Below are 71,076 nucleotides of genomic sequence, written 5' to 3' on the forward strand. Positions count from 1 at the left end.
CTGATTAACCTGAATTTTACAGATGGGGAAACTGAGGCTCCAAAATGCAAGCGACTCTATCACGGTCATAGCGCATATAAACTCCTATGGGGCTAGGAGTCCCATTAGCATTTTATGATCAGATCTATTAACATAGGCCTCCAACGGGATCCCAAGGGCAGGGTTCCCACCCAGAGCAGGTCTGCCACTGGGGGCTCACTGGGCAATATCTGGGGACATCTGTGGTGTCACACAGGGGATGCTGCTGGCCTCAAGTGAGTGGGGTCACAGATGTTCCTCAACACCTCACAGTACGCAGGATGCCCCCACCCCCACGCCAGAATGATGGGCACCAGAGTGGAGTCAAGGTAAATAATAGGAATAGACAGGACTATTATTATTATTAAACATGATACTGTATTTAGGATAATTTTTTACAGAGGAGAAAACCAAGGTCCAGAAAGCCTATATCTTGACCTCCTCACCCTTTCCAAGGACCTGTTATCCTTGGTTGCTTCCACAGCACCCTTTGAAGCTTACAATAAGGGAAACTGAGACTCAGAGACAAGATATAAGCGAAGACTCAAACCCACAACCCCGGCACAAGCCCCACGGCTCTCGTGGGGCAGAAGCCCGGCCCGTGGTGCTACGCCGACTCAGACCATCCGCGTCCCACCCAGCTCGGCCATTCACTGGCCTGAGGGACCCTGACTGGCAGTGTGGCCAGCTCAGTGGCATGTCTTTGTAACGTGTCCCTCCTTAGAGGAGCCATAGGAATAACCACTGTGGCTCATGGTGAGGCAGTAAGCGCTCCTGGCTGTGAGAACTTGGGAGAATCACCGTACTTCTCTTAACCTCAGTGGTCTCATCTGTAAAACGGGTTGATAACCATTGCCCCTAACTCACAGCTGATGGGGAGGATTAAATGAGGTGATCTTGAGAAAGAGCGTAGCTCGGCGCCTGGGACATAGCAGGTGTTGTATAGGCCTAGAGATTTTTTTTCTTGTGCCCAAATCAGTTGCTTTATGTACAATGAAGGGCTGGGGAAGGGAGAGATGAAAGAGCAGAGAAAACTATATACTATAGGCTCAGCATGTGGCGGAACCAAATTATGGTTTTCTGGTTGAGAAGAGCTTCGCGATCTGGTGGAACAGAGGCCTGGAGTAAAGTAGCAGGGCCCCTCTCGGGTCATGTCTGCTGCTTGAACTCATCAACGGCATCTTCACCCTCCATCTGCAGCCGCACAGGAGCGCCTGTTTCATTGATTAGCTATCAGTCCAATTGGAATTTGATTGCCTCATTGACAAGCCCTGTGACTCACAATTGTCTTTCCTTAGCTTCCTAAGTGGTATGCGCCTCTTCATCTTACACTGAACCACAAGCCATCCTGCCCCGCCACGCTCAAATTAATTCAATCCTTATTTAATCTACTCCTTCCTTGGGCTTTTCGTCAGCCGTGGCAAGTGCTGGAGAGTCCTCAGCTACTTTACGAAAGAGGTACCGAGTCCCCCACGAACATGCACACAAGCAGCGCCAGAGCTGCCGAAGAAGATGGATCTTGTTATTATTTGAACATTTTTTAAATTGTGGTAAAATGCACATAACATTAAATGTACCTTAAGCACGCTGGGACTTTGTTGTGCAACCAACCATCCCTGGCATCTAGCTGGAGACCTTTTGGCTATCACAACTGGGGCCAGGGCCGGGATGGGGAGGGTGCTACGGCATCCAGACATGCTGCTCAACATCCTAACTCCACAGGACTTTCCTCCAGAAAAGAATTACCTGAGCCCAGATGTCAATGGTGTGGAGGTGGAGTGATCTTATAATACACCAATGGCTAGAATAAGCAATCCCCAATTTCAGTGAAGGCTGTTTATTCAATAAAACTCTATTTCTTATGTATGCAACAGTCAAGTGCAGATCAGCCTTCCTGGGTAAGTCTCCTCCAGACAGTTCTCCACAAAAGAACAAAACTCCTGTGGGAAGTTTTTAAAAGATCAGACTGAGACATACATCATCTTCTCTTACCTCCTATTGGCCACATCAATCACATGGTCTCACCTAACAACAGGAGGTGCTGGGAAATGTAGTCTAACCATGTGCCTACGAGGAAGGAGGCAATAGTTTGACTTAGGAAAAAAAAAAAAAGGCCAATCCCTGACACAATATTATTATTGTGTAATTTTCTATTATTGTTGTGTAAATTGCGCGGGAGGGTGAGAGAATTCACCAGAGCCAGAGCGGGGAGCAGAGCAGGCAGAAGGACCCAAGTACACTGCTGAGGGGAGCAGCGGGCGGCAGGAGAGGTCTGCGCGCCATGTGGGACCCTCCTCCGGTGGCCGGGGAGCAGCCGGGGATCGAACTGGCGCTGCAGAGGCTGCTGGCAGCTTCACAACCCAGCGCTCAACTGCTGCACCACCGGGGAGGCCCTATTGTGTAATTTTCTGAATGTATTTTTGCTCCCATGTTCTTTCTCCACTCTTGCATCAACAAAGTAGGTGGAATGATTTTCAATCCCATTTTCTCAAATCTCTACTCTATCCCATATGCATAAGAAAATTACACCAAATGTTTCCCCATAAGCTATAGGCTCAACTCCAAAACCCGTGGTCTAGTGTTTGCAGAGTTCAAAATATTGAGTACGCAGTGGAGATATGGGTATCTGTAAAATGAACTTTGAAGGTGATCTACAGTTCCGGACCTGGTAGGGAAGGAGTGAGAGGGTCTGCGTGGCAGAAATGGAAGACTTCCTAGAAGAGGAGGCATTGGTGCCTTGGTATTAAAGAAAGCAGAAGCCCCAAATCCAGCTCTGATAAGGAGGTGGGAGGAAAAACAGAAGGGTAGGGCACCAGGGAAGTAAAAGGAAGTGTGAGGGAAGAGGAAGTGTTCAGCTGTAAGGAATGCTAGAGAAAGATCAGAAAGATAGCCAGGTGGAGTAGGGAAAGCTCCTCTTGGCAGGACAATTTAGAGCAAATTTGCAGAACTAGGAGAGTCACCAATTTGCAACCATGAGTATAGTAATTGATTCAAGGAAGAAGCATCATTGGATGCAAAAACCATTTGGTGAAAGTCTGTTGAGAGAAAAATGGTCAGGCCGTCTCAGAATATCCTTCCACAGATTATCAATTATGAAGAGAAACGGCACATGGAGTGGGGAAATCTGATCCACATCACTGGAACCAAGTGATCTTGCTTCACAACATCACCAGTAAAGCAGCAAACCAACATCATGTACCTCTTGGAACCTGCAGCAAGGAGGACACAGTATCACTTCTGAAATCCCCCTGCCTAAAATGCAGAGTCCAAGTCTAATCATGAGGAAACATCAAATTATTGGAGATTCTTCAAGACAACCGACCTAATCCTTTGCAAAATGACTTGTGAAACACACAAAAGATAGGGGGGTGCTCTCGATTTAAAAGATGAAAGTGGTCCTCCCTGGTGGGGCAAAGGGTTGAGTCTCAGAGCTATCAAGCTATGGGCAGCCACTGCAGCATGAGTTTGATCCCTGGCCAGGGAGCTACTCACATGGCACAGCAGACCTCTCCAGGCTCGCCAGCTGCTCCCCTCAGCAGTGTATTTCAGTGGATCCACCTGTTCTGCTCCCCACTCTGTCTCTGGTGAATCCTCTCACTCCCCCACACCTCTGGCCTACACCCCAGCTCTTGCATGCATAAATAAATAAATCTTTTTTAAAAAAAGATGAGAGAAATGTGACAAGAATATGCAAGTGTGATCCTTGTGGCAGCCTGAATTTGTCTCCCACCTACTTAATTCCCCCTAAGAAATTCCAACTATAAAAGATATGTTGGGTACAAATGTAAAATGATGAAGCTGCTATAGAAAAGTGTAACACTTACACAACTAATTAAATATAAAATTACCATATGAGCTAGCAATCCCCCAAAGAAGTGAAAGCAGGGTCTCAGAGAGCTATTTATGCACCTGTGTTCACAGTAGTGTGATTCACAATAGCCAAAGGTGGAAACAACAGAGATGAATCAACAAATGATGGATAAATGCAATGTGGCCCAATCATACCGCAGAAGATTACCCAGTCTTAAAAAGGAAGGAAACACAGACTCATGTGTCACTTAACTACAGGGACACATTCTGAGGAGTATTAGGTGATTTCGTCATTGTGTGAAAGACACAGGGTGTAATTTCACAAACCTAGATGGTACAGCCTACTACATACCTAGGTAAGATGGAAGAGTCTGTTGGGACCACCCTTATGTAAGGGGTTTATTCTAATCAAAATGTTGTTTAATTGATGTTTGACATAAAACAACCTGGGCATGAGTCTAAGGCCTCTCTGGGGTCAATGTCCCCCATTCAACCTGAGAACAACTTACCTGTGAGGAGCAGTCACCAGTTGGATTAGGATCTACTTCTAGCATTCTTGGAACACAGCTTTCTACAACCCAAGATGAATGGAGTCCTATGCACTGTTGTAATATATTCAGTCAACAAACACTTGGGGACTGGGTTGATGCTAAGATCCCAAAGAGGACACCACTGTAGGTCTCCCCCCAACTTAATTTCCATCAGGTATAGAGCAGAGTTGAACAAAGGTCTTTGAATGTGGTCAGGACCAAATGGAGAAAGCAACCTGTGCTGGGAGCCCAGTATTAGTTGAGAGATATGGCTAGAAGTCTTCCTGGAGGAGGTGGCATTGACTCTGCAGCTCTTAAGAACACGGACTTTCTGGATCTAGTTCTGGGTACACGGGGATGGCTTCAAAGCCTCTAGGATACCCATGGAGTTACAAACCCAGGGAAGACCAGCCCTATGACCCTTCTTGCCCCCCCCAATATCTTTTTTGTTTTTGATCAGTCACCGCAGAATTGAATGCTTTCGTCCAATGAAAAGGGAAATCACCTACCCAAGTCTGCAGAGGCATATCCCCACCCTTGCCCAGCAAAGACACTCCAGACAACCAGGACCCCTATTCCAATAAGCTCTTATAGTGATGCCCTAAAAGTGTGGTTAAAAGTGAAGGGTCTTTCCCTATAAAAAAAATTGAATTCAAAAAATTGAATTCAAATAACAAAATCTGTGCTTTTCATTTGTCCTACCACCTCCCCCCAAAAGTTGGATTTAAGATAGTCTCAGTCAGCACTATCCCACCTTGTCTTCTGGAATCTTCTGAATTGCACAGGGCCTGCCACTCAAGTTTATAAACCTCCTGTCAGTGTGGCTGAAGGGGGGCCTGCTTGTGTGAGGCAGATGGGAGTAACCAGTAGCCTGTGGGTAACTGGAGAAATATTTCAGTCGTCAGCCCCAAAACAGGCACTCTGACGCATTCCTTTAATGCTGAGCTAGTAGGTTCTTATAACCCAGAGTGCCTTGGGGGCCCAAAGGATATTTCAAGCAGAGGAATGAGGTGGCCTGACTGATGCTAAGTATGTTGTACATGCTCGGCGAATGGGATTGCCAGCTAAAATCCGGGATACCTAGTTAAATCGGAACATAAAGATGAATGATTTTTTAAAAAAAATATAAGCATATGCCAAATATGGCATTGGGACATACGCCAAAAAAAAAAAAAAATATATATATATATATATCTCGTTCCTTAGAAATTCAAATTTAACTGGGCATCCTGGATTTTTTTTTCCAGGAGGACAGAAGGTGGAGGACAAGGTCAGGAGCCAAGCGGACCTAGGTGGAGGTAAGTCTCATCTCTGTACCCCACCACTTGATGCCAGGGGCGCTCCCTAATCCCCTCAGTTGAAACAACCTACCATACAAGCGACTTTAGCAGGGACCCTGAGGGCAGGCCTGTCCCTGGTGGAAGACCAGTGGTCTGGGCAGTGTGGGCGCCCAGCAAGGGATGGCTCTGGAGGTTGAGTCCAGGAAGACCTTGTTGATTACCTTTGTCCTCTGCATCCGCTCATGAACTTTCTAGGAATGGGAGAAGTGGATGCCACACCGGCTGGAGCTTGGGAGGCTGCAGGTAATATGCTACCCACAGCCAGAATCATCTGAAGACTATTTAGGTAAAAAGTAAAGGTAGAGACTGATAAAAGTCTTTACTATTTAGAAATTTGGGTACTTAACTCTGCAGATTCTGACTCACAGGTTAACACGCCCTCCCCCGACAGCAGGAAGCTGTCTGAGTCCACTGGGGCACTGGTGATGATGATGGGGACCTTGACCTTCACGCTGGTGAGGGACCAGGGTAGGTGGACAGTGCTGACCAGCTCATAGTGGGTGCTCATGATCTCGTAGTCTGCTGTGCTGCTGCTGACGGACATCACCTGCGGGAGGCTGAAGGCGCTGACGATCTTGGTGGTATTGAAGGGTGTTATCTGGGTATTGGCTTCCTGCCTCAGCAGCTCGTTGCTGTCCACTCGAGACCGCCGCTCAGCATTGGGCGTGAAGCCCTCGTACTGCACGTAGGCGTAGAGGGCAGAGATGACGCTCTTGATGGACTTGCTGGTCTGATTGTTGATTTCCGTGGTGAAAATGACTCTCTCCCCTGGCATGAAGTTGTTCTTTTCCATCTGGATTTGTAGGCAGATGGTACCTTGACTACAGCAGTTGTAGGACACTTTCTTCTCAGTTTGCACGGACAGGGGATTCTAGAAGATGTAGGAGAGGTGGGAGGTAGACAATGATGAGGGATCATGGCCATAAGACACACCTGCTGAACATTCCACCTTTATACCTCCTCCAATCTCTAGGCCTTTGGAGACTCTCCTAAGAGGGGCATTGAGTGGACTCCAGAGACTTTGGGATTTTATACCCCAGAACCTGGAATTATCTCCCAGCTTCTTTAATCAAGGCCTTTTGCCATTCTGAGTATCAATTTCCTTATCTGTCAAATAGGCCTAAGAAAACCACGAGATCCTGACTTAACCCCCAGCTCTGTTACTTACTTGCTGTGTGACCTTGAAAAGTGACTTGACATCTCTGAGCCTTAGTTTTCTGGAAAACAGGGAATGTCTTTCTGTCTAAGCCTTAGACCTACAGTTTATCCAAGTACTGCAGACTTAAGGAGAAAACATTACAGGCCCTGAATCATGAAAAGAAAACAGTAGAGTGGAAATGATATAATGTGCTTAAATATGCCTCTTAGTGTAGCTCATGTATCAAGTAGTACTGGATTGCAGATAAAGTCATACATACATTAGATTTAATGTGTGACTTGGGTAACATCCTACTTTTAATTTGTTGATAATATTTTTTTAAGGATTTATTTATTTATGCATATAAGAGCTGGGGTACAGGCCAGAGTTGTGGGAGGTGAGAGGATTCACCAGAGACGGAGCGGGGAACAGAACAGGCAGATCAACTGAAATACACTGCTGAGGGGAGCAGCAGGTGAGACAGGTCAGGTCTGCTGCGCCATGTGGGTCAGCTCCCTGGCCGGCCGGGGGATCAAACTCGTGCTGCCGTGGCTGCAGAGAGCTTCACAGGTTGCATCTTAACCCCTTGCGCCACCAGAGAGGCCCATGAATAATATTTTAAAAGATTTGATGTGATATGGGGTGAGCTTAGGATGGTTGGTAACTGGGCCATGATAGGGTAATTGACAAATATTACAAATCAAGTCACCCTGTACCAGAGATGGTTAGGCATTTTCTAGCACACCACTGCCATGTTTCTACTATCTGCTTTACCAGCACTTAGGACTTCTTCCGATTAATGTCAGTCTGTATTCATATAAGATATGACACATCAGAATTAGACAATTGTTAATATATTTGTCGCTACTGAACTGTAGGCTTAAAAATGGTTAAGTGGGTAAATGTTATATATATATTTTATAATTTTAAATAAAAATAAAGCATTGAAGATAGATTTGAAACACCTGTGGAACCCTCGCTAGTACCATTCCTACCTCTACCTCCTTGGTTGTAACTATTTTCTTGAATTTGGGGTTAATCATACCTGATCATGCTTAGTTAATCATAACTAAGCATTTTTCAAAAACACTTAACCATTATCAGAAAATATAGCTCAGCTACAGAAAACCCTACCAAACAAATGTATTATCTCGTGACTCATTATGACCATTCCCTTATAAACTCCACCTAAGTCAAGAAGTAGAAATTTGCTAATTTTGCCCCCAAAACTCTCACATGGGGCCTCCCCGGTGGCACAAGGGTTAAGATGCAACCTGTGAAGCTGTCTTCAGCCACTGCAGCACAAGTTCGATCCCCGGCCAGGGAGTTACCCACACGGTACGGCAGACCTCTCCGGTCTCACCCGCTGCTCCTCTCAGCAGTGTATTTCAGTCAACCTGCCTGTTCTGTTCCCTGCTCTGTCTCTGGTAAATGCTCTCACCCTCCATACCTCTGGCCTGTACCCCACTTCTTGTATACATAAATAAATAAATCTAAAAAAATAAATTTTAAAAACTCTCAGACAAGCCCAACTTCCTCCCTCTACCCCCAAAGTGCAGCAATCCTGAATTTTATAGTAATTGTGATCTTGTACATGTGTTCGCTTATTCCAAACACACAGGAGAGTTTTTATTTATTTATTTATTTTTTAAGATTTATTTATACAAGAACCGGGATACAGGCCAGATGCACGGGAGGGTGAGAGGATTCACCAGAGACAGAGCAGGGAACCAAACAGGCAGACTGATGACATACACTGCTGAGGGGAGCAGTGGGTGAGGCAGGAGAGGTCTGCTGCACCATGTGGGATTCTTGCTGGCTGGCAGGGATCAAACCTGTGCTGCAGAAGCTGCGGACAGTGCCACAGTGCAGCGCTCAACTGCCTGCGCCACCAGGGAGGCCTGATATATAGTTTTAGAAAAAAGTGTGTAAAGAATAATATAAGCCTAAAGATATCTTCCAATCAGTTCAAGAAAAAAAATACCAATTGGACTGAAATCTTGTGGGTTTGTGGGTTCTCTCTTTTTTTTTTTTTTTATAGAGGCATGTTTTATTTATTTATTTATTTATTTATTTATTTATTTTTGTTTGTTTGTTTGTTTTGTTTACACATGCACTGGGTACAGTCAGAAGCGCAGGAGGGTGAGAGAATTCACCAGAGCCAGAGCGGGGAGCAGAGCAGGCAGAAGGACCGAAGTACGCTGCTGAGGGGAGCAGCGGGCGGCAGGAGAGGTCTGCACGCCATGTGGGACCCTCCTCAGGTGACCAGGGAGCAGCCGGGGATCGAACCGGCAACGCAGAGGCCGCGGGCAGCTTCGCAACCCAGCGCTCAACCGCTGCGCCACCGGGGAGGACCGGTTTGTGGGTTCTCAATGTGACATCTGGGGACTCCCTGGTGGTGCAGTGGGTAGAGCGCTGCACTGTGAAGCTGACTGCAGCCTCTGCAGCGCGGATTTGATTCCAGGCTGGTGAGGCAGAGTCCCACATAGCATGGCAGACCTCCCCAGTCTTGCCCGCTCACCTCAGCAGCGTTTTCGGTCTGTCTGCCTGTTCTGCTCCCCGCTCTCTCTAGTGAATTCTCTCACCCTCCCAGGCCTCTGATCTGTACACCAGTTCTTGTATAAATAAATAAATCTTTTTTAAAAAATGTGACATCTGTCACTCTTGTGTCACTCTTCTGTCACTCACATTATCTGGGGGTGAAAATTGTGATTTGATGTTATTTTACATATTTTAATACTCTGAATAAATCTGGCTATATTTCCCAGCAACCTGCTTTCCTAGCTCAACATCCTGCATTTGCACTGCACTCACATTGGGCCTGTCCTTCACATTCATTTGTTTTCATGACGACCAGTGAGGGTGTTGCACAGCAACTTCCCCACCTGCCTCTTGATGGACATCGCAATATTGTTTCCATGGATTTGATATCATGAAAGCATTAGATGGAGCATCCTGAAAACACTTTTCTTGGGCTTATGCACAAGGAAGAACTGCTGTAGGGCACACACTTGGCAATTTTTTCCTGTAAAGGACGTGATAATAAATATTTTAGGCTTTGTAGGCCACATACAGTATTTGACCTACATTATTATTTTATTTTTAACCACAACTCATATTTCCAACATAGATTTTAATACCGCGGCAAAGCACACAATCTGTATTTACTTCTACATCCATGAAAGAGACATAAAATGCATAATATGTCATACTGAGCCTTATTACATGTCTACGATATTTTCAATTTTACTTTATTCTCTTCTATTTTATTCTAGTCATTTTTTAAAAAGATTTATTTATGCATCCAAGAGCTGGGGTACAGGCCAGAAGTGTGGGGGGTGAGAGGATTTGCCAGAGACAGAGTGGGGAACAGAATAGGCGTATCTACTGAAATACATTGCTGAGGGGAGCAGCTGGTGAGTCAGGAGAGGTCTGCTGCACCATGTAGGTTGCTCCCTGGTGGGGGATTGAACCCATGCTGCAGTGGCTTCCCATAGCTTCAGAGTGCTGCGACTTAACCCCTTGCACCACCAGGGAAGCCCCTCTAATCATTTTTTTTTAAGTCTGCAATCCCCTGAAATGGTTTTGCTACTTCTAATCTGCTTACTGTATTTTTTCTATGGTTTTGTTTTATACAAAATAAAAATTTAATAAAAGTTAGCTTGTTGTAACCTACCAAAAATATCTTTTTTTTGCATATTCTATCTACTCTACTTAATCAGTACTGTTCTAATTTGTCTTACTTGTTGATTTTATAAAATCAAAGTTGTTGCACCCACCAAATTTATATTTTGACATATTCTACTCCAGTCTTTCATTTAAAAAGTGTTCATTGGATTTTTTTATATTTTCTATTCTACTTATTGTAGTCTTTGCTCCTTTTGTATTTTATAAAAACAAGTTTGCAACCCACAAAATTGTTTTTTTTTTTCCTGATATTTTCTACTTTGGTCATGTCTATTCTTTCATTTTATAAAAATATGCTTGTGACTGGCTCAATTGATTTTATAACCCACTACTGAGTGGGTCATGGCCAAGGTCTGAAAATCACTACTCCAGGTCCTCTGTCTTTCCTCTTAGAGACCTCAGACTGACCCTTGACCTCTGACCTCACCTCCTGCCCTCTTCTGGCCCCTGCCTCTCTTCAGTCTTCCTATTCTAAATCCCTCCAGTCTTATTCGAAAATTCCTTTTATGCGTTAGAACCCTGCAGGCGTTAAGGAACTGGCTGCTCAAGACAAAGCTGGTAGTTCTGTCTTGATCCTGAAGGTGGTGCCAAGAAGTACCAGTGGGGGCCTGGCAGACATCCCCAAGCCAGTCCAGGCCAGGTGGCCAAAGGGCCCTGATTCCCAAGAATGATGGTGTATAAAACCAACATTGGATATCCTAGATGTGAGAGTTTATTGAAACCCCACATTCCTTTGGCATGTATGAAATTTGGGGAGGATTTATTGACACAGTCGTGTTTACTGGCATCAACTTGGGACCAAGTTAAAGGAAAGCTCATAGTAAGCAAAGACCAGCCCCATCCCTGCCCTGATAGGAAGATGTAAATGATGCACTTGAAAATGAACCAGGTCATTTCTGATAGGGACAGTGAAGAGGAGGAATAGGGAACTAATACAGAGGAATGAGATAAGGGAAGTTGGGGTGGGGTCTCAGAGCTGATGGTGAGGAAAGGAACCTGGGACGGGTTTCCTTCCAAATGGAACTTACTCTTGGAAGCAGCAATGGGTTACAGCTTTCAAAATTCGAAAGGTACAAAGAGCAGAAGGTATGTGCACCCTACATGTTGCTGGTGGGGTGAAATGGGGCAGCTGGTAGGACACAGTGCGGCATTTTCTCAAAAGGGGAAGTAAAGTTAACATAATCCAATGTGGCCACTGCACGCACCTACCCAAGAGAAACCAAAGGTACGTCCATGCAAAACTTGTACACACATGTTAACAGCAGCATGATTTATAACGGCCAGGAATAGAAACAGCTCAAGTGTCCATCACCCATCACAACCAAAATGGGATGCAACCCACAGGGGAGTGTCAGTCAGTCATAAAAAGCAAGGACACGCCGGCACACAATACAGCATGGGTGGGTGTGAAAACACTGCATTGTGGCATATGTTTCACATAAAAGATCATGGAGTGTATGATTCCATTTATATGAAATGTCCAATGCAGGCAAATTCAGAGAGACAGGAAATAGATTTCTGTTTGGATTGGGGAGGAGGATGGCATGGGAAGGTTGGGGTGTGATGGTTAAGAGGTGCAAGATTTCTTTTAGGGGTAAGAAGGTATGTGACATTGACTTTGGTGACAGTTGCATGACTGTGAATACACTGGAAGTCATGGAATCATATACTTTAAAAGGTGAATTATAAGGTATGTGGTTAGATCTCAATAAAACAGCTTTTTTTTAAAAAAGGAGGGGAGTAGTTTTGCTCCCCCTTGCTCCTCAGTGTCCTCCTGAGAGGCAGCTTCTGCATCGGTCTCTGCTCTCCTTGCAGAGACTTCGCCACACCTGCATATCTTGTTTCCACCACTGACGGTGCCGGGCCATACTTTGCTTTCTTCACTCAGCCCAGCAATCTGGAGATCTGACATGGAGCGTGGCCCTTTTTGCCTGTTTCTGTCTCACTTTTTTTCTTTTCCTCTTGACTATATCTATAGATTATTCCTTGGACTGGGTATTTCTCCTTTTAACAATTCCCTTAGTAGCAAACATTTTAAGCTGGCTCCAATTTTTTGCCACTTTACAAACAATGCTGCATCTGGGAAACTGTATCAATAAGAGAAATTTCTGGAAGAGAATGGCTGGGGCATTAATTTGGATAGATAGGGTTATATGGCTCCCATCAGCACTGCAGGTGAGTTAAGATATGACTTCTGAGTAAAGATCTGAAGAACGAGGAAGGATAGGAAGTTTGTCTCACAGTGTTCGAGGCAGAGGACACAACCAGTGCAAACGCCCTGGGACAGGATGTGGCATGTGGAAGGAACAAAGAGGAGACCTGTGTGACTGAAGCAGGGTGAGGGGGAGAAAGGGAAGAGACAAGGGCAGGGAGGGGACAGGGCAGGGCCTTGTGAGGGTAGTGGAGGGGTGGTACCACCTGACTCCCCTCTGGCCACTCAGAGAAAGACTCTGCTTCTACCTGGCCAAGCTCGTCATTTCTCACCTAATCAGAGAATCTCACCTAATCAGAGGTTACCTCTGTCCTGGTTCCCCAGCTCTAGCTCTCACCCTGCCCCCAACATTTATCCTTCGAAAAGCAGCAAGGAGTCAGGTTCCCCACCCCCACATCCTCTGCCCACAACCTTCCAGGTCTCCCTTCTCCCTCAGAAGAAAGGCCCAAACCTCCCCAACCCCTACCCAGCCCTGTGCAGTCTGCCGCTTTCCCTCTCTGCTCACCTCCTCCCTTCTTTCTCCTTTGCTCACTCTGCTCCAGCATTGCGGACCGCCTGTGATTCCACCAACATGCCAGGCATGGTACTGCCCCAGGGCCTTTGCACGTGCTATGGCTGCTGCCTGGAAGACTCTACCCTCAAATACCCCCATGGCTTTCTTCCTCTCCTCTTTTGATTTTCTGTTAAAATGTCACTTTCTCAAAAAGGCCACCTTTAACCACTGTGGTTAAAGCAATACTGAATACTTGAAAAACAAAGTGTTTTCATACTCTCAAAATTTAACGACAACTCCCTTTGTTGCTAGGAGAATGGCGTTCTTCCTACTTACTGGGCATTTCCTCTGCAGACAATGAGCTGAGTGCTTTACCATTCCTCCCAAGCACCTAAAGAGGCAAGTAGTTTCACTTTTATTCCCATTGTATGGATTAGGCTCTTTGAGGTTCTGTTAATTACCCTAGGCCATCTGTAACAGGGTGGTCCCCAGGAAAGGGGGAGGTTCCAGGTTCCCTGCCCCACCCAAATGGAGGGTGGAGCTGAGCAGGGAGAGAAGAGGCTGCAGAGGTGACTGAGGAAGGAAGGAAGCAAGATGGAGCCAGAAGGAGACCTGGAGGAGGCGCATGGAGCCTAGAGACACGTGAAGAAACTGCGCTTGTCTTTTGGTCGTGGACTGGGTGACACAGATGTGGGTGAGACCCGTGGGGAGGTGACAATGGCAGCTTTTATCTTGATTTTGATTTTGCTCTTTTCCTTCCGGGCTTGTCTGGTTGTTTCTGACCCTTTTCTGTGGGTCCCCACTGGAAGATGCTTTAGACTTGCGGCAGGCTTTGGGGTCTTGCTCTGGGCCGATCCCATATGGATGGACTTTTACCCATGAGGGGACGGGTCACTTTGGGTGCTTCATTTAGAAACTAGACTCTTTGCCTTTCCTGTATTGTTTCCTAGTTTTATTAAAGTTCCTTCCCATTAAAGTCTCCTATGTTTTGTGTTGATGCAGCGGATGGCAGAACCCATTTAGAATAGGCAGGTTTGCAGGGTTTGGGCTGCCCCTCTCCCTGTCCTGTAACACATCCAGCTAAGGAAGTGCCAGCAGGGAGATCTGAAACCTGGTCCCACCCCATGCTAATGTTTTTGCTCCAACTCCTGCCTTGTGCAATCTGCAGCCAGATCAGCTTTGAAGGGGCACGCCAGAAAGGGAATCAGCGGCTCAAGGTCACACAGGTAGCCAAGTGGTTCTGAATTTAGGCCTGCTCATCCTCTCAGGGCTAACCTACCTCCAAGCCTCTCTCAGGGATCTTTCTGATCATCCCATGAGGTTGGCAGGGTTGGCAATCAGCCTTGTTACGCAGATAACAACACCCCCAGCGACAAGATTTATGGGGCACACCACCATCCCCAACCCATGCCAGGCACTGTGCAAAGCCCCAGACTTGCATTCAGTCGACTCATTGGTCCTTCAGCCACCTTGAAGCAGGCTCTATCTATGAGCTCATTTTATAGACAAGGAAACGGAGACACAGAAAGGCAACATAATTTGCAAAGGGCCATAGAGCAGGTAGATGGGGCACAGGGGTTTTAACTGGCCATCTACAGTGAAAAGCCAGCCCTCCCAGCCACAAGGCTCTGATAACAAATGAGTTCCCAGCCAGATGAAGTGACTTTGGTCAATAATGCTCCACCCTCCCTGACTTCTGTCTCTGCAATTGGCCTTCATGAGCTCTCCATTGAGACGGACCCAAGCCACCTGCCCTTCCTTTCCCTGATACTGAGGCCACCCCCTTTCCTTGCTTCTTAGAGGATATCAGGGACCATTTTTATTGTCTAAGGGCTACAGTGCCCAGAGCTGCACCAAGTGCCCAGGGCTCTCTCTCACTGAGGGTCTCCATCAGTCTTGACTTGCCCAGGCTCGACATTCAGGTCTGTCCTGGGCACTGTGGGGGGTTGAGCAGTATGCCTGGGTTCTACCCAATAGCACTCTTCCCCATGGTGACAGCCACATCTGCCTCCAGGCACTGCCCAGTCTCCCCAGCGGGGCAAATTAACCCTAGATGAGAGCTGCTGCCTTAGTTCCTGCCTTGGTTTCTGATTCACCTTTTGTCAGCTTGCTGGCTCTGGGGAGTTGCCAGTATCTTTCTTACTTCCCCATTGGGGTCTTTTCTGTGTCCTGCCCACCTATTTTCCCCCTGCCTACAGGGGGGTTTCGAGGACAAGTCCCACCTCTGCTCCTTCCCCATCTCTACCTGCAATGGTTTTTCGTTGTGCAAGTTGGAAGTCCCTTGAACCAACAAGTATATTCGCTTCTTCGCTAGGATGCGCTCCCGACCCATGCAGGAAGCTTGCAAAAAGTAGGAGACATGGCCCATTTTGCTGATGAACGTAGAAGGAAGCCTGGGAGGTAAGTTGAAATGGAAGTCAAAGGTGTGGCTGCCTGCACTTAACCAATTATCTGAAAGCAAAACACACCAATGCCATCAGAAGGTTCTAGAATTTTTTTCCTTTCACTTATTGTTTTGGTGGGGAGATTGTTTTGGGCCTGGTTGATCTGTCCCTGAGCTTGGCTGAACTCTGTGCTTTTAGGGACCTGCATAGCCCATACATATTTATCCAAGAAGAAAAAAAATTGGCTTAGGGCTCAGCTGGTCAGGTGCGTGATGTGGCTTAGGATTTGCTCACCTCTGGGCCTTCACAATTCAGCTACGTATTCATTCAACAATCTTGAGCACCTACTGTGTGCCAGAGGTTGTTTTAGGCAGTATCCACAGCAGTGAGCAAGGCAAGCAAATAACTCTGTCCTCACAGATGTTGGGCTTCAATGCATTGCAAACAGTAAGTGCTTAATATTTGATTGAGAGGTGACTGAGGACCAGGGTGGGACTCAACTGCTCCCCCTTTCTGTGATCTCCCCATTTATTTATTTTTCTTGCATTTCTCCAAAACCCCTTTATTATCATGTCCTCCACACCTGATGCAACCCCAAGCACTCGGGGGACCTCTGTCTGTTTTGTTTGTGCTCCTGTGAGCTCCTGGCACAGTGCTGTGTGCGAAATGAGCGCGTGAACCCATGCCAGACTTCAGGTTGAAGCTTCTGGGGAAAATGCTTGGGGATGGGAAAGGATGTTACCTAGTTCTGGGGAGGTTTTGGTTGAAAGGACTAACTCTGAGTGAGCACCTACTGTATAGCTGGCACTATGCTAAGTCCTTTACATACGAAGCCCTTAGAACAATCCTATGAGGGAGGACTTAGTCCTACTCCCATTTTAACTGGGACAGAGACATAATTGCTGAATGTCAAGGTCCAGCAAGTTGCCTTTCCTTTCCTGCATAATCCCTTGGCCAGCCAGATATGAGGTTCGTAGCCCATCTTGAGGACACTCCGTGAGCGCCCTATCTACAGTCTAAAATTAAACTCTGAACATTGACCAAGTGTTCAACTTGGCCATGGAATACCCAGAAACACCTCCATGAACACATTTTGGAAAGGACATATGTCTCTCTAGACTTTAGATCTGAATCGTGGAATTAGAGATGACTCATTCCTTCCCACAATGGGTTTCCCTGTCTTCTGTCCCCAGACTCTTTCCCATGACCACAGAACTCCTTGGGTTTCACTGGGTTTCACTGGATGATGTTTATGGGTAAAATCACAGGAACAGTTTGTATGGACCTCCCAAAGGGGGTTATTGGGTTGAGAATGGCATTTTTCAAGGGGACTTCTTTGAAACTTCATTTTGAGTATCTGGGCTCTGGCTAGCTTTATATATTTTGTTATTTTTGTGTTAGGTGTATCTGATGGTCATTGTTCTACATGGCTTCCCTCCTAGGGGGTTTGTCCATTTCTCTTTGCCTGGGGATTCATCGATCCCTAAGACGGTTTCCCTTCCAGACCCAGGTTCCCGTTTCGGCTACAGCTGGTTGCTGGCCTTACCCGCCACTGGGAACGTCTTTTTCTTATGCACGTAGTCAGCCTTGTTGTTGCAAATAACATCTCTGCTATAGTCACGGGATGCTCCAATTTCTTCATTCCACTCCACGTAACCCCTTCCCACGAGCTCCACCTTCACTATGGGGTCCACAAGTGTACTGTTCAGGGTTAGCACCACCTCCCCTTTTATGCTGGAGCCGGCCAGGTAGATTGCATCCTTGGGCAGCACTAATTCGATAGACTTCACCACAGACATGGGGGGTTGGGGTAGTAGAAGAACATCCTTCCCCCTCCCCCATGCCTTGGTTGCAGTGAGGTCACTTGTCTGTGACATCATCCAGCCAGAGTTCCGGGAAGGAGTTTCCAATGCCAGGAGGGAGGCAAGGATGTTGTATGAGGGTGGGCGGCAGCTTGGAGACCACAGGGTCCTCACTGTTTTGTGCAATGGCAGACTGGTGGGTTATCGTTGTTGTTTTTCTAGGAAATAAACAACAACCACAAAACCCCGATATTCCTGCCGCACAGGGAATACCAGCCATCATGCCAGGGGTATAGGGACCTGGGTTTGAAGAATTCTTCCAACCATTCTGATGAGGTAGGCATTATGAGCTCCATTTACAGGTGCAGAGGCCTGGGGACGAGCCCAGAGGTATTTTCTGCCCTATCAGGTAGCCCCAAAATGTGGTATGCACACTTCTCAGGGCCCACACATGGGTTTCGGGTGATTCACAGACAACCATTGTCATTATAATGGCTGTATATTTATACCAGTCTGTGTTAGAAAAAAATTATAGATGTAGCCAGGCCACACAATCTGGTATATCCTGAAGATGCGCAAAGCATCGTGTGCTCCATCTAAACACAGACACTGTTGGGCCTCCCTGGAGGCTCATGGGGTTAAGACGCAACCTATGAAGCTATCTGCAGCTACTACAGCACAAGTTCGATCCCAGGCCAGGGAACTACCCATATGGCGCAGCAGACCTCTCCTGACTTGCCCGCTGCTCTCCTCAGCAGTGTATTTCAGTCTGCCTGTTCTGCTCCCCACTCCCCACTCTGGCCTGTACCCCAGTTCTTATATGCATAAATAAATCTTTAAAAAAAACCCCACAGACACTGTCATGAAGCACCAACTCCCTGTACAACCAACAGTCCTCTTCCTGTCTTCGTCTCCCCCATTAGATAGAATATCTGCCCCCCCCCATGGCTCTTTGTCTCTGTGTTTGTGTCCACCAATGGCAGCTGAACTCAAAGTCTGGATCAGACTACGGTGGGTTAAGAAAAGTTTGTTGAATGACTGAATGACCTTTTTTTTAAAAAAAAGATTTATTTATTTATTTATACAAGCACTGGGTACAGTCAGAAGCACGGGAGGGTGAGAGAATTCACCAGAGCCAGAGCGGAGAGAACAGGCAGACTGACGAAATACATTGCTGAGGGGAGCAGCGGGCGGCAGGAGAGGTCTGCATGCCATGTGGGACCCTCGCCTTGCAGCCAGGGATCGAACCGGCGCTGCAGAGGCTGCAGGCAGCTTCGCAACCCAGTGCTCAGCCACTGTGCCACTGGGGAGGCGCATGACTGAATGATCTTTAAGAGCATATTACAAAAGGGAAATTGAGACCCTTTGCACACTAGGGGTTATTCCTGGTCTCTGGGGGTGGGTTAGTGTCAAAGTGGAAAAGACACCAAATCAGAAGAAGCACTAGGAAGTGTCCATTTTCCAGATACTGGCCATCCTTACTTATGGTCCTTGTTGTGTCCTTCACTTTACATAGGACGTAGTTTGTGGACATCGACATCTTGTCTCTCTAACTGGTTTGTAAGCTGCTTTCAGTGATGTCTGGCATGGTTGCCTATCCATATTACCTCATTATTTACCCAAGCAACCTCTCCCACGTTCTTGAAATTACTTGAGTAATGGGGCTCTGCCTCACCTTCCCTCATGATCTTTTTTGCAGGGAAAGCCAGACAACTCTTTCTGTGGTAACTTCAGAAATCCAAGCAACCTGGGTTGCGGCCTGCACCAAACACAAGTGAAGAGTGTATTCCTTCTTTGGGGTGTGCTGTTTTGCAACCGCAGGTACAAACATAATAGGCTCTCGCCAGGAGGTCAACTTCCTGCAGCAGGTGTGATCAATTTGGAAGATCTCATTTGCTTCACAAACTTGGGTAGGCTGTCACTACCTGCTTACTACCTGTGATGTGGGCTACCCATGACTGACGGCGCAGTCCTTTCTCATCTCAGCTGAAATGGTATCTGCTCAGGGAGGCCCACAGCATTCACTTTAACCAAAATATACCCCTCACCCCCCCATGGCCAACCCATCACTCTCCAGCTGTTGTCTTAAGCATTCATTTCTTCATTGTAATTGGTAACATCTGAAATGATTAGCTTTATTCATTCATTTCTTGTCTCCCCAAGCAAGAATTCACCCTCCTGGAGAATCCCCGAAGGGTCGACCTTGACCAGTATTGAGCCCTCCAGCTCTGAGCACCCTGCCCAAGAGCTTTGTAGGTACCTAACATGGGTCGATGTGTGCCCTCCAAGACTGGCCAGAGAGGAGCAGACAGGGCAGAGGGGGCAGGGCGGCCCTGCCCTCCTGGACAGCTCGGAGAAGGCGGGAAAAGGAGGCGGGAAAAACCAGCAAACAAGCCCCGCGGGTGGGTAGGGTGGGAATCGCAGGCGCTAGAACTGGAGCTGGGGGAGAGTAGGCCGGCTATGGCAGTTCAGGGGGTCTCGTGGGGTGGCCCCTCACATTCCCGCCTGTCCCCCCACTCAGTGATTCGAACTTTCTTGCCCTACCGATCAGTGCGTGCCCTGACAGGGGGGTTGTGTGAATGGATTTAGAGAAGTCAGGGGGTTTCTAGCCTTGGGGGGGGGTTCCTAGGGGCCACGAAAGGTGGGGGGCCCGGTCCCGCCACCAGGCCCCGTTGCACGCTGGGCGCGCTCAGCAGAGCGCGCAGTGCTGGGCGGGGCCCTGGCCCGCTGGGCGGAGGGGGGGTGGACAGAGGCGGGGGCGCCCCCCACCCCCTTTCTCGCTTCCCGCCACTGTGACGGCCAATCACCAGGCAGACACCCGCCCCTGGCACGGCCTCCCGCGGCCCCGCAACTCCCAAACGCCGAGTTTTCGCGGGAAAAAAAATCAGAGCAGCCGGCGGCGCGGGGGGCAGTGCAGGCTGTCCAGGCGCTCCGGTACCAGCACGTCCTCGCGGGCCCGGGCCACGTTCGCGGCTCCATCACCATCCCAGCCGGGCAAGGCGCGCAGGCAGGCGAGTGGATCAGGGCGGCCGGAAAGGTGAGCGGCCCGGAGGATCGCGGTGCCGGCCCGGCCCGGAGAGACCCGGCGCGCCGGGGCGGAGAGTTCGCAAAACTTTCTGGAGCCGGCCCGGCGCGTGGCCAGTGGGGGCGCCCGCCTGCCCCGCGCGGGGCCGCCCGCTCGTGTCCTCGGGCTCGGCGCTCCTCCCCGCCGGCCGTTGGGCGCAGCCCCGGCACCCCCGGCCCGGCGAGGGCCAGCCGAGCACGCCCGGGGCACCGCGGGGGTCGCGCCGGCCCTGTGGGGGAGGGCCCGGCGAGCCGCGGGGGAGGATGTCAGGCTCCGCGCCTGCGCGCGGGGCGCCCCGCGATTCAATTGTCGCGCCCGGGCCCGATTTCGCGCGCCCTTCGTTCCCCGGGCACGTCTGCGCCAATGGGAAGCGCGCGGGGCGGGGCGGCCGGGCGCGGCGAAGCCAATGAGCTGTTGGGCTCAAGTGAAGGGGGGCGGGACTTGGCGCGCGGGGCCCCTGGGCCGGTCCCTGTGGTGGGGGTGGGCGTGGGCTGGCTGGCGTGGCCTGCACTGGCGGGAGGGCGTATAAGAGGGGCTCTGGGGCCGTGGGTTGGGGTCCGGGGAAAGGGAGCCGACGCGCGGGGCCTCCGTGGGACTGCGGTGAGTTGCGCGACGCGCGCGGGGGTGGCCGGGACGGGGCGGCCGGTTGCTATGGCCACCGCGGGGCCGCCCCCGTCGCGCACGCGCGCGCGGGGGTGGCAGGGGGCCTCCAGCGCCGAGGGGTCCGGGGGTGGCGAGTTTCAGATGCGGTCCCCCTCCTTGGTCATACTTAGTTGAGTTCCCCTGGGACTTGTGAAGTTCCAAGCCGTGCCGGACTTTTAGTTTTTTCTCGCGTCAGCATTCATCGGGGAATGAATGAATGAATGAATGAACGAACTCGGCCACTCACCGCTGGACGGTGTCCGCCTACTTCGCTGTACTTTGGTGTTTGTTCCTCTCTGAAAAGCCGGGGCGGGGGCCCGGGGGGGGGGCCGGCTAGGATTTGATTGAGCAGTTGGAGATGCCTTTGCCTCCCCCTAATTGCATCTCCCTCCTCAATCCTCCAGCGGCTAGTCATTAATGCATTAACGCCTTAACTGAGTCCGCCAGGCCCGCAGCCAGCGCTCGCAGTCAGTAGGGCCTAAGGGGTTGGGGGGCCCTTTCGGGAATTTCCTGGTATCCACAGACTGGACAAAAGCAGGGATGAGCAGAGTTTGGCATGACTGGTGTGGTGACTGGCAGAACTGACCCAGGGGTTCTGCTCTCTCCCTCAGCACCAGCAGACACCATGTGGATCCAGGTTCGTACCATGGATGGGAAGGTGACCCACACTGTGGACTCACTGTCCAGGCTGACCAAAGTGGAAGAGCTGAGGCGAAAGATCCAGGAGCTGTTCCACGTGGAGCCAGGCCTTCAGAGGCTTTTCTACAGGGGCAAGCAGGTAAACCAGCCCTGCCGGCTGCCCGCCCGCCCAGCACCTTTGTTCTTGGCTCGGCTTGGCTCGGCCAGGCGGCCACCAGCAAATACACTCTCCCCCCTTGTCCGGTATGCTTCACGTCTCCACAGAAACCTCAAATGCCTGAGTGAGGAACAAAGAACTGACTCTCGGATAGACACACCGGGCAGGCAGCTGGCATTGGAATCTGTAGCATTTGTGCTAATAAACCATCCCTCCCCCCATTTTTTTAAGCTCCTGACCCGCGACCCTCCCCCTCCTCAATTTCTAGAAAAAGAAGTTGGTGACTAGCATAGGGTTGATGAATTTCAAGGAAGAGCCTCTAGAATCATGACTCAAACACTAGCACAGAGGGACTGGTCCGATAGCCCTGTGTTCTCACGGAGTCTGTTTTCTAGAAATTTAGATCAGCTCATTCAGAGTCTGGAGATGGTGCTTGCAAATCAGGAATTTCCGCCACTCTGGCCCGCTCTCCAGCAGGGCTTCTCCAGCAGGGCTGCCCGTGAACAGGGGCTTCTGCTTTCCGCGGGGTCTGCTGGCCCGACTCCTCTGTCTTATTTCTTGGCGCGCGCTCTCCCCGGCCCCTTGTAACGTTTAAAATGGCCACCTTGCTTTTTTTTTCAGTTGCCCACTGCTTTCGCCAGTGGCAGGGTCGGGGAAGGGTTTTTATTTTATTTTCATTGATGTTTTTGGGTGGACAGTGGGATATACTCTGAGTGGAATTTCCCTGGATGGGATAAGATTGTATGACAGCAAGTATCAGTCCCATCCGCCGGGGCCATCCTGGAGTTTGCTGGATTATAGGGACAGCGGTATAGAGATTATACCCGATTAAAAAAGTCTTCAGTTGGGCAGCGTGTGCCGGACTTTGTTGTTGTCGAATTTTGAACTGGGTACTGCTGCCATCTGGTGTCTAGAAGGAAAAATAAATGCTCTGCACTTGGCTAGGTTTTTGGGGGGCTGGGAACATCCCATGTGCTTACTTGAAACGAGACCTCATGATTAATTTCTTGGCTTGCCGCTCTCTTGGAGACCTTTAGCCTCCTTCCTTTGAAAGATATGATGACTTGAATGTCTTAAGAATCTGAGTTTACCCACCCTGCTTAGGGAGAGGAAGCTGGTCCTTCGAACTTCAGGGTTTATTTGGCTGTGCAGTTGCATGCCCATAGAGAAGAAAGGCGAGCTTGTTAGCGGAGTGCCTCTTGTGGTGGTTCATTTTTGTGGCATCCAAATTGATTTTTATTTGCCAGTCTATTTGTTCGGCAGAAGGTCCTCTTTTAAAGATTTTCTGGAAATCTGTTTCTGCCTAAGTTCATCACGTCGTTCAAAGATTGGTCAATTGGAATCCTCAAGTTCAAGGGACTGAACAGTTTTGAGTGTCTGCTATGTGTCAGGTGCTCTGCTAACATTTTAATTTTGCCATTTCATATGTCCAGAAGAGTTTATACCCAAACACCTACCTGCTGACATTTTGCTGCATTTGCTTTTCATGTGGCTCTTTTCATGTCCTTTATCTGTCCTCCAGCCTTTATTTTTGGGGGTGCTTTTCAAAGCAAGGTGCAGACACACTTCCTGTCACCCTTAAGTACTTCAGCATGCTTGCCATTAATTTTAGCTAAAATTTGTATATAATGAAACATATATCTTAAGTAGGCCATTTGGAGTTTGGACAAATGTCTACACCTGTGTAACCAACCCTCCTGGGTCTTCTCTGTGAAGTAATATTTGATCCATACACGGCTTGGTTGACAACATCTCAGTTACAGAGTGTGACAATGGTAGGGACGCCTGAATGCGTTATGCGTTAGCCTCCTGTGCCTGCCGTAACAGGCAGGATGAAGCCTGGGTGTAGCTCTGGTGGAGCTGTTTGCCCTTAGAGGAAGCCAGGATTTGAACGGGAATTCTGCTCTCAGAGGCTAAACTCTGAACACTGCCTTTCTTCTCCCAGTTCTGCTCTCATAGTCACCAGAAGGCTCTGCAAGCCCAGGTAACCTCCGTAACTGCTGCTCACTTCCCCCCCGTGCGCAGTGCCCTCTCCCCATCCGACAGCTCCGTGAGGGAATCTGCAGTTGTTTCTGTCTTCCGGGTAAGGAAGCCAGGCCTCCTCAGCGTGATGCAATTTCCCCAGGTTGCTTGTCAAGGAAGTGGCCGGCTACTGGGAGGTGCGGACCTTGACAGAAGGGTGGGGTGGGGGGGAGGGACAGGCACACGGCGGCAGCCAGAAGCCAGTAAAGTCTGCAAACAGACCGGGACAGCAGTTACAGAACATAGTGCATTTCCAGTGGGTGCAGCAGAGCTCTTGTTTCTGCAGAATCTTCGAGAGATCCACTCTCCTCTCTTTGTTTCCTTTTTAAAGAAACGGCGTTGCAGTTCAAGGTCTAGAGCGAGGTTGCTAGAGATGATAAAGCAGAACCTAGTTGAGTCTTCAGGATATGGGAGGGTTTCATGGCTGCCTGGTTTAGGCTGAATAGCTTGGCGGTTATGTTGCTTGATTGGCGGAAATGCAGGGAGCCGGGTGGGGGAAGGGACTTCGGGCTGCAGGCCCAGCCTGGGCAAAGGCGCGAGGCATCTGGCGCCTTTTTTTCCTTTGGCCGTCCATAAAAATCACAATCGCTGTCATTTGTGGTGTTCTTAACCCACCCAGGTACAATGTTTTGCACTTTGCATAATCTCTGGTCCCCTGGCCAAGGCTGGTGGCTGTCTCCGTGCTCTCACATCAAACAGGGCTAACTGTGGACCCACCACATTGCAGCACAGTGAGAATTCAGGAGGTGACAGAGGCTACGAGCTGAGCCCCATGTGTGACTCGAAAAAAAGGTGCAGTATATCAGCTAGCTCAGGCTCCCTGCCCCCTCAGCACGGCTGGCATTGAGGATATCGGGCCAAATCAGTCTCTATGCATTCCATCCTTGGCACTGTGGGGTATGAGTACCATCCTTTGCCTCCACCCACTTGATGCCAGGAGCCCCAGTGTGAGAGAAGTAAATGCCCCCAGATATTTCCTGGTGGTGGGGGCAGGATCACACCCAGTTGATTTAATTTGGTAGATAACTCATTTTAGGAAAACAGTTAAATCTGTTACGGTGCATCTGATAGATCCTTGAAATGGTGTCTTGCACCGGCCACTCACGTCACAGGTGCCACAATCAAACGGTCCTGCTGCGTTGGCTTTTCCTGTATTCCTATTCCTGTTTCGCCCAAGGGCAGAGTCAGGTGTCAACTATGACAGCCCTTTCCAGAGACCAGTCCTTCAGGTTGCAGGAGTGAGGGTTTCCTTCCTTCGGCAGCTCCCAGCTGGAAGTCATGTCTTTTCAGCCAGGAGTCAGCAAACCCTTTCTGTGTAGGGCCCAGTGTGGACCCTGCAATTGGGACTGTTCACTTCTGCCAGGGGAGCTGGACGGCATGCAAATGAATGGAAATGTTCCGGTGTATGTTCCAGTAAAACTTTATTTACAAAAACAAGCCAGAACCTTCGTGCTGGCTGTCGGGATGCTGATTAGACTCCATGCTTTAATTCAGCCTCTCTGGTTGGTACATCCAGGTTTCACTGTTCAGGCTGCTGTGAAATGTGCTAGACCATCACCCCTAGGGAACTGGTGCGAGAATTCTTCCAGGGCAGGGAGCTTAAACCATTTGGTCTTAGGACATCTTTCCAAGCTCCTAATAGGATTGAGATCCCCAAAGAGCTTTTGTTGATGTAGACTACATCTATCGAATTTTATTATATTAGATGTTGAAAACTGAGAAAAACTTAGTCTGAGAATACACACGTGCGTGTGCCCTTGGGCATCAGAACGTGGTTTCATCCTAGAGGTTCAGGTCCCAAAGGCACATGTACCCTATGAGACCCCAAGAGCAAAAATAGCCAGTGATATCATGGCCTCACAGACACCCCCATGCCCCAAATATAGGGCCTATCCCACAGTGCCCCTGGGCAGGCTTCAGTTGTCACCGTCAGCTTGTCCCCTGGCATCCGCAAGGGCTGGGTCGTGGTGAGGACCGCCTTTCCGTGTGCAGTGCTGTCCACTCGTTGACTCCTCCGAGCAGGACGCTGCGTCTCTTGTCACATCCATGATCTGACTCCATGTGTTTTCTTCTCTTTGTCTCCATCTGTCTTGTTTGCACCTGAGGTGGGTTGGAAAGTCTGAGACCCAGATGGGGAGTTTGGGGACTGGGCCTGCACCCCCAGAAGAGGCAACGTGATTTCTCACTTCCTTTTAGGCCTGAATCTGCTGTACAGGGTTATCTGCTTTGAGCCACCTATGTGTAGTGGAACCACCACTACAGACGATTCAAGGTATTTTCAATGACAGTTTTGTTTCTATGGGATTTTAACTTGAGATTTAATTTTAACACTGGAACCTCTAACCTGAGGAGTCATACAGTTTTTACAGTTTTCATGAGTTGAATTTTAGGATCATGGATTTGGATTTTAGGATCTTGATGATGAACCCAGGCTCACTAGACTCATTCTGTGGGGTAGCGCTCGGCCCCGCTTCCCTCTCCATGACTCCAGAGCGGTTGTACAACAGCAAACAGTGTGTAAGTGTCTTTCTGCTGACTGTGAAGCCCTTCTGGAAAGTTCCAGAAACTGACCAGCTTGCAAATACGTTTTGGAGGTAGAGCTCCGTGCCACCCTGGCCTGCCTACCCAGCATTCCTCTTCCCTGCCCCTGGCCTCCTTATGTCTGCACCGTTGTACTGTTACAGAGCAGGGAGAGGGGCACCCCAGACCCTGCAAACCTTCCTGCTCTAAATAGGTTCTGCCATCCACTGCATCAACACAAAAACATATGGGACTTTAATGAAGAGGAACTTTAGTACAATTAGTAAACAATATAGGAAAGGCAAAGAATATAGTTTCTAAATCAAGCACCCTCAGTTACCCATCCCTTCGTGGGGAAAAGTCCACCCAAACAGGATTGGCCCAGAGCAAGGCCTGAAAGCCTGCCACAAGTCTAGAGCACCTTTCAGTGAGGACCCATGGGAAAAGGATCAGAAACAACCAGACAAGTCTGGGAGAAAAAGAGCAAAATCAAAATCAAGATAAAAGTTGCCATTGTCACCTCCCCATGGGTCTCTCACTCACATCTGTGTCACCCAGTCCATGACCAAAAGGCAAGCGCAGTTTCTTCACATGTCTCTCTTCTCCTTGTGCCTCCTCTAGGTCTCCATCCAGCTTCCTTCCTTCTTCAGTCCCTTCTCCAGCTGCTGCTTCTCTTTAGCTCCACCCTCCTTTGGGTGGGGCAGGGAACCTGGAACTACCCCTTTTCCTGGGGACTACCCTGTTATAGTACCAGAGACTCAGCCCAGGCCTGAGCAAGCCTGTAAGCTTCTCTGAGCCTCATTCCTGCCCCATCTTGAATGTGATGCCCTGGTCATGCCCAGCAAGGGGCTTTAACAGGAGGGGGGTGTTGTCACTAGAATATACCACTGGGGCCTCCCTGGTGGCTCAGGCGGTTGAGCGCCACATTGTGAAGCTGTCCGCAGCCTCTGTAGTGCGGGTTTAATCCGGCCAGCTGGTGAGAATCCCACGTGGTGCAGCAGACCTCTCCTGCCTCGCCTGCTGCTCCCCTCAGCAGTGTATTTCATCAGTCTGCCTGTTCTGTTCCCCACTCTATCTCTGGTGAATCCTTTCACCCTCCCATGCAATCTGGCCTGTACCCCGATTCTTGTACAAATAAATAAATCTTAAAAAAAAAAGGATATACCAAGGGAGAAGAGCAGTGGGGTGCCATAGCCTAGCTCTGCTACTGCTCCACCAGGCTTCTTCCCACCACTGCACGCCAGGGCTCCTCTGGCTCAACCTTAGCCTCATCCTTATCCTTCCTTGCTCTCTGCATCCCTAACTGCTATTCTGGTCCTTTCTCCTCCCCTTAGGTCACACACTCCTGTCCTCTGCCCCCACCACTCCCCATAGCCCTGCCTCGACCGCCTTCAGTTGTAGGCTCTTTGTAAAACAGAACTTCTCACCATGTGCTCCCTTCTGGCCGCAACCTCCCCTGCCTCGGAGGCCCTGCTGGCTTTGTTTATTTCCTGACCTCTGAAATCATCCTATTACCTTGACACTGAGTGTGAGATATATCTGCTCTGCTGTGCTCAGCTGTGACTGCATCTGTGTCCTATTCCTTGGCATGAATGAGTCAAGTTTTGCATGCAAATCATGTTGCTGTGGCCATACGAGTGTCAGTGGCCATGTCCCTCTGGACACTTGTGGGCCTTGCTCTAACTGGGAGGTTCTCACTGGGCCAGTTGGGTCCTGGGTGATGTGTAGACACAAGTGATGTCTGGGACATATGCACTTGTCACAACTGGGGGTGCACTTGGCATCCAGTGGGTGGGGGACCATGGATGTTGCTCAGCACTGCACAGTGTCCAGGATGACTCCCCACAAGAATGACCCACTGCTTGTAGTGCTAGGGGGTGTTGCCTAACTGAGGTGCCAGGCTCCAGAGTGCCAGCATCTCCTTCATCCTTTTTACTGCCATTTGACTTGCCCTCGGCTGGTTTCCCTGTCACTGCTGAACTGGGAACCCTAATCTCGCGCCCTCTTTTTCTTTAAAACTAATAAGCTTCATCTTTTAGAGCAGTTTTAGGGTCACAGCAACACTAAGAGGAGGTTACAGAGGATTCCCACCTCCCCACTGACCTGTAGACTCATGGCTTCCCCCCGCCGGCGACCCTTGCACCAGAGGGGAGGTTTGGTGTCCTCTGAATCTGCAGGCATGTCGTGGTCACCCAGAGTCAGTAGGTTAGTTTCAGGCTCACTCTTGGTTCTGTATATTCTCTGGGTTTGGACAAATGCTAAATGTGGACAGTATTGTACCCAGTAGTTTCATGTCCCCCCCAGACCCCCTGATCTCTGCCTATTTATCCCTCCCCTAATCCTTGGCAACCACTGATCCCTTTCCTTTCTCCATAGTTTTGCCTTTTTCGGGATGTCCTAGAGTTGGAGTGACAAACTACGGTGCCTTCTTTTGGAGTACTTTCTTTTTAGTGAAGCTTTACGGAGAAACAATTCGTGTATCATACAATTCACCCTTTTAAAGTGCACACTTCAGCAGTTTTCCAGTACAGTCACTAGTCAGTTTTAGGACATTTTCATCACTTCCAAAGGAAACATCTTACCTTTCAGCTTTCACTCCCCTGTTCCCCATCCTGCCTTACCTTAAGGAACTGTGAACCCACTTCCTGCATCTGTGGCTGTGCCTGTTCTGGACATTTCACATCAGTGGACCCATACTCTGTGTGTGTCTGGCTTCTCTTTCTGAGCATCGTGTTGTGTTCAAGGTCCCTCCCTGTGGTAGCCAGTGTTGAAGCTGCCCCCCTTTCAAGGCCAGTAATGTTCTCATGTGTGGGGACACGTGTGAGTCTTGTTTATTCATTAATAGACACGGGGGCTATTTCCGCCTTTTGACTACATGACGTACGCTGCCGTGACACGTGTGTGCAGGTTGACTTGTCTCTCCCTTCTCGTCTGGTCACCTGCACCAGCTGTCCTGTGGGGCCTGTGCTGAGGGCTGTGTCTCGCCCGCCATGTCCCTGAGGCACCCAGACAGTGCAAGCACGTGAGAGTTGCACACTTCATGCTGGGGTCCCTGGATGTCCAGGGTGGGGTTCAGAGGAGCCCTGAAGCCCCAGCAGCTGTAAATAAGTGTGGACCTGTTCAAATGCAATTTTCCAGGCGGTGGGGGGACAAGGTCATTCTTTATCAGATCCTCAGGTTTCTCATTAATAAGTTATAGCAAATACTACAGTGAAGGACCTTAGACCTGGAACCAACCTTTCCTGTGAGCCTGGAGGCTATTCACATACTAATGGCGACCGGGTCATGGAACTGCATGCTTGTGGTAAACTTTAGGAAAAAGGGAGCGCTGACCATGTGTGCATGTTTGCCTCTCTCTTCCCCTTTTTTTCGGGGCACAGCTTACCAAACAGGTGGTTCTGCCCTGGGAAAACACGGGGCCACGTCTGGGGACATCTGTGGTGATCATGATTGGGGGTGCATCCAGTGGGTGGGGGCTAGGGAGACTGCTAACACCCCCACAGTGTCGAGGGGGAGAGACTTGTCTTGGGGTGTCTGGACAGAGCAGCATGCACTGTGCCTCCTTGTTGGGTATTGGCAGTTTGCCACGGACAGTTTCTAATCAAAGGTAACTTCTCGATCTTTTGTGCCACCAGGATGTGGCTCAGATGACAAACTCCTTTGTGCACACCTGCCAAATCACACTGAGGAATTGTTGCTCTGCGCCCGCACACAGACTTGTCAGCCAGCAGCTGGTGTAGGTGGGATGAGATAAAGGAGTTAAAAGAGAGGGGGAAGTTAATGGTTCCAGAAGCTACACTGGGAGGGTAAGATTTGATCTAGTCTTACAGAAGAAACTGTCTCTGTGGGTTCATGTAGGTCAGCGTCTACCCCCTCAGCCCTGCCAGTATTTGGAGCCATCCCAGGCACTGGAGGGGGCTAAGCAGCATTCTTGGCCCCCACCCTGTTGATGCCAGAACATTTGGGACGCCCCCTCCAAAAAGGTCCCCAGACATTGCCCAGTGTCCCCTGGGAGGTAGAATCAGCCTGGGTTAGGGGATTCCACTGACCCCAGGAGATCCACATTCCACTGTCCTCTGATCTCCCGGGATCTTGGGATGCTGCCCACATTTAAATACATGCGGGGCGGGGACTGTCATTGGTCTACACTGTCTGCCCCAGCTGGGATTTATTGTGGTGTCTGGTGTGAGCAGGCCTCAGACTCCATCTTTTTTCTGAGTAATCAGCACAGCCTCTCTCTACCTTGACACGACAGACATTTCGAGCTGGATGAATCAGGGTGGGGGCATCCTGGGCATGGGGGAGTCCTGGGCACTGCGGCATGTTGAGTAGCACCCCTGATGACCCTCTCCCCCCGACTGAGTGCCAGGAACACCCCATCCCCCAGGTCAGGACAACCGCAAATGTCTCTTTACATGGCCCAGTATCCCCTGGGGGTCAGAAGTACCCCTGATTGAGTGCAGTGATAAGGCGGCACATGTGCATTGTAAGGGAAGTAAACATATAAAATACAAAACATAAAGTTATAAGAAAACCTCCCTGGCTTCTGACAAGGAACAATGTTCTGTTCTCACAGGGACACAGCTGTGCCACCAGGAGTTCTCATCCAAATGGGGCACCCTGCAGGAAGCTGTGACCTGGCCTGGTGGTGGCCTGGGCATTCTATGTCAGGCTAGTCTGTCCCTTGGTGAGGACAGGTTGGTCCTCTGTCATGGTGTGTTCCTACTGCCTGGCCCCAAGAGACACATGCTCAGCATCTGGGGGGGCGGTGAGTGATTTCCGTCTCGGTATCCCCGCAGATGGAGGACGGCCACACTCTCTTCGACTATGACGTCCGCCTGAATGACACCATCCAGCTCCTGGTGCGGCAGAGCCTCGTGCTGCCCCCCAGCAGCAGCAGCAGGGAGAAGGACTCTGAGCTCTCCGACACTGTGTCCGACACGGATTCTGGCTGCTGCCTGGGTCAGAGCGAGTCAGACAAGTCCTCCAACAGTGGAGAGGCGGCCTCTGAGATGGATGGGAAGGCAGGCTTGGCAGATGAAGAAGCTTGGGGAGAGACGGAGCTGGGTCTGTACAAGGTGAGCCTCCCATGGAAGTCTGGGGCTCGCCGCGCTTCCTGGCTGGTGTTTGTATTTCTTTGCCCCCACCCCCTATCATTGCTGGCTTCCCAGACACCAGGCTGTAAGGGTAGGCTTACCCCCTATTCCTGGGCACCCCCAATTCTGCTTTGAAAATTTCCAGTGACCACGTTCCTTGGTAGAAATTCAGACTTGCAGGGATGCTCTGTGATCCTTAAAGCAGAGCCTGTGTCAGGACTTGTCACCATCTGGCGACTTTCGCAGTAGCTGCAAAATTTCTAAATTTACAACCACCTTCTTAATTCTTAAGGTCAGGACATTTTACCTAAAGATCTGAATTGCCAGCTTCTCTTGAAAAACAGGCCTTTCTGGGCCTCCCTGGTGGTGCAGGTGGTTGAGCGCAGTGCTGTGAAACTGTCCGCAGCCTTGGCAGTGCCGGTTTGATCCTGGCCAGCCTCGGAGCAACCCACATGGCGAGCAGACCTCTCCTGTCTCGCCCGCTGCTCCCCTCAGCAGTGTATTTTGTCAGTCTGCTTGTTCTGTTCCCCGCTCTGTCTCTGGTGGATCCTCTCACCCTCCCACGCATCTGGCCTGAACCCCAGTTCTTGTATAAATAAAATAAATCTTTAAAAAAGAAAAAAAAGAAAAACTGGCCGTTCTGGCCTCCAGCCATGGAGCAGCTGCTGCTGGAGCCTATGTGCTTCATTCTGTTTTTGCATACATGGCGGTTCTCACCTGGGGCAACTTAGCTCCCCAGGGAGACTGGGCAAAGTCTGGAGAGAGGTGTGGTTATCATGACTAGGGGTGCTCCTGGCATTGAGTGGGTAGGGGCCTGGATGCTGCTTAGCACCCCACAGTGCCCAGGATATCCCCCTTAGAGAACCATTAAGACCCCATGTCAGCCATACCACAGCCCAAAAACCCCTGTCCTGACACATCCAGCACCCCAGGATCCAACCAGCTTTTGTCAGTTTTGCCCATCAGCTCTTCCTCCCAGGGTTAGATGAGAGAGTTTCTGTTCCTACCAGGTCAACGAGTATGTGGACGCCCGGGATACAAACATGGGAGCCTGGTTCGAGGCACAGGTTGTCAGGGTGACAAGGAAGGGGCTGTCCCAGGACGAGCCCTGCAGCTCCACCTCAATGCCAGAGGAAGACATCATTTATCACGTGAAATACGACGAGTGAGTGTCAGGGCAGGCGGGGGAGGGGGGGCCATAGGGTGTGGGCTGTGTGTGTGGGGGTCTGGAGTTTGCCACTGCCATGAGCCCCCGCTGGGCACAGGGTATCTTAGCTTTGCCGCTATAATGATACCACAGCCCGAGATTAAGGTGCTGGCAGGGTTGGCTCCTGGTGAGAGCTCTTGCTGGTAGCAATGGCTGCCTCTTCACTGTGTCCTCAGATGTCCTTTCCTCTGTGCTCACAGAAAGAGAGTGGGGGAGAGCTAGGGCGCTCTGGTGTGTTTTCCTCTTATAAGGACACCAGACCCATCAAATGGGACCCCACTCATATGACCTCATGTCTCTTTAATTACCTCCTTAAAGGTCCTCTCCAAATATCGCCATATTGGGTGTTAGGGATCAGCACATGGATTTGGGGGATGAGTGGGAGGGGGAGGGTACAATTCAGTCCATAACAAAGGGCAAGCCCATCCTAGGGGTGCAGAGGCTTTATCTGATTCCTTTCTAAGGCCCTACTGCCTAGACCAGCTTCTGACCCATCCTCAGCCTAGCTCTGTAGAAATTACTAGAGTAATTTGATGAATGAATCCTAGTGGTTGCAAGGTTCACATCTTCTTGATTAGGGGTTGCAAGCTCTGGCCCTTAGACCAAATTCGGCCTGCTGGCTGTTTTTGCAAATAAAACTTCTTGAATCATCATGTTTACATATTGTCAGGAGCTGCTGCTTTCTTCGGCAGCAGAGTGAATATTCGTGACAGAGCCTTACCAGCTCACAGAGCCAAAAAGACTCTCTGGCCCTTCTCGGAATAAGATTGGCAACTCCTTGTTCTTGGTAGCTCAATAGAGAAAATAATAACTGCCAGTCATCATGGATGGAGGGTTGTTCTCCTTGCAGTTGAGATTTAACTTTGTTGGTAGAATTTTTTCTTAGCCCAATTATTTTTCATTTAACACATAGACTATTTTGGTTACTCCAAAAAGTTTAAGCCCAATTATTTTATGCTTTTTGTTGAGACTGCTGGGATATCCCTACACATCCAACATAATCACTTACTGTGTTCTAATATCTAGTTTGTTGCATTTATGTAAATGAAACAATATGTGTCTCTCTGCAAGATCACGCTCAGTACTTGTGAAAATGCTTTCAGGCCCCAGGAGTCCTTGTATACTCCCTAGGGCTGGCTTGACAAAGTACTAGCAGAAGTTACAATGGAAGTTTGTTCTTGAGCAGTTCTGAAGGTCTGAAGTCCAAAATCAAGGCCATGATCTTCTAAAACCTACAAGGGAGCATCCTTCCTCCCTCTTCCAGCTCCTGGTGGAAGCCATCCATCCTTGACTGTGGCCATATCACGCCAGTCTCCTGTCTCATTCCCGCTTATAAAGACACCTGTCATTGAATTCAAGGTCACACCCAAGTGTGACCTCATCTTGTTTACATTTGTAAAGATCCTATTTCTAAGGGTGTCATTCACGGTATGGGTATCTTTTTAGGGGACATCCTTCACCCACAATGCCTTCTGTACCTGGAACATGTCTTCTCTGCCTGTATATTTCACATCAGCGAACAGGGTCACTTGGGTGGGACTGTAAGTGCTGTTGTAATGGTAACGACCCATACCTTGGCGCTGTGGCCTCTTCCCAAGGCTTCTGTCTCCCATGGGCACTGAGGAGGGGATTTTCCTCACAGCTACCCGGAGAATGGAGTGGTACAGATGAGCTCCCGGGACGTTCGGGCCCGTGCACGGCATGTCCTCAAGTGGCAGGATCTGGAAGTGGGCCAGGTGGTCATGCTTAACTACAATCCTGACAACCCCAAGGAGCGTGGCTTCTGGTACGACGCCAAGATCACACGGAAGCGCGAAACCCGGACAGCGAGGGAACTGATGGCCAATGTCATGATCGGGTGAGTGACGTCATGACTGGGCGAGTGAGATCAGGGGGGTGACATCATGATCGGGTGCAAGAGTGGAGCTCATGATATCAGGCTTGGGATTTTTGACTCGTGGGCCCCTCTGCTCAAGCCTTTAGCCTCCTGCAGCCTTCCTGCCCTCCCCCTGGTGTCCCCACTTCCTGTTCTTATTGGTGAACACTTTTTTTTTTTGGTAATCTGAGACTGACCACCTCACACCCCACTCTGCCTGTGGTATCATTTCTGAGCTCCAGGAAGGGGAGAGATTTCAGGCTTCCTTATTCTCTTTATTTGTTGTTTTCAGTTTAACAAATAGTAAGTTCAGATGTGTCAAAATTGACAAAGTATGGAAGGCCACCCGCTGAACACTCTGTTTCTCTGTTCCCTAGTTACTTAGTTCTTTTCTTTTTGGAGACTTCACTGTTTCCATTACCTTCCAAGGTCATCCTGTGCTTAATCAAAAGCACATGCAAAAATAAAGAAACTACCACCTTGGGGGTCAGCAGGCTACAGTCCATAGGCCAGATCTGACCGTCCCTACCTATTTTGGCAAGAAAAGTTTTGACACATAGCCATGCACACCTGCTCACTGATTCTTTGTGGCTTTTTTGTTTTAAATTATTTATTTTTGTGTAGAAGAACTGGGGTATAGGCAGAGGAGCAAAGGGTGGGGGTGGGTGGGGTGAAAGGATTCACCAGAGACAGAGTGGGGAGCTGGACAGGCAGATTGAATGAAATACACTGTTGAGGGGAGCAGCAGTCGAGACAGAAGAGCTCTGTTGCTTCATATGGGGGTTAACTCTCTGGCTGGGGGTTGAACTCAGGCTGTCTTGGTGGGCTGTCCTGGTGATAGCACTGAGACTTATCCGCTAGGCCACCAGGAAGTCCCTCTGTGGCTGCCTTTGTGCTACAAGAGCAAAGGAGGAGGGAGGAGAGGCCATGTGGCTCATAAAGCCGAAAATAGTTATTGTCTGGCCCTTTGCAAGAAATGTTTGTCAAATCCTTCTCTATTTTGCCTCTCTGGGTGTGGGGGGTAAAATCATATGTAACAAAACCTAGTAACCATATTCAAGTGCACAGCTCAGTGCACTTGAACATTCACAATCTTGTGCAACCATCATCTCCCTCTTGAGAAATTTCTCATCTTCCTAAATTGAAGCTCTGTCCCATTGAACACTGGCCCCCAGGCCTGACACCCATCCCCTACTTCCTGTCTCTGTGGACTGGGACTCCTTTAGGGACCTCATATTAATGGGGTCATGTGGTATTTGTCCTTCTGAGCCTGCCTTTCACTGAGCATAATGTCCCGATCACATTACAGCATTACAGCAAGTGTCAGAATTCCACCCCCCCTTTTTTTTATTCTAGTTTTTCATTTATATATTTTTTAGAGATTTTTATTTATTCATGCATACAAGAACGGGGGCACAGGCCAATGTGTGGGAGGGTGAGAGGATTCACCAGAGTGGGAAACAGAATAGGCAGACCGACCAAAATACACTGCTGAGGGGAACAGAGAGCGAGACATGAGAGGTCTGCCACGCCATGTGGGTATCTCCCTAGCCACTGGGTATCAAACCGGCACTGTAGAGGCTGCAGGCAGCTTTGCAGCGCTGCGGTAAACCACCTGCGCCACCAGGGCGGCCCAGAATCCCCCCCTCATTATGCGGCTGGGTAATAATACTCCCTTCTATGTATGGTGAATCGATAGCCATGTAAGGGGTTGAACATCGTATGTTTCTGTGCTGAACAGTGCCCTAAGCACAAGCACAGCCAACACAGAGGTCTTGGGCATAACCATTCCTGCTATATTTTGTGGCCTAGTGAGGTGATAGGGCGAGCATGATGGGAGAGAGGGAGGGCGTGGAGCTGAGACTGGAAGCCTTGGCATCTGGACATTCAATTCAGCACCAGGAGTGTGGGATTTGTGCTTAGTTTCAGTATGATTTGCACATAGTAGTGAGACACTATGACCTATGTTTAAGAAAACTCGCTTGGGCAACTGAGAGAATGGACCGGGGTGTTAGTGTGGCATCAGGGAGACCAGGGGAGACTGCTGTGGGCCTTTAAGGGCAAGATCCTGAAATTTGACCCATGCTCAGTGACACCTGACTAGGCAGAAGAGGCCTTCCTCAGAGTTGGAAGTTCTCTAGCTCTGGTCCCAACCCCGGGGAAACCCTCCCTGCATGGGTCAGAGCTATAGTTGGGGCCTGGGAGGGAGCACCAAGCTGAGACTTGTTGCCCAAGGACGGCACAGCCTGTCCACGCTGCAGGGGTGGGCTGGTTGGAGGGCACACTTGGCTTGTCCAGGGCCAGATAGCAGTTGTTTTGACTTTTTGGGCTAGATGGTGTCTGTGAGTAGTATTCAGCTCTGCTTTTGTGGCTCAGAAGCAGTTACAGATGATCCATGGGTTTAGCAGTACACAGTAAAACTTTATAAAGACAAGTGGCTCTAGTTTGCAGACCCTGTTCTAACAGTCTAAATATGTATTCAGCATCCTGATGAGTTGTTAGTAGTTGTGTTGTTTACTGTTTAGGTTTGTAGCTGTGAGAGCACATATATGTAAAATACATGCAGTTGATCCTTGAACAACAGGAGTTTGAACTACACAATTCCACTTATACATGGATTTTCTTGTAAACAGTGGTGTAAAATTAATGATGCCGGTAAAGGCAGTACAATACTATAAATGTATTTTCCTTACAATTTTTTTAATGTTTTCTTTAACTTTATTGTGAGACTATAGTCTGTAATAATACATGTGCATGCGACATACAAAATCCATGTTAACTACCGCTATCTAGAGGCGTCTAGCCAACAGCTGGCTAGTAGTGGGTATGGTTTGGGGCAGTCAAAAATCCTATGTGAATTTTTGACTGTGTGGGAGGTGCCCCAACCCCCTGCATGGTTCAAGTGTCAAATGTGTACACACACACACCTGTCACGCATTGCTTAACACATCTTAGTCTACAGCTAATAAAGCAGAGTCCCTGTAGACCGCCAGGTGCGTGGTAGGCACTGTAATCTAGGTTGGCATGATTACACTCTGACCTTCGCAGAATGCATGCCCACACATGATTGTGTTGTGTGTGTGTGTGTGTGTGCATACTTTAAACCAAAATCAGGTTTTTTTGAGTCAGGGTACTACCCTGAGAAATATGCTCTGCAGGGGGCGCCACTAAATAAGGAAACTTGCGAGTGAGGTGAAGTGATTCATAACAATTTTTTATTCATCTTTTGTCTCGGTCAGTTCAGGCAGCTATAGCAAAGTGCCCTGGACTGGGTGACTTGCGGACAACAGAAATTCACTTTTCGTAGTTCTGGAGGCTGGAAGTCCGAGGTCAGGGTGCTGGCTGGTGAGGTGCTGGTCAGGTGTCAGACACTACCCCGAGAGAGAGTGAAGAGGAAGTCACTGTGATGGGTGCTGATTCTGACACGGAGGCCCAGCCTCGTGACAGAGTCTAACTCTAGTCACTCCCCAAATTCACTCATCCCCTAGGCTGCCACCACATGACTGAGGGGGCCACAGCCTTCCAGTCCGTTACACATTCCCCCCCCCCCCCATCAGTGAGTCCTTTTCCTGCCCTTCTTGGATGCCAAGAAACAACATGTTTAAAAATTGTGCTCATTTTTACACAACCCCATGAATATACTGGTAACCCCCAAATTATTCAATTTTTTTCATTTGTGACCTGTTTTTTTTTTATTGATTAAACTTTAATTTTTTACTTTATTCATTTTTGTACAATGTTTGATTATTCACTTTGAAATGGGTACTATGTCTGGCATTTAAATTATGTCACTAGATAGAGCTTTTCCCCCTTTTTGTAAGAGCATAAAACAAATCCCGCTCCGTGCTTGGGCTCTTGCTTCAGACTCTGGCCTGAATGCCGGCCTGGTGTGCGGGCCAGTCTGCATGCTTCTGTCATGTGTGCTGCTCCACCGCGTGCGAGTCGACAGGATTTTGAGGCAGTCTGTGATCAGTGATGGTTATAGCCTAGAATAGGCTCCGCTGCTTCTAGGAGCCTGATTCACACTGAATATTTCTGAACATCACGTCTCAGACCTGCCTTTTTGCTGAAACCCAGACCTTGCAAAGTGTCGGCATCAGTGTCCCTAAAGCTGAGCATAGGCAGCAGGGCCGATCTTTAGTTGGAAGGCAAAGGTTCATCTGCACTTGAGCTTACATGTTGTATAACTCTGGGCTTTAGATTCCCTGATACCCAGTCATGCCAGGGTCTGAGGCAGATGCTCACAGGCTTTAGGCTGGGATGGTGGCGTTGGGGGCATGTGTGCCCTCTCTAGGTTTTTTAATTTACAGTTTTGTAGGACACCCCCAAGCTGCCTTCCAGAGTGGCTGCAACGCTTTGCATCCCCACCAGCTGCGGCTGCGAGGTCTTGTCGCTTCACATTGGTGTTTGGCATTGTTGACACGTCACCTTCAGTATTAACCGAGTCCACAGCATCCAGGATGCAATGACTAGACTGTGTTCCGTCTCCTTGGGCAGCCTCCGGCCAGGCAAGGCAGAGAGATCTGCAGAGAATGGATAAGTGAGATGCTTTTAGCAATGATTGCTGCAGTGTCTGAGCAGCCACCCAGGTTGAGAGGCTCACTAAGGCACCTCATCCTGATTGCTGCTTGGTGTGCCACTGGTGCTGCCAGTTCTTGCCAGGGCTGACTGAGCCCTCTGCCTCAGCTCATTTGTGAGAACTGTTTTAAATTCAGGTTCAACTTTACTTTCGGGTAATTGTAGATTCCCATTCAGTCGTAAGGCATACTTCAGAGAGATCTGGGTTCTCTTTATTCAGAGTCCACAAGGGTTACAATGTGTGAATCTGGTACAGTGTCACAGCCCCCTGTTGATGTACGTACAGTAAAGATGAGGTCTTTTCCAGTACCACCTCCTCTCTCCTCACCCGCATCCTGACCCCAGGTTTCTCCCTACCCATAAAAGCACATTCTCCTGTCTGTATCCTGTGTAACTTGCAGGGACACATGTAAAAGAAGTCATCTAGTGTTTAACCTTTGGGATTGACTGTTTTCACTCTACAAAAGTTGAAATGTGGCTATGTCAGCCGTTTAGTCCTTCCCCCTGCTGGTGTTCCATGGTGTGGACCTACCACAATTTAACCATTTACTCATTGAAGGACATCTGGGTTGTTTTCCAGTTTGGGGCTGTTAAGGATTCATTTGCCTAAATTCATGAGTAATAGTGGTCTGTAGTTTTCTTATTTTGTTTGGTTCTGATGTCCAGGTAGTCTTGGCTTCATAAAAATGAGTTGGGACATAGTCTATGTTGTTCTATTTTCTGGAAAAGATTGTGTCAAGATGATAAAGCTTAAAAATGTGTGATTGGGATTCTCTAGTGAAATCCATTGGGATCTGGAGATTTCCTTGGGGGTGTTATTTATTAATACATTTTCTTTAATGATTGTGGGACTATCTGAACTATTTCATTGTGGTTGAGTTTAATTAGTTTGTGGTTTTCAAAGAATTAGGGCATTTCTGTGAGAGCAGAGTTATTATTACTGGTATTTCTTACTCTTCCATGCCAGCAGGGTCTGTGGCTCGACCTGTCTTATTCCGGAACTTGGTGGTTATATCTTTTCTCTCTGTTACTCTTATTAGTGGTTTGTCAGTTTCACTGGTTATTTGTAAAACCCAGCTTTTTGTATCATAGCTTCCCTATTGTTTTCATTTCATTGATTTCTGCTCTCTTCTTTTAAATTTTTTCCCTTCTACTTTGGATTGGTTTCTTTATGCAGCAGCTTAGACTATTGATTTGAGGCATTCTTTAGTGCTCTAAATTTAGTGTCATAAGTGCTGCTTTAACTGCTTCCCACATGTTTTGCTGTGTTAAATTTTTTTATTTTCAGTTCTGTTTCCTTTGAGACTTCTCTTTTACTCTTGGTGTGTTTGGAAGTATGGTGTTTAAATCTCATGTGTTCGGAGATTTTTGCAAGTGTTAATTCCCAATTGTTCAGAGATTTTGTCTTTCTGTTACCGTTTTCGAATTTGACTGCATTATAGTCAAAGAACATACTCCATGACTTCAGTTCTTCCAAATTTGTTGAGGTTTGTTTCATGGCTCAGAATATGATCTGTCTTGGTGACTACTCCATGGTTGCTTGGGGTTGTGTTTGATATATTCTGTTGTTGAGTGGAGTGTGCTATTTATATCTGTTGGATTCTGTTGATTGATTGTACTGCTCACATTTTCTATATTCTTGCTGATTTTCTGTCTGGTATTTGTGTGAGTTGGCAAGATTGAAGTCTCCCACTATAATTGTGGATTTGTCTCTTCTTTCAGCTTTCATATTTGTGATGCTATGTTGTTTGGTACATTCACATTTAGTATAGTTATGTCTCTTGGTCAGCTGATCCTTTTATTATTATGTGATGGTCCCCTTTGTCTCTAATAATTTTTTTTTACTCTGAAACCACCTTTATCTGAGGGATGTGTGTGTGTGTGTGTGTGTGTGTGTGTATTTGTATGTATAGTGACACTCCTGATTTTTCTTAAAACAGTTAATGTTAGCACGGTGTATTGTTTTCTATGCTCTCAAGCTATATATATGGTTGAACTTGATGTGGGCTTTCTTGTAAACAGTATATAATTGGGTTAATAAAAATCAGTGGTGCCAATCTTTGCCTTTTGATTGACATTTTTAGATCATTTACATTAAAGATCATTTACATTACATTATGTTGGGGTTAAGTCTCCTGTTTCATTTTTGGTGACCTTTATTTCTTGTTCCTCTTTTTCCGTTTATCTACTCTTTCTGTGAGTTACATAAATAATTTTAGGATTCTGTCTTGATTTATTTATAGTCTTGAGTGTGTTGCTTTGATTTGTTATCTTAGTAGTGTCTCTGGATTTTACAATGTAAACATGTGATAGACTGGTATCACCTTTTTTTAAATATTTATTTATTTATGCATACAAGAACTGGGGTACTGGCCAGTGGTGTGGGGGGTGAGAGGATTCACCAGAAACAGAGTGGGGAACAGAACAGGCAGATGTGCTGAAATACACTGCTGAGGGAAGCAGCGGGCAAGTCAGGAGAGGTCTGCTGCGCCATGTGGGTAGCTCCCTGGCCGGGGATTGAACTCGTGCTGCAGTGGCTGTGGACAGCTTCATAGGTTGCATCTTAACCCCTTGTGCCACCAGGGAGGCCCCCGACTGGCATCGCTTTTACTATTTTGAGGCATCTCTTTACTCTTCCTCACTTACTGTGTATCAGAGTGTTAAAATTTTAATTTTGATTGTCATATATAACAGAAAACTTGTAAGGGGGACAACCTATTATATATACCCATATTTCTACTTTTTCTTACATCTCAAAAATTCCTTGCTTTATAAAATTTCCTATTTGAAGAATTTCTGTTGTTCCTTAAGGGTGCTGCTTCTTGCAACAGAATCTTTTACTTTTCCATCATCTGGTGCTCCCACCTCCATTATGTTGAAGTAACTCCCACTATCATTTAATCCATAAATATTTTAGATTGTATTTTAAGTGATGCTTTCTAAGAAACATAGTTATAATGCTGTTATCACAACCTAAAACTTAGCAATATGTTTTAATACATATCAAGTCATTGTTTAATCTTCCAGTGATCTCACTTAAAAAATTATGCAATCAGAATCTAAATATAGCAAGTCCTTAAATTTTGTTACAGTGTTGTTGGGGGGGGGGGAATCTCAGCTGCTCTTGAAGAATTTATTTGGTTTCCTTACATATTTTTGCTATAAGACTATATATCTACAGATTTCAGTTAAGCTGATATATATCTTTTAAATTCCTTTTAATCTGGGGATCCCCGACCTGGGAGCTGACCCACGTGGCACAGCAGAACTCTTCTGTCTTGCTTGCTGTTCCCCTCAGCAGTGTATCTCAGTAGATCCGCTGTTCTGCTTCCTGGTGAATCCCCTTATCTCCCGCACCTCTGGTGTGCACTGTAGTTCTTATATGCATAAATAAAAATAAATCCTTTAAAAAAATAAATTTCTTTTAATCTTTCTACATGTCCCCCCTTCTTTTTCTTAACTCTATTTGTCAAGGAAACCTGGTTAATTTCAATGAATTTTCACAATCAGAGTTTGCCTTCTGCACCCTCATGGTATCCTTTCTGTGTTCCCTGGACCTGTGTTCACATGAACTGGTGGATAGAACTGGCCCAGTGCTGACTAACCCTTTGTTCTGAACCCTTGCAGTGTGGCCAGTATAAATTGAGATGTGCCTTAAGCGCGAAATACACATCGGATTTTGAGGCTGAGTGTGGCGAAAAGCAATATAAAATAGCTCATTAATAATTCTCTAATCATGGGCCTCCCCGGTGGCGCAGTGGGTTGTGCACAGCGTTGTGAAGCTGCCCACAGCCTCTGCAGCGTGGGTTCAATTCCTGGCCGGCTAGGGAGAAACCCACATGGCGCGGCAGACCTCTCCTGCCTTGCCCACTGCTCCCCTCAGCAGTGATTTCGGTCTGTTTGCCTGTTCTGCTCCCCGCTCTGTCTCTGGTGAATTCTCTCACCCTCCTGCGCCTCACACTGTACCCCAGTTCTTGTATAAATAAATAAATCTTTAAAAAAAATAAATTTCCACTCTTTTATAAAAAAATAATTCTCTTACCATTATATTTTGAAATAATATTTTGTGTACACTGGGTTACATCAAACATTCAAATTGGTTCCATCTGTTTTCACTTTTTGAATGTGGTTGTTAGAACATGTAAAATTATACACCTGTATGTGGTCCATATTTGACTTCCATCTGACTTTACTAAATTGGAAGTTGTATTGATCCCTGGGTGTTTTTTTTTTTTTTTTTTTTTTGTGGGACCCTCACCGGTGGCTGGGGAACGAACCAGCGCTGCAGAGGCTGGGGGCAGCCTCGCAGCCCAGCGCTCAACCGCTGCGCCACCAGGGTAGGCCCCCTGGGGGTGGTTTTAACTTAAAGGAGAGAATTTTAATGTAACATTGATCAGACTTGGCTTTTATGGTTTTTACATGTTGGACCCTGTTTCATTGGAAGGCTAGAACTTCCTCTCAAGTGCATCATGTGATGAAGCTCCAGCTTAGGTGCAGCCTGGATGTTGTGTCTGACTTGGTAGGACTAGAATTGGCAAGGGAGGTAGCCAAGCAAATGTAGGGGACCCTGGGAAGGCTCTAATGTGATATAACTGGAGCCAGAGGTGTTCTGTGCCCCCAAATGTGTCAGGGTAAAATCCCTCTCAGGATTCCGGGTGGGCTGGCCAGCCGGGCTGTTCTGACAGCTTGTCTCTCACAGGGGTGATTATCTCAACGACTGTCGGGTGATCTTTGTGGATGAAGTTTTCAAGATTGAGCGCCCAGGCGAGGGGAGCCCCGTGGTGGAGAATCCATTGAGAAGTGAGTTCTGACCCTGTCCCAGCGAGTCTCCCAGGCAGGCCAGGGGTGGGGCGGGGTAGGGGCTCCTATCATCCTTGACGTGGTACCACTTGAGCTGACTCTGCCCTCATGCCCAGGGAAGAGCGGGCCCTCCTGCAAGCAGTGCAAGGACGACGAGAGCAAGGCCTGCCGGGTGTGTGCCTGCCACCTGTGTGGCGGCAAGCAGGACCCCGACAAGCAGCTCATGTGCGACGAGTGCGACATGGCCTTCCACATCTACTGCCTCTGCCCGCCCCTCAGCAGCATTCCCAAGGAGGACGAGTGGTGAGTGGACAGAGACCCTGCCCATGCCAGAGACAGCTCGGGGCTGTGGGCACTCAGCCATCCGGGTCGGGGTGCAGGATGCCAAGAAATGAGGCTAATGCCTGTCACCCAGTAAGCCTGAAAGGGACAATAAGAAATGGGGACTTAGGCCTCAGATAAGTGCAGGGAAGGAGTCCTGGCAGATTAGACGCAGGGAGCTGCTGTCCCCTGTGCCCCAGGCCTCTTCACTATGATGTTCTCGGCGCGTGTTAAAGGTGACTGCTGACGCGGCCAGAAGCTTGTGATGTGCTGGGCTCTGTCAAGGCACTCCTGTGTTAAAGAAGCTGTTCCTGTAGCTGGGGAGTGGCTGCTGCTTGCACACCACATCCCCCATGGTTTGTAGAGATGTCAAAATTGAGTCCACGGCAGTGAGATGATGCCTATTGAAATGCCCATGTGTTCCCACTGGATTTACCCATGTTATTGGGAGGCACTGTGGAATCTCAGCAGGAGCGGGATAAGGGCTTGCTGACCAATAGCATGTTCCGTGATGATGGATGTGCTTTTGATCTGTGCCGTCCATCAGGTCACCACTAGCTACACATGGCTATCAAGGACCTTTGGTGTAGTACGTAAGACCAAGGAACCAGACGAATTTGAATTTAAATGGCCCCCACCTTGCATAGCACAGGACAGCAGGGAGCCAGGGGACAGATGGCGAGTCTGCAGTGTGGGGCCCGTGGAATGGGCAGGCCAACAAGGAAGGGATGGGCTTTCACATAGAAGGTGACATCCCTGTTCTAGGTACTGTCCTGAGTGTCGAAATGATGCCAGCGAGGTAGTACTGGCAGGGGAGAAGCTGAAAGAGAGCAAGAAGAAGGCTAAGATGGCATCGGCCACATCGTCCTCCCGGCGGGACTGGGGCAAGGTGAGAGGCTCCTCTCTTTGCTCGTGCTCCTGCCCTCCCTCCATGCCTTCCTGCTCACACTTAACTTGCTCTTCCCTCTCTGCCTCTGGAATGAGCAGGGCATGGCCTGTGTGGGACGCACCAAGGAGTGCACCATCGTACCATCCAACCACTATGGACCCATCCCAGGGATCCCCGTGGGCACCATGTGGAGGTTCAGAGTCCAGGTACCTGTGAACATTCTGGGACCCGGGGCTTGGCTTATAGGTGCTAGCCTTCCAGAAGCTGCTTCCAGAGCAAGTGGCAGGGCTGGAATATAAGCCGGCTCTTTCTGTGCTGTAGCTCAGAATTGGGTCACTGGCTCTGGAGGCGGGGGGAGGGGGTGGGTTGACGGGTTTCTACAGCTGTCAGTCCAGAAAGTACAGTTTATTGCTCGGTGTTATCACAGGTCAGCGAATCAGGAGTCCACCGGCCTCACGTGGCAGGCATCCATGGCCGGAGCAATGATGGGGCCTACTCCCTGGTCCTGGCTGGAGGGTATGAGGATGACGTGGTGAGTGTGGCGGGGTTGGTTGATTTTTTTTTTTTTTTGGGGGGAGGGTGGCAAATGTAAAAACAAATTTTGCCATTTTAATAATTTTTAAGTGCAGTTGTTGGCATTAAGTGCATTTATGCTGTTGTGCAGCCGTCCCCACCGTCCATCTCAAGAACTTTCTCATCTTTCACCAACTGAAACTCTGCCCCATTAAACACTAACTCCCTTTGCCCCTCCTCCCGCTCCTGGCACCACCTTTCTACTTCTTGTCTCTATGGATGTGACTCCTTTAGGGCCCTCCTTCTGTGTGTGACTTATTTTATTGAGCGTCATGTCTTCATGATTCATCCATGTGGTTGTGTGTGTCAGACTCACCTTCCTTTTTTAAGGCTGAGTAATATTCCACCTCATGGATAGACCATATTTTGCTTATCCATTCACATATTGGTAGCCAGTTTTTTCTGTGTTTTTGCTGTTGTGAACCGTTGCAGTATGAACATCACTGCAACTATCACTTCAAGACCTTGCCTTAATTCCTCTGGGGAGTATATCCCTATAAGTGGAATTGCTGAGTACTGAGGTTATTGTTTTTAAATCTCTGAGGCCCTTTCATACATTTCCCACATTGCACCATCCCACATTCCCACCAGCCGTTACAAGGTTTCCAGTTCCTCCACATCCTCCCCAACACCATTTTCTTTTCCTGGCAGTTGCCATCCTGATGGGTGTGCAGGGTCTCTTTTCAGTGGCGCTTCTCTCCTCTGCCGAATGCTCACCCAGCCCTTCTGTCTGTTTTAGGACCATGGGAACTTTTTCACGTACACAGGTAGCGGTGGCCGAGACCTTTCTGGCAACAAGCGGACTGCAGAACAGTCCTGTGATCAGAAACTCACCAACACTAACAGGTTTGTGAAAGCAGGTTTTCTTCTTCTCTGACGTTCTTCTCTGTCCTCTGGCAGCCACATGGGCAGCAGGAGATGTTCTTTTGGGGTGTCATGTCCAGAAAGTTAGACTCCTGTGATGAGTGTGATGGAAGTAGGGATGCTGAACATCCATTTTTTCCCCTTCTCTGCTTAAGACTTGAGAGTGTTTCAGATGCATTAAAGCAGACTTTCCCCCTAAAAAGGCCAGGTAATAGTTGCTATTTTATGCAGGTTTCTTCTATTGCAGCTGCTCAGCTGCCATCATAGCACAAGAGCAGACACAGACCATGTGTAAATGAGTGAGCAGGGCTGTGTTCCAATAAAACTTTATTTGCAAATCCAAGTGGAAGGTGAGTTGGCAGGATGCTGGAGGACTTTTTAAGTGTGAAATGCATCAGAAAGCCCAAAAGAAAAGACAGAGATTTGATGATGTACACTTCATAAATTGCATCAATAAATTCCATCAAAATATGACCGTGATGGTTATGTCCTTAATTTATAGTTGTTGCAAATCATTAAGAAAAACTAATTTTAAAAAATCAAAAGACATAAAAATAATTCCCCAAAGAGATACACATCTCTAACGACTACTACAAACTGTTCAGTTTCAGTAATCAAATAAATACAAGTTCAAGCATTGGTACAACACTGTTTCTTTTCCCCTACAGTATTGGTCAAGAATTTAAAAATGTTTGCAAACCCCAAGTCATGCCAACAGTATTCCACTATTGGTAGAAATATATATTTCTGGGAAGTTTCCCTCTCTTCTATAGAACCTTGCGTCTGTCTTTACTCATGACCCTAAAGATCCACATTGAAAAGACCCTATAGGTCATGATTGACAGGAGGTGAGAATTTCATGTGTCTTGTTTACTAAAAGAACAAAATAGCAATAGAAAATAAGGAAGAGTCCATTGTAGTACATTCTTTTCTCTAATGGAATATTTTAATTTGAGTAGACGTTAAAAATTCCATTTTTGGAGAGGTGTAATGACGTGAGGAACTGCTCATGCGCTTACTTTAAGTGCTCAGATGCAAAGCACCATGAAATCCATTCCTCACATGTGCTTGTGCAGAGAGAACAATGTCTCGTGGCGGCTAGTTTTTCTTTCATCCCCGAGGAAGCAGTCCCATTGCGTCAGTGGCGAGCCTGACCTCTGCCCTGGTCACCCGGCCTCGGTGGCCCTGCTGGGACAGACCTGCTGGCCAGGCATGTGCTTTTGCGCCGCCTCTTTTCTTTGTCACGCTGGATCTTAGCCAAAAGCCCGAGAAGCAATGCCTCTTCTCCTCCTGATGGCCTCTTACCTGGTGGTGTGTTAGTGTCCTGTGACACCAGTAACAAAATACCCTGAACCTGGGGTTTTAAGAGCAGTAGGAATTTCCCCTTGCACAGTTCTCTGTGCCCAAAGTCTGAAATCAAGGTGACAGCAAGGCTGTGCTCCCCTGAAACCTGGAGAGTCCCTCTTCCCACTCCTTGACTCTCGTAGCTGCTAGCAATCCTAGCAGCCTCATGGCTTCCAGACACATCCTCAGCCCTCATCCTCCATCTTCCCATGGCCTCCCTGCTGGTGTGTGCCTAGATTTCCCTTTGCATATAGGATACTGGTCATGAGCTTTAGGGCCCCCTTCATCCATTCTGGCTTGAACTCCTTCTGCAAGCACCCTGTTTCCAAAGGCTGTGCTCACAGGTTCTAGGGCTTAGGACTGGGCCTCTCTTCTTGGGAAATGCAGCCCAACTACAATGCACAGGTTCCTGCCTCTCCCCGCAGGGCGCTGGCTCTGAACTGCAGTGCCCCCATCAACGACCGCAAAGGGGCTGAGGCCAAGGACTGGAGGTCAGGGAAGCCGGTCAGGGTGGTGCGGAATGTCAAGGGCGGCAAGCACAGCAAGTATGCCCCCGCTGAGGGCAACCGGTATGACGGCATCTACAAAGTGAGTGCTCTTGCCTGCTGGGGGAGGGGAGGGAAGCCATGGCCCCTCTGTTGTGGCCACCAAGGGTTTGAGATGTCTCTGACCTTGGTCCTCACTTCCTCCAGGTCGTGAGGTACTGGCCCGAGAAGGGGAAATCTGGCTTTCTGGTGTGGCGCTATCTCCTGCGGAGAGATGACGATGAACCCGGCCCCTGGACCAAGGAAGGGAAGGACCGGATCAAGAAGCTGGGGCTGACCATGCAGGTGCGGCCTGGCTGGACTCACTGGGGTGTGGGGGTGCCAGCTCTGCCCTCTCCTGGCCGTTAGTGTCTGGTGGTCATGGGCTTGTCGTGATGGGTCAGCTTCTGGGGCTCATGACAGCAGCCAGCCCAAGTATTGGTTCCAGGCCTGAAGCGCTCCTGGGTTTCTCCCATTCCAGATTCCAAACAGCTGTCACCTTGCTGCCTGAGGCCTTTCTCTTCCTTAGCTGGTGGACACTGGCACCAGCTGGTCGTGTTTTTGCCTCTTTATGTCTTTCCATTCACAGTTTTACAGTTCTAATCTAGACTTCGTTATCACAGTATTAGAAGAGGAGCTTGTCCAAAATTAGTTTGGAATCCAGTCTCCTCTGCTCTTCACTCGGCCCTATTTCTCCCCCTTCCCCTCAAAAGTAAACCCCAACTTACAAAGAGAAAAAAACAAGCAGGGACAAACCAGCCAAAATCTTGAAATAGAGAGCACTGGATGTGAAGATAGAAGGAATAGCCCCTCGGAGCAATTGCTCACCTCTTCATAGCAACAGACTCTTCCAGAGTTTACCCAAAGCGGGAATACAGCTCTTTTGCACTATAATTATGGTATTTTCTGTTCATTATGGTGAGATGCTCTACAGCTGATAAATTGTTGTGGGACTATTTAAGGAATCTTAATTGCTATTGAGAGTCTGCTAGTGCCTACGCCCTGGGGGTGGGGGGGGGTCACAGCAAGTTGCCTTTTGAACATGTTTGTACCACAGGGAATTTCAGAAGCTGAGGTGGGTGGGGGAAGTAGCCTGGGGACCCTGGGACAGGGCATCAGCTTCAGCTGGAAATAGGGTTCTGATTTATGACTTCAATCATCATTGCGACTTAATGTTGCTAAATATCTGTAGACATTTCTTGATGTCACATCTGGCAGTCAGACAGGACTGTGTAGGGTCCTTAGAGGTGGAGTCTGAATAACTGTTAGAGTCTGAGGACCCCACGATGCATCAGAATCTTGGTTGGGGTATGGATTGGCAAGCTAAGGCCCTGGGGCCAGTTGTTTCACTCACTTATGCGCATGCCTGCTTTTGAATAATAGTCAAGCTCTCACTATTTCCCACAAAGCTGGAAATTTTTACTCTTTGGCTCCTGTTGGAAAAGTATTCCTGCCCCTAACTTAATTAAATAAGATAATAAACCTATCTTATTTGCCTACTCTGTTGCTAAGCATCTGCTAATACTAAGCATTATCTCATTTAATACCTTACCTCCACCCTGCCTGGCGGATGGTACCTGAGGCCTTTATTCCAGGTAAATGGCTGCTATTAGTGAGCTATTGCCGGAGACACCAGGCTGAGTAGGGGAGGCCCCTGAGCTGGGTCAGATCATGGTGTCTCTAAGGGCTGGGAGGGAGTGGCAAGGAGGTGAGTATGATAGGGAGGTGGCAGGAAGCACAAAGAGGTGCCAGGTGGTGGGGGAGGATGCCTCCCGCCCCTAAGGAGACCCAGGTGACTGGGACTGAAGCTTGCTCTTCACCACCTGTCCCCCTGCACAGTATCCTGAAGGCTATTTGGAGGCCCTGGCCAGGAAGGAGAAAGAGAAGGAGAACCGCAAGAGGGTGGCTGAGGACACGGAGGAGGAGGAGGAGGAGGAGGAGGACGAGGCCTTCACGTCCCCCAAGAAGGGCAAGGGCAAGCGGAAGAGCAAATCCACAGGTGGGCGCCCGCGCGTGTCCCCGCGGGTTGTCACCAGGTGGGGGTCCCCCGCTGCCCTCACCCACCCTTTCTGTCCTAGCAGGTGGCAAATCCAGCAGTGGGTCCCCTCGAGGGACACCCAAGAAAAGCAAAGTAGAGCCCTACAGCCTCACGGCACAGCAGAGCAGCCTCATCAAGGAGGACAAGAGCAACGCCAAGCTGTGGAATGAGATCCAGAGGTCGCTCAAGGACGGCCCGGTGAGCCCCGCAGGGCCTGGCGGCCTCTGTGGCCCCTCGCGCATGTGTGTATGTGCTTGTGTGTGTGTAGATGTAACATGAAATTAACCATCCTGACCTATTGAAGTTCACCCACGTTAAACACGGTCACATGGCTGTGCAGCGTCCTCACCATCCAGTCCCAGAACTTTCTCATAGTTCCTGACCAAAACTGTCCCCATTAAACACTAGCTCCCACCTTTCCCCGCCCCGCCCCCACCATCCACTCCTGCCTGTATGGATGTGACTCCTCTGGGGACCTGGTACAGTGGAGTCGGTGTTTGTTTGTTTGTGTCTAGATTATCTTATTTACGGTGCTTTTGAGGCCCACCACGTCAGCTAATGCCTTGGTGTCCTCTGCCATAGGAACTGCTATCCTTGAGTCAACCCAAACCCTATGAGCCCTGGGCCGGCTGCCTGTTCCTGCCGATGTCCTCCTGCTGGACTCTTTCTGGTCATTCCTTTGTAGGGCTTGTGCCTTCCCACATCCTCCCTAGAGCACTTCCTCCCTCCCTTCTTGACTCAGCCTCTTCCCCCTGTGGCTGCACTTACAAATGTGTCTTCAGGAATTAAAACCCAGATGTAGGCAGGCTGGCTCCTCTTGAGGCTCCATGGGATCCCCTTTCCAGCCTCTTAGAGATACCCCTTTCCTGAGCTCAGGCCCTTCCTCTGTCCTCACAGCCAGCAGCGCAGCCTCTTTCTGTCTCTCTGCATCAAATCCTCCTCCTCCTGTTATAGGACAGGGAGAGGGGCAGCCCACTCCCTCTATAAGGAACCTCATGGGGACACCAGGGCCCCGGGGATCCAGGATGCTCCTTACCTCAGGGGTCTCAACTTCATCCCCACTGCAAAGACGCTTTTGCCATGTGAGGTGACATGTCCACGAGCCCCAGATGTGACGTGGGTGTGTTGGGGGCCACAATTCAGCCACCTCATGTCCTGCAGGCCACCCTCTCTGTGGCGCCCTCTGACCCCAGCATTGCAGGGCAGCTCCCACCCTCCCCACACCCCACCTTCCTGCTGTTCTCCCCCATGTGCTGCTCAGCGTCTCTGTCTCCATCTGTTCCGCCTCGGGTCTCTTACCCTGGGCTCCAGGTCCCTGTATTTAACCCACCACTGGGCCCTGGCTGTTGAGCTGATGGACCCTGGCTGTGCCCTGGGGTTGGCTGCTCCCGCTCAGGGCCTTTCACCATAACTCCGGCCTGTCTCAGCGCAAGGAGGGGACCTGGGCACGGCTGCGCCTCCCTGGGCCTCCTCTTTTCTCTCTTAAAATGGGCATCCAGGGGGAGGGATTATGGTCAAAATAAGGGGGGTGGGAACTGTATGGGGACTATAATCAAGATGAAAATGCATGCATTGTTCAAAAATGAAAAATGATGTAAAAAATATATAAAAGAAACAAAGAAAAAGAAAAGAAAAATAGAAAAAAAAAGTGGGCATCACAACCATTCTCTCCTCCTGGGGGTGGGGGCCAAGGGATGTAATTCAGGCCCTGGGCCAGTGCTTCGCGGGAGAACCCCTGGAGGGTGGTGGTTATCTGGCTCATGTGTGGGCTTTCCTTTAGTTTCAGAAATTCCTGAGCAAAGTGGAGGAAACGTTCCAGTGCATCTGTTGCCAGGAACTGGTGTTCCGCCCAATCACAACCGTTTGTCAGCATAACGTGTGCAAGGTGAGAAGGGTGGAAAGTGGGGCTTTCTGTTCTGGAAGTGGCCGAGGGATCCCGGGGGGGGCAGGGGGTGGAGATGACCCGAAGCCCTGCCACTGCTGACGTAGGCTTGTCTGCATTGCTGCTTCTCTCCGGGGCTCCAGGCCCTTCTCGGGGCCTTGCTGTCTGTTTTCTGGCGGCCTGCTGGTCTTTATCATGGACGCCCATCGCCCCACTCCCCTGTGCCTGCCCTCCAGGCTTCCTCAGTGCTCTGGGATAAAACACAAACTTTCTGCCTGGGCCTCCCCAGCCCTCTGCTGTCCCTTCAATGAACTCTTGCCTGTCTCCATTAGGATCCATTGGCTGGTTCTCACCTCCCCTCTGGAACATCCCCCCAGCCTTCTACTTGCCTGGGGCTCCAGGTGGGAGAGAATGGGGAACAGTTCTATCCTCTGTGATCTGGACATAAAAAGTGACTAAGTGTGATGTGGGCCAGGATGGGGAAGTTTAGGTATCTGTGCCCAAGAGGAGCAGGAGGGATGCAGAATGTCATATGCAGAAGCCTGGCCAGGCAGGAGGTTGGAACAGCTGGGGCTGGTAGGGAGCAAGGGGCTGGGGAGCTGAACCATGCAGTGGAGGTTGCAGTCTCTGGCCCTTGGTTAGTCTTAAGAGGAAAACCACCGGATTAAACGAGGTTGAGAGTGGCTGAGATGGCACTTGACTGGTTTCTTATCCTGGCACTGGCTGACATCCGGACCAGATCATTCTTGTTTTTGCTGGAGGCATCCTGAGCATGTTGGGGGTGCTGAGCAGCATCTCTGACTCCCTCTACCTGGTGCCAGGAGCATCCCCAATGCTCCTGGCTTTCTCCTGCAGGTGTCCAGTTGAGCAATGCTGATGTTTATCCGTGGTTTCTTTGCGGTGTCCTCTGGCCAGAGTTGGTCAGTAGGGACTGAAGGGCAGTGCAGGCAGGCGGTTTTGTAAGGGTCTCTTCCCACCTCCCAGTCACCTTTGGTCTGAGCTGTTGGAAGTTTTGCTTTCAGTCTTGACAATCTGCCTTGCAGGGGAGGGACTGAGACCACTGTGAGGAATAGGGCCTCCAGGCCCTTTGCCGTTCTACCTTCAGGTCCAGCTAATCCGCTCTGTAGCCTGAGTTCCCCTAGGTGAATGCCTTTGTGTAGCCTGAGGATAGGCTCAGAGGCTTGTTGCAAAAGGGTGAGAGTTCTGAGGATCAGCAGGCAGTTTCACTCCTGCCTCTGTCCCCACTGGCTGTGGAATTGGAAACCACCTGCCCACTCTGCTTCAGTTGCCCCGGTGAAAGGGGTGCGTTTACCCCTTGAGTGGCTTCTGGCTCCGTGAGGCCCATGCTGAAGTGCTCCAGGCCTGCGTGCGGGCAGGAGGCGCAGAGGAGCTTGCAGAAGGTCATGTCTGGCTGGCTCTGTGAGGATGGAGCAGATTGCTGGGATTCCAGGGCACGGAACGTCCTGGAGTCAGGCTGGCCCACTGTGCAAGCGCCATGCCACTAGGCAGGAGGAGGGACACTACTAGCATTTATGTGTCTGTCCCATCTGTCCATGTTACCATCACTACTTCTCTCAGGAGCTCAGTATCTGAGGAGTTATGGGAAAGCAGCTCTAGCCAGATGTCCCTGCACCTGATATTTTTGCTCTATTAAGTTATAAATGTACTATCATAATCGTTAAAGGTGCACGTCAGCGTGGCATTAAATACATTCACATTGTCGTTCAGCCATCCCTACCCTCCGTCTCCAGAACTTCCTCATCTTCCTACACTGTATCTCTGTCTTCATTAAACACTAACTCCCCTCCCCAGCTCCTGGCACTTACCTTCTACTTCCTGTCTCTCTGGATGTGACTCTAGGAAGTGCTTGTGAGTGGGGTCACATGATCCTTAACAATATCTTCAAGGTTCATCCACCTAGCATGTGTCAGAATTTCCTTTTTTTTTTTTTTTTTTAGATTTATTTATTTATTTATACATATAAGCACTAGGTACAGTCAGAAGTGCGGGAGGGTGAGAGGATTCACCAGAGACAGAGCAGGGAACAGAACAGGCAGACTGACGAAATACACTGCTGAGGGGAGCAGCGGGTGGCAGGAGAGGTCTGTGCACCATGTGGGACCCTCGCCCCGCGGCCGGGCATTGAACTGGGGCTGCAAGGCTGCGGACAGCTTCACAGCCCAGCGCTCAACCGCTGTGCCACTGGGGGAGGCCCCAGAATTTCCTCTTTAAGGCTGAATTGTATTCTGTTGTATGGCTGGACCACGTTCTGCGTATCCCCTCATCCATCCATGGACGCTGGGCTTGTTTCTATCTTTTGACCATTGTGAATCATTCTGCCATCCACAACCTGAGTTTGAATGAATACCTGAGTCTTAGTCATGTTGAGCAGAAAGAACTACCTTTTGTCCTGTTATCAAGGCTAGAGCCTGTACTGAAAAGAGAATTCAGGAGTTTTTTAAAAATAGGAAGCAAAAGCAGCAGCCTGCACGGGGCAGTGGTCTTCAGGTGTCATGTGCAGGCAGCTACATGCCTACCTGTGTGCGTTGACTCTGGCCAGCTGTATGGTGTCTTCCTGATTGGGAAGTTGACTCTTCTGGACCCATCAGCCACACAACCCTGTTTCTACCTGACTTTGCCCACTAGGCAGCAGTTGGCTGAGAATTGAGTTTGAACCTAGAAACCTGGCTCTCCCACCAACATTTCTTCCTCTTCCCCCCTTCTCATAATGCATGTTTATTGAGCACCTGCTAAGTATCGGGTCCTTAGTGCTTATGCTGGGAGTGTCAGAAACCACAGGGAACGTCTGGGTCTGGTCTATTTCACGCAGGCATGCTGCGTTCACACTTAGCTTACTGACAGGACACATCGTAGGCGACTTGGTCATTGTTCAAATGTCATTGAGTGTAGTTACGCAAACCGAGATGGTACACCCTATTATACACCCTATTATGCACCTAGGCTAGATGGTACAGCCAGTAGGGATGACTGTCATCAGTGTGGTCCATCATTGACCAAGACATCATTAAGTGACACATGACTGTAGTAAACAAGATGATTCCAGAAGGTGGAGATGCTGTGTTGGAGACCACCAGGGTGAGAGGATAGGACTGATGGTAGTGGGGCTGCCTCTGGTGCCACAGGTCACTAGGGAAGGCCCTCTGAGGGGGTGAGTGGGGTCCAGGCCTAAGCCAGGGGGCACACTGTCATGTGGTGTGACCTGCAAGTGTGAAGGCCTGGCAGCCAGGATAAGCTTGAAGTCTGAGGGCCCCTGGGGAGGCCAGATAAGTGGTAGAAAGTGCGACTGGGGCCGGCCTCTGGATGCTGTGGGCAGTCAGTGATTGCTCCAGATTCCTCCCCGGGACAGGGGTGGCAAGACTGTGCATCTCCCTGCCCTCTCTCGTAGGATTGCTTGGACAGATCCTTCAGGGCACAGGTGTTCAGCTGCCCGGCTTGCCGCTACGACCTGGGCCGAAGCTACTCCATGCAGGTGAACCAGCCGCTGCAGACCGTCCTCAATCAGCTCTTCCCTGGCTACGGCAACGGACGGTGATCCTCAAGCACTTGTCACCGGGCGTTTTTTTGGAAACCCCTTTTAAAAGGGATCTTTATCCCTTTCTTTTGTTTTTAGCAGGCTAACTTAAACATGTAGCTTTTCCCTCTACTTCCTCAAAAGCCTTGTCTTCCTGGTTTTGTTTCTTTTTTCTTTTTTGTAACTATAAAATTTCAGGAATTTGTATTATGGTTAAGAGAAAGAAAGTTGGACTTCTCAAGTGTTTTATTTGGGATTTTAAAAAACATAAAGCCTACATTTTATCAGCAAAAAAATTTTTTTTTCTGGAGATGGAATTAGAAATGACTTGGCGTGAAGGCCGCTTACGTTCTCAATGTCAAGTTCTTCAGAAGTTCCTGCCGTTGACTAGCAAGAAAGGGACCTGCTGCTCAGATCAATCTTTTCAAGATTTGTGGTTTTGGCCCTCAAAGGTGAAAGCAGGCACATCTCCCTGACTACCTTTTTCCATCTCTTCATCACCTTTTAACATCAGACAGATGTGCCCTGTGGTGGTCCTGGGTGGCCTGGCCGTCATCCGTCCAGAAGTTGTTGAAAGTAAAGAGGAAAAATCCTGCCTGGCCCAGTCTGAACTCTTGCCATGAAGCCATCCCCACTGGTCTGCTTTTGTGTTTAAGATCCGCACGCCCAGTCCTCTGTCTGTGTGAACAGAGAGTCGAGGGCACCCGTAACTACCTCTGCTGGACTCCTCCACGTGGGGGCTGGGCGTGCCCCGCCCGGAACACGCCGGAAGCAGACGCATGAAGCCATGTTTAAGTGCCTTGGGTTCTTTCTTTCTTTCTAAACATGGGGGCTTTTTTTTTTTTTTTTTTTTTTAAGCACTGAATTGTCAAAAATGCCAACCAGATTATAAAGCTGGTCAACCCATTCTTTCCAATACTGGGTGAGTATTTGGGGATGGTTTGAGTTTTGTGATACTTTAATAATTGAAATTTCAACCCACCAATTGAGAATTTACAAGAGGGGATTTTTTTTCTTTGTAATGAACACTTTCTAAATGAAATTTTTTTTTGTAGTTACTGTATATGTACCAAGAAAGCTATATAACTTAGGGTTTGGTTGTTTTTGTTTTTTGGGATGGATTTGTTAATTTTTCTAACTTTACCAAAGTTTGCAGCTTATACCTCAATAGAACAGGGATATTTTAAATCACATAACTGCAGACAAACTGGAGCAACATGTTTTAAACGTTTTGGGTTTTTTTTTCTTATTAGATTGTTAATGTATTAGGAAAAACAACAAAATCCTGTGTAGGCTTTTTCTAATAATTTCAATATTCTTTGTCCAGATTTTAGATTCTTAAAATAAATGTTTTTTTACAGATGTATTTGGTTGTGTCTTCCCTATTTGCAAATCGCCTTGTAGTCCGCTGGTCTCTTCTGTACCTACAGTTGACTTGAACAACTTGGGGCGTAAGGAACTGTGACACCCCTACACACACAATCTGAATATAACTTTGATTCCCCTGCCTCAAAATTTAACAACAGTTGTCATTTGGGGTGTTCCAGGGCTCCTGTGGCTGCCAAAATCTGAGGGTGCTCAAGTCTTTTACAGGCACCTCTTGGTATCTGCCGGCTCACAAACTTTGGGTTCAAACAACCAATATCCGAGATCGGCTGAATGGGGAACCTGGGATGGAAAAATTTCTCATTTACGTGGACCCCTGCAGTTCAAACTCATGTGGTTCACGAGTCAACTATATTTCATTTTCTCTTGGCAAAAACCCCAGGAGACAATTAACAGGCATCGTCAGTCCCACTTTGTGGATGAGAAGCCTGAGACCCAGGAAATCAGTGACTCCTAACTTTATATATACAGCAAACGACCGCTGTGGAGCCAAACCCCACCTTCCATCTAAGAACTGGGAGGGCCACTGATTCTTATCGAGGGGGTTGTCCCCACTTACATTGTGGTCATTGTGGTGGGCTCCAGCTTAAAGACCAGCTCTACCTTGACTGGGTGTCACCAGCCAGAATAATCAACGAAAGAATCACTTTACCTTAGACGGGGGTTTCCTGTAGGCCAGGGGAAAGTTGGGCACACCGAGAGGTATGGGGACTGTGGGCATGAAATGCAATTTCCAGCAGAAGTCAGAGGCCAAAGATTAGGCGTGTTTAAAAATAAGCTCCAGGAAAGGCAATAGTGCTAAATTCTGCAGATGCAATTACACTTGACCCTTGAACAACCCCGGGGTTAGGGGTACCTATCCCTGCACAATAAAAAAATCTGAGTATAACTTACTAGTTGCCCTGTGTTTCCATGCTTAAGCATGCATAGATTAAATCAACATTGGTTAAATCTGTTAATAAAAAATCAACCTATAAGTGGGCCTGTGTTGTTCAAGGTTGACTATATTTACCTCTTACCTACTGTAACCCCCTTTTGTTGATAGTCAAGTAATGATGGGGGCAGATCTGATTGAATCAACAGAAAAAAGGTCTGACTCTTAGTCCTTAAGGCATGTCAAAGTGTGTCTTTGAAAACATGCTAAGTGAAAGAAGTGGTGACAAAAGATCATATATGCTATGATTTCCTTCCTATATAATGTCCAACACAGGTCTAAAGGGACAGAAAGATTAGTGATCATTTAATACTGGGACAGAGAGAGTATGGTGAGATGGGAGGTAATCACTGAAGGGGCTTCTTTTTGAGGTGATGAAAATACACTGGGTAATGGTTGTGCATATCTGGATATACCAAGAATGCTTCTAATTTTAACCCTTCATAGGTAAATTGTAAGTATACAAATAATATCTAAAAAATGTCAGGTATGAACTTGCAATAAAAATAGGAACGATACCTGACTGAGGAATGAAGGGAACTAAGATATCCTCAGATGAACCCTACCTACCTGGGGCCTGAACACACCGAAGAAGGCCAATTATGATTGCCGAGCTTGCTGACTTTTTGAATGTTTCTCTCATTTTAAAAGATAAATACAATGGGCCTCCCTGGTGGCGCAAAGGGTTAAGTCTCAGCCCTATGTAGCTGTCCGCAGCCAGCCACTGAAAAATGAGTTTGATCCCTGGCCAGAGATGTGACCCATGTTGTGCAGCAGACCTCTCCTGTCTCGCCCGCTGCTCCCTCAGCAGTGTTTCAGTAGATCCGCCTGTTCTGCTCCCTACTCTGTCTCTGGTGAATCCTCTCACCCCTGGCATCTCTGGCTTACACGCCAGCTCTTGTACGCATAAATAAATCTTTAAAAGAAAAAAAAGTTAAGTACAATGTCATTGTTAAAAATTAGCAAACCCAGAAAAGTGTCTTTGTGAAACCACTTGAGAAACGGTGACATTAGACATTTCTTTCCTGGTAGATTGTTAATTTTTTCACAACTGCTTTACTGAGATATTTTAGGTGCCATAAGTTCACCCACTTAAAGTTTACAGTCCAGTGGTTTTTAGTGTACTCACATAGTTGTGCAAATATCACCTGTAATTGCTGAACATTCCAGAACACTCCATGTAAATCCAGAACATTCTGTTTAATCTAGAATATTCCCAAGGGAAATCCCACCCCCACAAGCTGTCACTCCCCCAACCCTGACAACTGGTAATCCACTGTCTCTGAGGATGTGCGTGTTCTGAACATTTCACATCAATGGAATCACACACTGTGGCCTTTTGTGTCTGGCTTCTCTCACTCCGCACAATGCCCTTAAAGTTCCTCTATGTCGTAGTGTGTGTTTGCTTCATTCTTTTTATGGCTGAATAATATTCCATTCTATGACTATATCACCTTTCCCAATCTACCTGGTTGACCTTTTAAAAGTGTTCCTTTTCTCCTTCTGCCCCAGGTTATAAATTTAACATATCCCTTTAGAACATTTGGAAACTGAAGACAAAGTAAAAATATGTAATTCCGCCACTAGAGGACTAACCTTTTCAGGTTTTATTTGTACATGTGTATGTGTAGGTACTGCCAATTTAACCTAAAACAAACCTCTGAATGTAGCTTTGACTTACAGTCATTTACAGTTGAGAAATAGGCATAGAGAGGTCAGGTAGCTTACCCAAGAACATGGCAAAGCCAGCTGTATTTCTCTGTACTTTTGTTTTCTATATAATTTTATTTATTTTATATATATATATATATCTTTTTAAGATTATTTATTTATTTATGCATAGAACTGGAATATAGGCCAGAGGTGCGGGGGTGGGGGTGAGAGGATTAACCAGAGACAGAGTGGGGAGCAGAACAGGCAGATCTACTGAGATACACTGCTGAGGGGAGCAGCAGGCGAGATAGAAGAGGGCTGCTGCACCATGTGGGTCAGCTCCCTGCCTGGGCATTGAACTTATGCTGCAGTGGCTGGCAATAGCTTGATAGTGCTGAGACTTCAACCTCTGTGTCACCAGGGAGGCCCCTGTTTTCTATATAATTTTAAAGAACAAATTAGGGAAGTGCTGTATGTACTGACTTGTGCCTGGTTTCTGTTCATTTCTGGAGTAGCCACCTTATGTCTAGCCCCTTAGGAAATAGATGCCAGTGGTGGTCTGGTGTGTGCAGATTTGTGTGTCTGTGTCCATATATGTTTGTGTGAAACATGCTACATATATGTCTAGCAACATATGCTTGCAGTGAAATGGAATGCTAGCATTCTTCCCCCAAATATATTTCAAAAAATTATTTTTTAAGCACATATGAGGCGTTATCTTTCCATTTGTTTCTTTCCCCCCTCTTTTGGTGTATGGTGTAACTGACATGTAATGTGTTAGTTTTAGATGTACAAAATAGATGTAAAAAATAATGACTATCTGTATGTTACCACATCTCTACTGTTTATGCATTAGGCTAACCGGTAAATGGGAGAGAAATTGTAAAGCACTAGATATTTCTCAGCTCCACACCTTGTCCACTCAGGGAAAAAGAGAGATGGAGGCCACTTAGAAATTTGGAACCCACTGGCCCTGGCCATGCGGAAGAGATCCCCAGCATGATCCCCAGCATGCTTCCACAAAGACCCGAAAACCAGAATTGGGAAAAACTAGGTGTTTTCCCCCATTTCTTTGTCCATTTGAAAATTCTGAGTGTGTCCTTTGCATTGACATTACTATAGTTTTCCCCCTGACTTCTATGATGCAAACTTTGAAACAGAAAACTTAAAAGAATTGCATGGTGAGCTCTTATGTATACCTACTGTCTAGGGCCTACAATTGTTAATGTTAACTTTTTCACATAATAGATGGCATTTTAAAGCAAAATAAGAAAGTTGGCAACCTTTTAATGTCCTACAATTTAAAAAAAAAATTCAAAATATGGAATCCGAATACCTGGAAATAACTGTCTTACAGGATAAACTTGGAAATAGAAAAAAAAGAAAAGGCTTGTGTGTGTGTGTGTGTGTGTGTGTGTGTGTGCGCGCGCGCGCGCACGGGTGTGTGAAAATCCCTTCATTCTTGCACTTTTGACGCGATCACTGTTATCAAAGTCCATTTTTTCCCCCACTGGTTAGGGTGTATCTTGAAGACATTCAGTAATTTCTTATTTTTTGAGGACATTCAGTATTTCCTATTTTTTTAGTTAAATTTTAACTACATGAGGAACATGTGTATAGGTCCTATGTGGATTTAAATTCTCCAGATTCAAATCACCAACAACTATTGTTTTTAAACCAGTGTGAATCTCTCCTCTCCCAAAAGATGAAATTAGTTTCCACAGCATGGGGTGTGGGGAGCTTTTTCTGTGCATAGACACAGGTATGTGCACTCAGAAACAAGGAGACATGGTTTCTCTGCTTCCTTTCCATATTCTATCTTGCTGGGTACCTAACGGTGAACCCTTCTGCAGCTTGGTCCAGGACATGTGAAGAGTATCCTTCTGCGACAGCGCATGCAGATTCACCTCCTTTTAATTGTTACATAGTTAGGTATTCCAGCTGCTTTGTGCCACAAGTTCCTTATCAAATACCCTCCCCATGGCTATTTACAGCAAAACATTGGAAACAATTTCGTAAGTGCTGCTCCGAGCCTCCTTCAGACGTGCAGGCTTGCTGGTTTACGGTGTAGATGCACTTAAAATGCTATTTTAAAAACTTGCCTGATTTACACTCCTGCCAGTGAAATGAGAGCGTGTCCACACACCTGCCTGGTACTCGATGATAATTTTCTTCTTGGAACAATCACAGGAGGGGGCATACCTGTGAGCGTGTGCGTGGGGGTTTATTACAATCATATCCATTGCACAGGGGAAACTGGGGCCCAGCAATGTTGTAACTTTGTGGGGGACCACCCACAGTGAGGTGTGGCAGCCGGCTGAACTCTGAACTAGGTCAGGTACCACTAAACGCCTCGTCTCCCTTACTTATGTCTTAGGGAACTGGAGGGAAGCCGTGGAAAGTCATCTGAAGGTCTCGACCCTTTGCAAATCTTTGTTGATTGTGATGGGAATGAATTTGATTTTCGGGGGGTGCGGTGCGGGGGCGATTGCTTCTTAACTTTGTCTCTGCAGTTCTCAGCGCTCCTCCTTTGCAAAATGGGTCTCCTAACTCCGGCATTTGCGAATTGGGGAACTCGGCCCCCCAGTTGCGGCTGCGGGTCTCGAACCCACCAACCCCTTCCTGGTCGGGTTCTGATGTTGTGCTGGGTCTCACGTACTCAGCTGCCGCCTGATAACCAGGGCGGGTCCCGGGCCAGGATTGGCATTCGCCCCAGCCAGTCCGCACCTCCGGCTGGCCGCGCAAGCCAATCCTCGCTTGCCTCCGTGATGTGGCTGGGCGGTCCCCGAGGAAGCCTTGTCAATCGGGCCTTAGTCGCCGTCGGGTTGGTGGCAGCCCCCTTGACTGGCGTCCTCACGCTCCGATGAGAAGGGAGCCGGTCAGCGGGCACGTGGGTGGGCGCCGGCGTGTCTCGGCCCGTCGGCCAATGAGGCGGGGAGCCCGGCTCCTCCGCCCGCCCAATCGAGGCACGCAGGGGGCGGGCCGTGCGTTGTTGATGGGCCCGGCGGAGGGGAGGGGAGGAGCTGTCAGCAGCAGCCAATGGGCGCGCGGGCGTGGGATCGGCGGCCAATGGCAGCCGGGGCGGAGCTGGCGCGCGGCCTCATAAGCCCCGCCCGGAGCATCGCGGAGGGCTCGGCCGCCAGCAACCGAGCGGGGCCCGGCCCGAGCTGGGCCTGGGGGTGCGACGCTGAGGGCGGGGGAGCGCGCGCCGCTGCTCCCGGACCGGGCCGCGCGCGCCGCCTCAGGTGAGCCCGCGGGGAGGCGGCCGGCCGCGTCCGAGCGCGGGCTCCGCTGCCGCCGCCGCTGCCCCCGCGCCGCGCCCGGAGCTGCGGCCGCGCCGGGACGCGAGGCCCAGGCCTCGGGCGCGGCCTGCTCGGGCCGCGACCGCCGCGCTTTGTCCCGGCCCGCGAGGCGGTTGGGGGCGTTAACCGCCCGGCCCTGAGCGCCCACCGGGCCTGCGGGCGGGGGCGGCGCGGCCGGACAATGGCGGGGCCGGGGGCGGGAGGCGGGGGCGCCGCTGCCCGGGCCCGGGGCGCGCGGGGGCTGGGCCCGGGCGGCCCCCGCCAGCCCCGCACAAAAGATGACAGCGTGGGTGGCCCCGACAGGGCCGGGCCTGACGGGGCCCTGCTCGCTCCCTATTTACAACAATCCTGATAATTAGAGAGCGAGAGAGAGCGCGAGCCCAGGCCCCGGGCGAGACCCGCCGGCGTCCCCGGCGCTTTGGGTACTGGGGGGATTCACGGGGCCCTTCCCCGTGGTGCCCCCCGAAATAGCCATCAGTGCTCCCCACCCCTCCCCCCGTCGGCCCGCAGGGCAATCTCCAAACTTGGCCTCCCCATTTCCCCGAGCCTCCCTGAAATAAGCGTGCAATCTGGATTAAAAAAAATGTATCCACTTGCTGTGCGGCTAGTCCCTCCCCCCAATCCCGATGGCCGTCTCGGAGCCCCTCTTCGCTGTAGAAATAAATTGAAGTCGCTGCTTCTGGGGCTGCCCCATCCAGCCGTGTGGGATCTGGGGGACGGATTCGTTCCGGAAAGGACACCTCTCCCTCCCCGCCCCCCGCCCCCCCAAGGGCCTGGGCCGGTGCCGGGTGGGCTTGATGACAGCGGGGAGAATGGGGTGTGTGTTCACTCGGGTACAGTGGAAGGTTTGCAGGGGATTTGTTTTGTTTATTTGTGGGTTTTTTATTTTATTTTATTTTTTTAAACCAGGGACTGGGGGAGGCGTGGACTGCTCTCTGGTGTGTCCCATCTGTTTGTCTGGGGGAGGATGCTTTTGTTTTAATAATTCAGGTGCATCTGGGGAACTGCTTGCCCCGTTATGAAACTAGTGAGAGAAGGTGATCCTGCAGTAATATATAAGGAGTGTGTTCCTTTCCAAGTGTTTCTGTCAATGGCATTTATTCAAACAAATTCCTTTAGGTCTGCTGGGTGCCGGCACGGTCTTAGGGTCAGAGGATACTGGAATGCATTCATGGGTTGGGTGCCCCACCCCACCCTTTTCCCTCAACAGCCATTTATCCTACTGTCCCCAGGCAGGAGAAAGCCCCTAAAATGGGCTCATTAGATGACTCCTCTGGGCTTTTATCATTGCTGGGTACGAGCTAATGACTCCCGTAATTCTCAAATAATAGCTTCCTTAGGAGGCATCGGGAGGGTTTGTCAACTCTGGTCGGCCTTTTCTCTCCACCCCTGCCAGAGCAGTGGGTAGCCTCTCTCATCTTTGCAATCTGCTTTTTGGAGCCCCGTTGGACAGCAGGTAAAAGTGGTAGAGTCGGCTTGTGAGGCTCTGAATTGAGGGTTTCCGCAACTCGCTCGCCCTCTTTTCCTGTTTCTGATTGGATGCTCGGGAAATCCTGGTGCTCCCCTGGTGCAGGGGACACTGTGTGGGTCAGACTAACCTGCCCTGGGGGAGGTTCCTGACTCTGGGAAGCACAGGGGGTGGTGGAGGTGCGGTTGCACTAATGCCCTCAGGTGTTGCTATGCATGCAAGCGGATGCTGTGTCAGGAGCCAAGCCTGTGTGAAGTGGTTGAGACAAGAAATATGTGCAGCCCTTAGTAACAATTGATTTTCTTGAATTTTCTAATCGTTTCCTCAGGGGAGTGGACTTCTAAGGAAAAGTTAAATACTAGCGCTTTAGGGGTGTAGCTGCTCAGGGATGTAGCTGCTCGGACCTTCAGGACCCTGCTTGGTTCTTTGTTACACTTTCCTATCTCCTCTAAAGACCCTTGGTTTCTTCCTTTTCCTGCAGGAGCCCCCTGAAGTAATCAGGGCCCCTCCCTCTCTGGCCACCCTGCCTATACTTGATCCTGCTTTTCTCCTTCTCTCCTGGTGTCCTGCTCCTGCCCTCCTGTGCCCCATCCCCTTCCCTTGGGGGCCCAGCAGAGCCTTTGCCCTGGGAAGCCATCTGTTCCTTGTTTTTATCTGACACCTGGGAAAATGGATGTTGGGCGTCCTGCATGCACCTGGCCTGGGGATGTTTGAGTGCTGAGGAAGGTTGCAGAGTCTCTAACCTCTGGAGGCTTTGGGACTAGTGGGGGAAAGGGAGGGGTGGGTGTCCCAGGATATGGTCATAGCTGTGATGTAGGGCCTCGTTCAGGGGGTGAGTTGGATGAAGTGATGGATGACAAGGGACAAGGGAGCATTTCTGGTTGGCTTTCTTCCTGGGATCGGGAAGTATGTGTGAGTTAAGCACTGGGTGACCTTGGGTCAGTCACTTGCTCAAGAACAAAAGTGGGAAAGGAGGGGGGGTCACTGAGCTTTCCCAAGGCTGCTGTGTAGGGGGTGGAGAACAAGTGAGCTACCGCAGAAGGCGCAATTGTGGGAACTCTTGACATCCTCACTGGTCATCCTGAGGCCTCACCAGTAGCCCTGGCCAGTTTCTGGCTCTGCTCCCAAGATGTGTCCCTTGGCTGCTTGGTGGACTCCCAGGGTGCCTCCATTTGCCCGTAGGCAGTGAGCTCCACTCTGTGTAACTTGGTATTCTTGACCTTGCTCCTGCCTTCCTGCCCTCCCCTCTATTCCTACATAGACTTTCGAGTCTGAGAGACTGGGTTCAAATCCCTCCTTTGAGACAGGTCACTTCACGTTCTTTGGGCCTTGCTTTCTTCTGTAAAATGGGTATAATGAAAACTCATCCTGGGTGATTGTGAGGATCAAAGGGGATGAAAGACACTGGGGTGCCTTGCGTGGCGCCAGGAAGCTGGGAGTACTGAGCTGATTCATTACTCAGCTGTGCCTGCTGCTTCTGTTGGGATATCTTCCCCCTGTCCTGTCTGTATGAGGGGCTGCCTTGAGTGCTGTGGCATGTTGAACAGCATCCCTGGCCCCACCAGCTGTATGTCAGTAGTACCCCCAGTGCTGACAACCGCAGATGGCCCTGACTTCATGCAGTGTCCCCAAGGGGGAGAGTTACCCCAGATGAGACAAGTCTCACTCAGCTTTTAACCCCCGAAGCAGCCTGGCGTTTGGCCATGGTCGCCTTCCCTTTGTCCCCTAACCCTTGCCCCCATAGGGAGTGGCTGATATTTGCAAACTGTGTCTGGCCCATACTCCAGTATGGCCGTCCAGGTCCTTCCCCACTGCCTGACTGCCTTTCCCCCGCCCTTCTCAGCTTACATCTTCCACCTCGGCAGGGTAGATGCAGCCATGCCACCCAGTAGCCGCCCTGCCGAGGGACCACCAGGTGCAGTTGGCTGTTTTCCTCAGGCTGATCGTGCCCTCTGTGCCCCTGCACATCTCCTGCTCAGGCTTCCACACCCTCCTGGTCACTGTGTCTTTCCCTGTCAACTTGCTGCACAGTTTTGTATAAATTGATTTAAGCTGACTCACTTACTCAGCCTTCACCTCTTCCTGAAAACTGATGGTGGTGTAATCGTGGGGTTGTTGATGTGCTTGTTACCAATACTTGATACAATAAAATGAATTTGACAGCAGTATTTTTAAAAGTTTGTATCACCTAAATACCAAGGCACTGAGCAGATCAATGAATTGATTTCAGGGTTGGTAGGATGAATTAGTTTAGAGTTTATTCCCTTCTTTGACTTGGATGTTCTGGGAGTATCTTGCTGGTTAGATAAGGTGTTCTGACTACTTAGAACCCTCCAGTGCCTTCCTGTTGTCCTTGGAAAAAATTCCAGACCCATTTCCCTAGCTTCCCTTCTCTGTCCTCTGTGACACTTTCCTCTCTGTGCTTTACAGCCCCCTCTGATGCCTGCTGCCCTTCAGCTGGAAGCACCTTGCCTTGCTCTTGCTGCCTCCTGTCCTTTGCCCCTGCTGCTTCCTCTGCCAGAATGCTATTCCCTCTCTCCTCTGCTCCGACGGCTCCTTGTCAGTTATGTGTTAGCTCAGAGAGGCTATCCCTGAACATGCTGCCTAAAGTTGCCTTTTTAACTACTCTCTCTCCCCCTCCTGCCTTTTCTTTGCACCCTTCCCTGCCAGAAATGTATATGAATCTGTTTATGTATTGTCTCTCTCATCCATTAGAGCAGAAGCTTTTTCTGTAAAGGATCAGAGTTACTATTTTTGACTTTGTAGGCCAGATACACACTGCCCTGTAGTATAGTAGTCTGAGCATGAACAAACATTCGAGTTCCAATAAAACTTTATTGATGGACACAGAAATGTGTATTTCACATGTCATAAACCATTTTTCCATTTTTCTTCTTTTGTTCCCCCATCATTACCCAATCATTAAAAATACATCAACTACCCTTAGCTTGAGGCCCTGCACAAAACGGGCAGCCAGCTGGATCTGATGTGGGCTGGAGTTTGCGAACACCATCCTAGCATGTGAGGTCCCTGCTACAGAAAGAATATCTGTCTTGGTGGTTGCGTATCTCCCCAGCACCAAGGGTAGTTCCTGGCATAAAGTGGGTGTTGCAGAAATACTTGTTTGTGGAATGGATGAATTTCTGTCTTTCCTACATCTAAGCATTTAGAGTCACACTCTGTCCAATAAAAAATGGGTCGTAGGTTGTTTCCAGGCAAATTAAAATACAGGGAATATAAGGAAATGCTCTCAGACATACGCCAAAACAGCCTCAGAATAAAGGCGAATAAAAAGCCAATGTAAATGGCCTAACTCCTTGGTGGTTTTGATGCTAGACTTTTTACTCCATTTCTCTTATATCATACCCCACCCACCACAGGAGGACGAGGGAGTGATTCTGCTTAAGGACCTGCCAGAACCTGAGGGTTTAAAAGGAAGACATTCTTTCCCAATCATTTTGCTTTGTAAGCCTCAGACTCACCCTCTTTACCAATGCCATCACCCGTCGGAAGGGGCATAGAGTCTTGGGGGGCTGGTTTTGCAGTTACCCAGTAGTCAATCTACATGGTAACACTCGAAGAGTGGCTTTCGTGGGTGTGACAGTTGAACTTTGTGGGTGTGAGTGGACAATAGGATGACTGTTGAATAATCTTTCTGGGGCCCAGGGTGCTGGCACTGGCAGCATTTCCATGGTCTTGCTCTACCACCAGTGTTGGGGGGTGAAGACTGACTGACCAGAGATTTCCAAGCAAAGTACACCTTTTAATGGCTTGGAATTGGTGCTGCACCAGGAACGTTCTGATTTGTCAAGGGAGCGTACCATTAATTTACGGTCATTCCTTCTGTAGTTGATGGAAATAAACAGTCTGGAGAGGGCTACTCAGAACAGTTTGGCTTTCCAAAGCTGCTCATTATTTGCTTGTCTCTCTCTTTCTCTGCTTCATTTCACCCTGCCTGTCTTGCTTTTCCTCCCCTTTTTTCTGGCCCCACCTCGTTGTTACCAGTGGGTCCAGGGCATTGATGTTAAGTCTGGGACAGACTGTCCTGCCCCACGGGAGGGCTGTGCCTTTTGGCCATGGTTGAGCCAAGGTGAACGTGCAGCTCTGGACTGTGACTCCCGGGCGTTGAGGCCACCATTGTGTTTGTTCAGTGGACGAAGAATCAGAAAGCAGGCTCTCCAGGCACAGAGCAGAACAATAACTAGTGGAGGACTTGGTCCTGTTGTTGGCACAGTTACTCACATGAACCTGTGAAGAGGTGATCTGTAGGGGAGTGGTCAGGATTTGTTCCCAAACGGTGACACCTTCTGGGCAGGTAGCGGGGGAGGTGAACCCAAGCTCATTGTTTCTTGCCTGCTGGCTCCCCTCTCTGGGGAGGGAACGCAGAGGGAAATGCTTTCTGCAAGGTGAGCTGCCTGGGGATCTGATGTGGCGCTCTGTGCAGAAGCAGCCAGTTTCTGGCTCTCTGAGGTCTCCCTTGAGCTAGAGACAGCCTGACAATGGAGGCACCAGGGAGCCTCCAGACCACAAGTGGGGTGGAAAGGGGCTGCATGTTCAGCTGGAGCTCGGGACCCCAGCATGTCCTGTAGCCTCAGGTCTGGCTGGCTTAGCCTCACTGGGGCAGCCCCTTGATCTGCTAGCTGTGCGCCCTGAATAGGGGCCTGGCAAGCCTCAGGCCCCTGGACGTGTGCGGGACCCTGGGCCGGCAGCCTGACTGGGAGATTCCATCATTTTGCCCTGTGCCCTTCAAATCCCCCCTGTCCTCCCAGGCTTGCCTTTACAACCCCATCTTTCAGGAGGGGTGAACCCTGAGCAGAGGGGCGTCCTGTCTTCAGGGGAGGCAGGCTGCATGGCTTGGGTTATCCTAGTCACGATTGGAGAATGGTTGGTCTCTAACTTGCTTGTGAGTAAAACCCCTGGAATTTCTACTCCTGATTCACTGTTTTATTCCAACTCCTCCCCTAAGGTAGAGTAGGGAGAGAAGGCTAATTTTCGGACACCCTTTTGCAGCAGAAGGCATCAGGTTTTCGTTGCGTTGCCCTGTGTTTCTGTACTGCCACGCATGGAAGTTGTAGGGTGGTTTTGGTTGTCGTGTCTCCGCTTGTCCTGCCTGCACCACAGGCTATGATGAAGCCCACTCATCTCTGGGGTGTCTTGAGGATCCCACTGGGCCAGGCACCAAGGGGCTCAGGGGAACGGAGAGGGGCAGCTCTGCCCTCAAGGGGCTTAGTGTCTGGTCACGAAAGCAAGATCCCCGTTGTTCCACAGAGAACCACGGAGCAGCTGCATTTTCTAGGACAGCCCCTCTTAAAACGGCCCTGCTCGCACCCACACCTTTTTTTTTTTTATAGCAATAACATTAGTTTACAACACTGTAAACACACACGGTACAGGTTTCAGACTGTATAGGTTTCAGGTGTACAGTTTCTCGCCTCAGCGATGACATATCATACCACACTCGCCACCAAAACTTCAGTCAGCGTCCATCACCAAGTAGGGACACCCCCATTCCTGTTCTGGCCCCCCCTCCCACCTCCTTCCCCTCAGGGAATGGACTGACATTCTGTTAGAATTAAGGGTATATTTTTGTTATATTTTATCATTATTTTTTGACTTTCTTTATATTCCACAGATGAGTGAAACCATGCGGTATTTGTCTTTCTGCTTTTGACTGACTTCACTTGGCATAATCCCCTCAAGCTTCATCCATATTGTTGAAAATGGCAGGATTTCTTTCTTTTTTTCAATTTTCAAATGAAATGATTTTTAAAATTTTACATTGTTCATTTTTGGACAATAATTTAATTTCTTCCCTCAGGTGTGGTCACGATAGTTTTCCTGTCACCCTATAGTTTTCCTGTCACCCCGTGTGCTCTTGTCCCTGCAGTTTTCACCCCTCCCCGCCTCCTGGATGCCTCATATCTATGGTCAGCTTTCAGGGTTGGTTTCTCTATATCCCACATATAAGTGAAACCATCCGATATTTCTTTTCCCTTTGACTTATTTTGCTTAGCATAATCCCTTCCAGCTGCACTGCAAATGGTATATCGTTTTTGAATCTCTGACTAGTATCCCATTGTGTGTATATACCACAGCTTTTTGGTTTTTTTTTTCTTTTTTTAATAGAGGCATGCTTTATTTATTTGTTTGCTGGTTTGTTTGTTTGTTTTGTTTATACAAGCACTGGGTACAGTCAGAAGCGCGGGAGGGTGAGAGAATTCACCAGAGCGGGGAGCAGAGCAGGCAGAAGGACCGAAGTACACTGCTGAGGGGAGCAGCGGGCGGCAGGAGAGGTCTGCGCGCCATGTGGAACCCTCCTCCGGTGGCCGGGGAGCAGCCGGGGATCGAACC

General features: G+C 49.1%; 2 protein-coding genes across 7 annotated transcripts; one reads left to right on the forward strand and one right to left on the reverse strand.

Annotated features, from left to right (window-relative positions):
* Positions 1–2,669: 2,669 nt before the first annotated feature.
* Positions 2,670–17,411, reverse strand: ARRDC5 (arrestin domain containing 5; the record flags this gene model as incomplete). Its single annotated transcript, XM_084248641.1, has 4 exons — positions 2,670–2,683; positions 6,065–6,569; positions 15,474–15,679; positions 17,159–17,411. The coding sequence occupies 4 exons, from the start codon at positions 17,409–17,411 to the stop codon at positions 2,670–2,672; spliced, it is 978 nt and encodes a 325-aa protein (XP_084104767.1).
* Positions 17,412–21,745: 4,334 nt separating this feature from the next.
* UHRF1 (ubiquitin like with PHD and ring finger domains 1) lies at positions 21,746–56,003 on the forward strand (the record flags this gene model as incomplete). Of its 6 annotated transcripts, none has more annotated exons than XM_084249235.1 (16): positions 21,746–21,898; positions 31,258–31,536; positions 32,565–32,719; positions 34,404–34,619; positions 43,915–44,015; positions 44,075–44,318; positions 45,102–45,225; positions 45,324–45,431; positions 45,653–45,757; positions 46,538–46,644; positions 48,432–48,594; positions 48,699–48,836; positions 50,370–50,529; positions 50,612–50,766; positions 52,349–52,453; positions 55,857–56,003. In XM_084249235.1, 16 exons carry the CDS (start codon positions 21,746–21,748, stop codon positions 56,001–56,003), a joined length of 2,460 nt encoding a protein of 819 aa, XP_084105361.1. The 6 variants fall into 6 exon arrangements, with proteins under 6 accessions (XP_084105361.1, XP_084105365.1, XP_084105362.1 ...); XM_084249239.1 differs by having other exon boundaries at positions 44,132–44,318; positions 50,370–50,545; positions 50,625–50,766; positions 52,355–52,453; XM_084249236.1 differs by having other exon boundaries at positions 44,132–44,318; positions 50,609–50,766.
* Positions 56,004–71,076: the final 15,073 nt, after the last annotated feature.

This window comes from Talpa europaea, assembly GCF_964194135.1.
Source record: "Talpa europaea genome assembly, chromosome: 12".
NCBI classification, from domain to species: domain Eukaryota; kingdom Metazoa; phylum Chordata; class Mammalia; order Eulipotyphla; family Talpidae; genus Talpa; species Talpa europaea.